Source organism: Temnothorax curvispinosus, unplaced genomic scaffold (genome assembly GCF_003070985.1).
Source record: "Temnothorax curvispinosus isolate PA1 unplaced genomic scaffold, ASM307098v1 QBEX01005310.1, whole genome shotgun sequence".
NCBI classification, from domain to species: Eukaryota; Metazoa; Arthropoda; class Insecta; order Hymenoptera; family Formicidae; genus Temnothorax; species Temnothorax curvispinosus.
In genome coordinates this window covers 100,838-172,926 of record NW_020215090.1, presented here as the reverse complement: position 1 = coordinate 172,926, position 72,089 = coordinate 100,838, and the positions used below count along the sequence as shown (strand labels likewise).

Genomic DNA, 72,089 nt, shown 5'->3' with positions numbered 1-72,089 from the left:
TGAAATTAGCCGAATTTAACAGAACGCGACGCGTTATAATAATGCGTGTCAAAAAAGCACGCATTTGATTGATGAAACGCGTGCATGTAAATCAAAGATTCAGGTCAGCTCTTTATTTCCATACATTCTGGAGGCCGTTTTAATTATCGTTGAAGGAATGCGTCGAAGAATTCGGTTTTGCCATAGGACATTTAACGAAACATGAAATACTCGCGCTATTCCATTTAATACTCGCATTTTCGCATAGATTTTCGAACGACGCGGTCGTACGGTACGTTTATACGAGGCCAGCGATGAATTCTCGCTGAATATCAATCCGGGGCAGAAAACGGAAAATCGTTAAAGTCGATAAATCATAATTTGGGAATGACAGGGTTAATAGAGAAGTAGATCACTAGCGATTACGCGCTGCCCTCGGCCCGGGGCCCGATTAAAAACGCCACAAATCCCTTCTGAAAGGCTGGCGTTCGCTTCATCGACGCGCGTCGATCAACCTCGAGCCTCGTGTCCGTGACAAATTCGCTGTGGTATGCGCGATTTAGTGATTGTCCCATCGACAGGATAAAATCGCCCGTTTACATTCAGGCTCGCGATGGCTTCATTCCATAGCGCGGCCGCGATCGAATTTCCCCCATTAGAAAGAGGAAGTGCGCGCGGAGGTGGCCCGACGTCATTTCCAATGCGCTAGCGTTTAGTTTCCGCCGCATCCGGTGGGCTATCTGTATCACTACATCATCATCGCGATGGGGCTTGCTCGAGTGAAAATCGCGCCCTGTCCATCCCTAAATTCGGATCGGACGATTAACTGCTGAAAAACGATCTCGTTTTAATTCCTTTTATTTTTATTCCATTTTTCCTTCACGTCTCGTAAGTTTTCAATTTTTAAGCAGTCACATGTCTTAAGAGAATAAATGATGGAAATGACATTGCATTAATTGCTTATTATTATTTTAATGACAGACATTTTAATGACAGATTTTATAATTAATCTCTATCGGCGTTCTTAATGTTTGAAGTACAGATAAAAGCGTAATGCAAGTCGAATAAGATTGAGAAGTTATTTATTTTTTATTTGATAACCTTTCTCAAAATTTGTGATTGCATTATTAAAGCATTTTATTAAACAATTATTTGCGAAAATGTAAAAACTCAGCAGTTTTTAATCGCGCTGACACAGTGAGTCACATTCGGTTGAACTTTAGTTACAAATTTTCTAGACCCGCTGCTCGCACGGCTTATCTCGCCGACGGGGATCATGGATCATCAAAACTAATTATATACTCTAGATCTTCTCCTCTTCGGGCAATAGACGTTAAAGTATGCTTAAAACTCTACGGCGGCGACTGAAATTTAGTCGAGCTAAGCAAAAAGGCAAGCAATTTCTTCGCTGGGTGCCAGCGAGACGGACGGAGAGAAGGGGGGCAAGATTCGAGTGTATATCTTTGCCTTTCTTATTTTTTTGGAGCGGATACGCGCGCTGCCTCTGGAAAATAAACTGGCCACTTTTATCGATCGAGGTCCCAAGCCGTTTCGCGGCCGCCATTAAATGTACCGTTCTACGCCCCCTCCTCTTCTTCCCGTGCTACTAGTCCACTCTTCATCCCCCTTATCCTCATCTCTGGCCCATTAAGCGCAAATAATCAGCCCTCTCCTTACAAGCGACCTCATCGCGATGAGTGGAGGCACGTCCTCCTCGGCCTCATATCCGCGAAACAGGATTTTGAGAGTTCATTATTCTGCAACTCGGCGCTCCCATCCGTATACGGATATCGATATACTCGTAATCGCCGTTTTCTAAGATTGCCTTATCATGAAATCGATAATGCGATTCTACGCGAGCTGTACTCTTCTCATCTTCATTCATGGATATTTGTATCATTAAAAGTTCACACCAGCGTCAGTGTGTATTTTTTCAGGAAACTGTCGATCGCGCGACTCTCCTCGGCATTTAAAGTTGTCGAACCGTTCTGTAAAGCGGGGCTGAATTATGAATACGATCTAGGTTGCCCCAATACGCGGGGAACTTAAATAATTAATTCTAAAATAAACGATAGGGTAAACTCGGGTAAGATGGCCATAGAGGAAAGATGGCCACCAATCTATGTTCTTTCAATTTAGTTCGCCATGAAACATCGAATGAACATGGGTTGGCCATTTTTCCTGTATAGCCATCTTACCTGAGTTTACCCTACAAATAAAGAAGATCTAGCTGGACATTTTCCTTGCGTATTAAATCCTTGAAAATTATTTGATCAATTGTGATACGTTTTTAAGTTTGTTTGAAAAAATAAATTCTTACAAATTGAGAAAATACCAATTATATAGATATAAATTATGTTTTGTTTTTTTTCTGTTACAGGTAAGAGCCATTTGGTGGACGAATTTATTGATTGAGGTTGGTGAGTGAACAATTATAATTTTCACATCGTTTTTTATTTATTACTTTAATTCTTTATGTTGCATGATGTATGTATAATGCATTAACGTGCCGCTATGGTTTTTAAAAAAAAATCTATTTCGATACCATGCCTATTCTTCGTGCTAATGCAATTGTATTCACTGCACGCTATTTTTCTTCCTCGCGGGACAGAAAAACCCCGCTAATGTTGTCGAAATAAAAACATGTTTTTCAATCGTGGCTTCGCTCAGACGACAGCAATGTCGACCGGGCGAAGTGCTTGCACAAGAACTTAGTGAGTTCGCGTGAACGAATTTCTTCGTTTTCCTTTTCTCGTCTCTCCTCCGAGGCTTTTTTTTTTTATTCTTTATGCCGTTGTAAACGGCGGCTCTGCTTTGAACCCCGTGTATAAAGTCCCCACAAATTAATTAGCACACTCCCCGCGATGGGTTCATCACGAGCCGGAATAAATTATGCGGCACAAAACCCGCGTCGTGAATCCTTGTATCATTAATCTCAGAAAGTTCTCTCGAGACACATACAACAGATTTATCTCGTTGATACCGTTTCACGCATGTAAATTTACTCTCATTATATTTTAGCGCCACACGTGTATATTCTCTAAGACTTACTTTCGTGATAATATCTATTTACAGATAATGTTGTTTGTCTGCTGTCTTAATTACATTTTTGAAGCTGATTCGTGAAACCGATCTATTTTCTCGTCGATCTACTTTCTTGTCTGATTTATTTTCTCGTCGAGAAAAGTATTTGATTCGAACATACATACGCATGACAAATCTCTATCTATATTAGACACTCTAGACACTCACGATCCCTTCTGCGGCTTAAAGTTTCGGCCACCGGATTATTTGAATAAGGGTCGAGGTCCGCGGTGCTGTCACAGGGCTTCGGGAGGTCCGCGCTACTTCGGGTGATGCAGAACGAAACCGGCCTCGTCCTTGGCCGCGTGGTCATCGAGGCCATCCCCCCCCCCTCTTCCCCCGGGTTCTCCTGCCAATGCATTTCGTGCGAACCGGGGTCATCTTTCGTGCGACTCAGCGGGCGACTCAGCCTCGGACGAGAGCCGAACCCAGGCACCGATGATACATCACGCGACAACCACAATTCCCATCCGGCTCTAAGCGCATCGTCCTGTGGTACAACTAGCGGGTGGACGAGGATAAGGGCCAAGGCAAACGCGTGTCGCGCCGGGATCTGCCGGTCGGATTCTCCGCCGTCAAATATGAAACCTCCAGCGAGCGCCGCCGCGCCGCGCCGTCGCGATATGGTATAGAGATCCCGAGGACATCTCTGCGGGTTACCGTTGTTAAGCTCGCCGCTGGATATTTATGACTTATTGTCAAACGACATAACTGATATCGATTGGAAGAAGGCGTATCGGAAAAGATCACGATCTTCTTATCACTGCTCATATGTTTTACTTTATTCTAAATGTTTGATTTATTTTATTTTGAAGACTTGAACTTTTCTATTAGCTATTTTTATGAGACGCAGTTTTTACATGCTACTAGTGATACAACGATAGTTGCTCGAAAAAATTGCCAAGGCACGTGGTGAGAGACAAACATATCGCTTGTGTGTGTCTGTGCAATTCACAAATGCCACGCACGTCGGCCGATGCTGGGTTTACGAAGAGAATATCGGGTCGGCATCTCTGTTCTCGAGGTCTTCTCGGTGATGCGGTCGGCACTCGTGATTCTCGTGGTCGCGGTAAAAATGCCGCGACTCGCGCTGTTAGTTCCGACTCGACGCGAGATGGACCGAATAAGAGGAGAAACGGGAAAGGAGAGAGAGAGAGAGAAAGCGAGAAAGAGCACGATCGTGTCTTCTCTTTGTAACGTCTGTCGCAACCCGAGTCCTCCCTTCGTCCTCCATCCTTCGCCGTGGCCCCGCTTGGAAGGCGACTGTAGTCCTTCGTTCTTCCCTCAGGGACTACAAATAGCTTGTCAGTTGAATCATAATAGAGACTCGGGATCGCGAGATAATCTCGCATCAGGATATCACGGCGTGAGTTCACCGAGGCCGAAACCCAAGGTCTTCGGCGTCCATGTATTGATGTAGGGTGCACGTTAATCCTGATTAAGAAGCGATTTATCGAACTTTCAATGATATGTTCTAGCCAGAGTCGTACATTATTAACGATCGCGCGAGAGCTTTTAAATTAAAGAAGAGATAAATCAGAAAATACTACTTTTTTTCATAAAAACTAGATAAACTGGAATTTTAATTGCCGAATCTGAAAAGTGATACCAGGAATTAGCGAGGATTAACGAGGAATTTATTGCGTTTAAATTGGAATATAAAAACTTCTTTTTAATAGAACGAAATTTTGTTTAAGTTTAATATGAAGGTACGTGAGATATAAATTATCCAATAAAAAATTATCAAAAGTTTTAACGAACATATTCAAACTTGAATATCATTTAAATACATTTTTATCGTAACTCTTTTATTAATTATTGTATATTAAAAGCACAATTATCAAAATATTGCGACTGTACATTGTTAGTGTGATCGATAAACTCTTTAGAACACAATAATTGTAAGGACATATGGATGGTACAAGGCAATCTCTCGTGGGATAATCTCGCCGAGAGTTCATAAAGTCAGGTCGATCGGACCTGGAGTGAACTGGAGTGAACTTGGGACTATGAAGTCCCTGACACCACAGGAAGTCCATACCTGATTGCTGTCGTGACCGATTACTGGGGTCCACGAACTTCCTGTACCGTCAACTTTCTGATCTCACGAGAGTTTCTCACCGTATTTATGTCCGTGTCGCGTTACTTCTACTCGCACCGCTTTGTATATAACGTTAATAATTTAATTAAAATAGCTGTATGTTTTCATATAATATGTATATTATATGAAAGGCATCTAACTACTCTTGTTTTTCTTACTCTAGATCGTGATTGAAACGATTGAAAAAGGTTTTACTTTAATTGATCGAAAAAACTAATTAATGTTTAAAGGCTGCTACGTTTATGTCATATTTCTGAACTTTTAAAAATCTTGTGAAATTTCTCTTATTGGACGTCACCGTATGTCTGGCGTACGTTAAATAAAATATAAGCTGTTGGAATTTAATAAAAAGTTTCATCCAACAAACAGAGGGGAGAATTGTGTTTCCGCGCCATCCGCGACATGTATGTGACAAGAAATTTCACATTTCTTTTCTGCTTGGTAAATTGTTTGCATGATCTTCGAAAAATGCTTTTCTTATTCTTTTGAAACTATTTGATCTAAGGAATGAAATGTCCTGCGGGAGAGAATCGGCTTCCCTTTACCGCTCGCCCTTTTACTCGTAACCGAACGTCGAAGTGGCTGTCCACGATTTATCGAGCCGTTGAGCGTGCCCCAAGAAGATTGCAGTAACTTTCGCATTATTGCTAGATGCTGGCAACGATCCCATTGCAGGATGGAAACGTACTGCTGCCAGAAGAACTGTCTGGAAACAAATCGAAATACGTTTGATGTGGTGTTCTTCAATAAGAAGGTACAACGGGATACAACGGAGTGGCAGCGATGTTCAATCACGGTTTCGTTCGGTATCTTCACGTCGTCTTTTACCAAATTCTGAAGGACTCATCGTTACCGATGATTGTGGAGAATATACACATATATAATCTTTGTAATACTCAAACTCACATTTTATTATATTAATTGATAACATGACATTATAGAATACCTGAAATGTTTTGATAGTACGCGTAATGATAAGATCGTCTTTGGTGTAAGTTTTGGTCAAGCTACAACTTGACTTTGTATAGAAAATTAGGAAGGATAAAGATCGTTTCTCTCGTGCGTTTCTCTCGGATTTAACAGTCTCCGGGGATTTGGCCGGAATATTTCCCTCAGGTAATGATGTCACAAAGCGGGAAACCAAAATTCGATTATCATATCTCGCGCGTGCATCTACGAAAGATGGAGTCAAATTTACCTCGTACCACGATAGGACCCTTCTCTTTGTGCCGACGTATCTGAGAAATCTAAATCGAAACGCCCTTGAAATACGGTGCCGCGACAAATGTTTTCTGACAAGAAACCAGAAACGGAAGCTGGTTAATTTATGAACCGACATTTTTCTACCGCACAGCCGCGATCGCTTCTAAATTACGCGTCGTTCATTTTGTGACAATGCCGCCGTAATTTCTATTGGACTGGCTTGAATTTGTTCAGGTTTCTATAAGAAAACTTTTACACAGAATTTCTTGTCTACTTATCCTTTTAGCGGCCACGATACACGATATTTCTTGTATCTCGAATAGATACTCGAGAAAAAAAAATAGGTATAATATGTTCAGATGTAAAAATATATTATTAGATATGAAAAGATCTAATTGTATATGATATATAATCAGAAATTTGGCGCGATATGATCTTGATGATATCTAATAATATATTTTTATATCTTACCATATTATACCTATTTTTTTCTCGGATAAAGATTTTATTAAGTATTATCTACTTATTTTCTGTATTATCTCATTATATTTCTGCCAAGGTTATCTGTTAAGTTTTATTTAAAATACTGCTCTTATTTTACTACTTCTCATGTTATCTTTGTATAGATACACGTTGTTTAAATTGTCATAAGTTTTTCTTACGCGACGCAGAAGAGATACAAATTTGAAGAGATAGCTCTTTCAGCAAATCACAAGTTAGGAGGGGAGGGGGGTCTTCGAGTGGACTCGCGTGTACTCAAGGCTGTTGGATTATTTATCCGATTCGCTTCCTGAGCTCGGAGTGAAATGTGTCGCGCCTCGGCATGCCTGGAGTTCCCGGAGTCTGTCGTCGGATAATCGTGATCTATTCGTTCTCGTTTCCTCACGCGACCTATAAACGTTATACCCCGTTATTTACACATCGTATTTCCCCGCATTTCGCATAAATCATAGGTCGGATGATAGCCATTGAAAAATATACGCGGCGCTCCATCCGTTTCCTGGGAAACACCATAATATTTTGACGGTGAACGTTGCACGGTTAAAGCTCGCTCGCTGATATTTGTATTACATAGAATTGATATTTTATTGCGACGTAGGGCATTGATTTGTGCAGTAAAGTCACACATAGGTTGTTGCGCGCGCGATACTACGTGATAATAGAAGCGTTACAAAATAAATAATGTGTAAGAATATTTGCAAACAATATAAAGAGGCAAAAGTAAGCGAAGGAAGTAGCGAGAAAACTAGACGATATTCGACGAGGTCGAAAGCTAACTCAATTAATAACGTCAAAGGTGAGCAATTCTCTCTTTGAACTCGATAGTGGTGTAGCAATGGATGAGGGGCTCGAAAAAGCACCGATGCGACAAAAAGGCTTGTGCTTCTTCCAAGATTCGGCTCAATTAAGCGAGGTCTCTGAGCGCTGACAAAGTACGACATCATTGTTCTTTTATGGCCGGCCCTAAATAAGTGACTCTGCCAGCATATTGAGTGGCAAACCGTAGAAAGGATGAAGACAACCGCGGCAAAAAGAGAGCGGCTCGACAACGAGAAGCACCGGGAGCAAACTCTCTCAACCAGGAAAGGATGAAGTGAGACGATGAATGACGGCGAACGACGACGAAGAGACCGTACTATAGAGAGGAAAAGAGAGAGAGAGAGAGAGAGTCAGGAAAAACGGGAGGTAAAAGATGATGAGAGATGGCTACAGAGGAAGAAGGCAGATAAAGAGGAATATCTTATTATACACGGCGCAGAAATTAGTTTTCGTCTGTTGGTATATGCTTGCAAATGTTTTCCACGTTTGGATACGTAGAACGTGCATGCGTTTTTATAACATCCATTTCTGATAAACAACAGGCACAATGTATGTATTTATTTACGAATAATATTTTATTTTTTTTATTTTCTGCGAATCGCGTACATGCACAAGACAATTATTATACTGTTGTTTAAAAGCGCGCACGTAAATAATTAAATCATTATATGTATAATTAATTATCTGTGCAAATTATCTATGCAAGGAATGTAGAGTGTAGACATAACGTATCCATTTGTGAATCTTATGACAATATGGCGTAATAATGCAGTTGTATAACGCGATTTTTTATATCATGACATATATATTATATGCAATGCTTGATGTCGTGATATCAAATTGCGTTATATTACGTTATACATTATTATTTACTGCATTATTCTCTTTTATGTAGCAAAAAAAGAATACGTAAAACGAAATAAAATGAATGATTATCGAGTTGAGCCGTTAAAAATTATTGATCTTTAATTATGTTACGATATGTTTTTTTTTTTTTAATAATTAAAAAGGGATTTGTGAAAAATGTGTAAAATTAAAATATTGGGTAACTGCACCATATAATCATACATTTTTCTTTCTTCATGTTTGAACGATTTTGAACGAACGCAATTTCACTGACCGCTTCTACGCCGATAGATCGCAAATGGATAGGCGGTTACGAGGTGACGGGAAGAAACCGATGTTTCTACGTTCTTTCAGTTTCAATTCGGCTACCGCCAATTTATTTGGCTCGTACATTCTTGAGCGTAATTACTTCGATCCTCGAGAAATCGAGAGTAAGTGGAAGACACGAGAGGAGTGAAAAATTGCCCGGTCTCGTCGGACGGGATCTGGCATGGAATATTTACTACGCTTTTTAATGAGATCAATGCGCTAGAGGAACGATTGGATAATTGCACCCGAGAGCCAGGCTTACGTCTTCGAGTAATTAAACGCTCGGCGTTTCTCATTTACTTATATATTTCATCACGATTAAAGATCCTAGTAACTTCTTTTTATAAGAAAATACCATTATATTATGACATATTTATACGCTGAAATAGACGTTATGTTTTCATTTTAACTATCTATCTTAATTTATAAATTATTGAATTAGTAAAATATATAAATATGTATCTTTTAGAATTTATTTTGAACATCTGTTATTTTTTACTCATCGTCGTATATTTATTTATAAAGGTTAATATTAATTAAATACATTAAACATGGAAATGAAAGGGTTATTTTCCATATATCATAATAAACAAGGAAAATGACGGGATCATAATTAGAACCGTCTTTCACATTTCTATGAAATATATCTGCAGCTATTAGAACTGTATCGACACCTAATAAAATAACGGGATACAGTATCGACGTTTCCGCAACTGATATACTCGCTATATAGCCGTGATAATCGAAACGTCGTCCTTATCGCTGTGGAAATTCCCAGCGCGCGTGCAAGAAGGCGAAAAGTCACGGTCGATGAGGTAAATGTCTGTCGCATATCGATTCCCTTAATGAAACATTTTTCTGGCGTATTAAAATTACGCTTCCAAGCGTACGGGCTTATCGTGATTTCTGGAAATTGTGTCGCTTATCGAGCAACAGCGTTTTTACCCGCATCCATTGAATTCATCACTGTAACGGAAATGAACTTGGCGAATATATTTCACAAACGCAAATTTGTTCGATTGGGGCCGAATTGAAAAGGCGGAGACAATGGAAATCCAAGTGCTCGGCTCAAGGATCATTACAGTCAATCGCACATCGGTGATCCGTATATGCAAATCGGAATCGGGCCGTAGGATCTCACACGCGGGGACGTAACAAAAGGTCATCTCTGGTCGAGGTTTCCTAGCAAACAGTAACGAGTAACGAACGTCCGGCAGAGCCTGCGTGCTAGCGACAATGCTTCGGCGATCGGTATTTAATTACTGGTGGAGTGCACCAAAGCCGTAGAGGCCGGCCTAGAGACTCACAGTCACGCTATCTCGTAGATCACCGTTCTACGTGATCGTGAAAACGACTGGTTTCACGATTTCCGTGTATATCTGCGTGATCCTTCAATGATTAATATACTTTTTATTAGATACGTTGTAAGGTAAAATGCACCAATGCCTGGACACGTACCTATGTTTGGACATTTTTATCATTTTAGTCCTTAAATAAGTTATAACGCGAATCAAAACCGAAGAATCAAAGATAAAAATATTTTTCTTGTATTATATTTTTATCTTTGATTTTAATTCGCGTTATACTTATTTAAAAACTAAAATGATAAAGGATGTGGTGTCCAGACATATAGGTTTTAAACCTCCCGGCATTGGTACCTTAAATAAGTTATAACGCGAATCAAAATCAAAGAATCAAAGATAAAAATATTTTTTTTGTATTGTATTTTTATCTTTTTAATTCGCGTTATACTTATTTAAAAACTAAAATGATAAAGGTGTCCAGACATAGGTTTATTAAACCTCCCGGCATTGGTACATTTACCTTAATATAAGACGTATATATAACCTGTTAAGTAGCTCGAAACAGGAATTTCAGGTCTATCGATTAAACTGTACAACAGGTCAATCACAAAATTGCTATGCAAACCAGTTGAAGATTCACCGAGCATACTTCGCAACAAGATCGTCGAAGTTTCGCGTTCGAGATAGCGCGTTCGAGGTACAACGCGCATACCAAGAGACAGTACACATTCTTATCCGGGAGTTAAGACAAAAACAGAAAGAATAGTCAAAGTGGAGAGACGGAGCTTTCATGTTCACTTGGTTGGAAAGTCGAATCGTCGATTGGCAAAGTCTCGACCCTGTCGTATATCGCGCGTTAAAAATAAAGCTGTAACTTTTCCGCCATTTTATCCGCACGAATTTCTGCGATGAAAAGGCAGAAAACTCGGAAAATGTTTCGGGTAGATAATAGAAGTTCTTTTTTTTATCTCTTTGCGAGTGAATATTTAAATATATATCGACGTTTTCGTTAAATTGAATTATAATTTTTTTCTTGGGAAATATTTTACGCTAATTTTTGACTGTGTTAGAGAAAAACTGCTATGTTGAATACTTCGCTACGTTAGATACTTAAATCGTTATTAATATTATTTATATTTGCGTAGCACTCGTTTAATTCTTCGAGAGATCAAAGAGACTTACAGAGAGCTGAAATCGTTAGTACATTAACTTGCATTAGAAGTATGCTTGCCGCGTAGAAAAAAAATACTAAGTGTAAAGTTGGAGCTTAACGACGTTCAAAAGAAAAATATACCGGTATATATAGACGCATTTCTCGGGGCGAGAGCTATACGCCGCTGCACCTAAATTACTGTAAATTCTCCGCTAACGACCATCGAAACGCAATACAAATACTCGCTGAGTAATTTTTTCCTACAAGCACACGGCAGAACTCGCCTGCCGACTCGCCGCGGAGAAGCGCAGGCGAAAATGAAGCTGGGAGAAACGGAGTGTGGGTAGAGAGAGAGTGAATGCTTGTCGTTGTTCCAGTATCGTCGTTAGCAAACTACATGCGGATGCTCGAACCAAATTACATATCTTGGTGTCCGAAGTATGTCGCCATGAAGGAGAACGAGAAGTTCATATATTATTCACATCTCGGTCGTTATTCCATGTTATCTTTTCTTAATTAAATATTGATTTAATATGCACTCGCGCCTTTGCAGCTGCTCGTAAAACTTACAACGCCAATTAATCTAGAATATCTTGATAGATTTGGTTTAGTAGAGATAGGCGTTATATCATTCGGTTCGTGAACACGCTTTATTCTAAATGTCATGAAGAAACATTTAACTTTAACTTCTTAACGAGGATTTGAAGACAGGCGTGTAAGGTAGACGAAGTGGAAGTTGGAAATGGGATGTCATCAGGGATGATGGCGGGATTGGAGTGGGCTAGAGAGAATAAACGGTTGACTGGTTTATGAATTTTAACTCTTAAGGACCTTTTGTCTTGCCGTTTGTTTTTGCGAACAGAGGAGAATTGTCTTGCGAAAGCACGAAAATTCAGCCATTTTGTGCCGAGACATCTTCGAAGAGTTTGATGTCAAAGTTTATGTGGCGTCGAGTTCCAAATTAGAACAAGCCTTGGTCGAGATACTTGGGGAATTTTGTGGCGACGTCGTTTGACCCATATCTACTAACACAATAAGTGTGCTCCCTAAAGAATTCATTGATCGTCTAAACTTGCACTAGAAATAACTCAATTGACTTAATTTGCTTAAATTTTCATCCCATTTTTAGAACAATACAGAATATCTCTTGTTATTTAGATTGTCAATATTGTTTCATATATTTTACAGCAAAATCATTTATTTTTGTTTCAATTTTATGCTTTATATCTAATCAGATTATGAAAAACTAATTAAATGTTTGAAATATACAGATTATATTATCGGAATTTTAAACAAGATCTAATTTAACTAGCATTTTGTCACATAAATGTGAAAAAATGTATATCTTATTATTCTTATTTATTTAAATTTGGAAAATTTAATATGTATTATTAAATATCTCTATTATTATTGAATTATTAGTTTTTCGTAATTTCACCGCGATTACAAAAATAAATATTATCAATAAACTACGTTTCAAAAGGGGAGAGGGGAGGTTTAATTTCTTATAATTTCATATAATTGGTTCATGATTAAGCATTCAGTAATAGTGTTATGTAAAGAATATGGCATGCAGTTATAGTAGTGACTTGCACAAATTAATCTTATTTCAATCCTACACATCGTGTGTTGGTTTATTTTCGCGAAACCGGTTGATCCTCGCTGTATCAATGTAAACACCCGTATCGTTAGCGTCCTTTTCCTTCTCGATCCTCTTCTGAATGACTGCTGGGTCGATATGCAAATTCGTCCATCTTTTAACATCGGCGTGTCAGAAGATCATCGGGATAATGTCGTTTGCTTTGCGGATTCGCGAGGTCCAAGGAGTCTGCGGCGAGGATGACGAGTCGCGGATAATTCAGGGTTTCATTTCTGATTGGCTATTGTGATCCGGGTATCGAATTATTTTTCTATTCGTCTCTTTTTTCTCCCTGCCCTCCGTGCTCGAACAGTCCGATACAGACCGTTTCGTTTAGTAGAAAAAATATATATAATAGATGGCATGAGAAATGTTCGACTTTTGTCACATTCTCTAGAATGGCATATATTTTCTTCAATTTGCGTTATCCTTAAATCTGAGATGCGGCGAAATATACCTCGAGGACACGCAGACCTATATATCGAAGACAACGAGGAATTGTAGCAATAACGACCGAAGGAATGAAGAACGTTGCGACTAAATCGAGACGTATAACACGATAGGAACAATGTCGCATTGTCAATTAATGGAATAATTTCCCGGACCTGCCGGACAGAATGAAATTCCTCTGCGTCGTTTCTGAGTCAAGCGAGAAACACAGACATAGCTCGCAATGGAGGCAGCATGAGCGTCCAGGGTGCAATAGTGGTTACTTCTGGCTGTCAACATATGATACCGCATGCGTAATCTTTTAATAATAATCGACTGACAGTTTTCTTCTGACATTGCTGGCTCTCTTTCGCGTGAGGATTTCGATGAAATTTATTCCAGGCGTCCCTTACTTAATGGATAGCGTTTGAATTGAATATTTTTGACATAATGTCACTGCTATTTCACGAGCCTAAAATAAGATGGAACAAGCAAAGCAAAAAATATCGGGGAAAAAAGTTGCAAAAATCTAAGAGATAGTTGGACGAAATAATCCGCATAATACAAAAGTGTCAAACAGAGGTTATTAATTTTTAAATATTTAATTTGTGAATTGATTATTAATGACATCTCTTTGAGAAATAGAAACAAAGTTCAGTGAAAGTAACAGTGATGAATTTGTCTTTATGGTTTTGTAGTATTAAACAATGGGGATATACATTTCGCGAATTTTAGCTGTAACAATTGCTCCACGTTTCCTCCGAATTGTCCATTTAGTGAAGATCCTATCCAATATTTGCGACGCGGCGTCAGCTTTAGAAGTGCCGATTGCTGTTCCCGATGAGAGATGGATTACGTTGAAGAGGAAAGGGTGAGAATGGAAAGGAGAGTTGACCAATACTATTCGTACCATTTGGCAGTATTGAATATTCAACAATGGGGTACTCGACTTCGGCCCAATGCGATTTTGTCCAAACATCAGAATACAGATTGATTGACACACGGATAGTTGTACGCATTCATGCAGTCTTCTACGCACAATATTTGAATGTTTTTAAATTCGTATGTAATTGGAACATGTTAATATATTTATAAATTATTATATAAATTATTATTAGTCCAATATATGGGATAATGAAGTAGAATAAATAGGATAAGATTGTTTGGAATAAAACAAATTAAGATTTTTGTTTGAAATTATTGGAATATGACACTCGATATTCTGATCCACAATATATGAAGCTCTTTGACTGTTTGCTTTTATCCGAATTAACTTAATTCCTTTTTTTAACAATAAGTAAAAATTTGCACAAGTTACGTTGTGCTCTCTTATCGCGATTGAATCTTGTGTGCATGTTACATTATAATTGAATGAGGCATATTAACAATTAAAGCAACAAATATTGCGTTATTTAATAAACCATAAAAATAAATCATAAAAAAGTTTACATTTTTACATCCAAAGTTACACTTGTTTCTATAATGGATTTCCTCCATTTTTGGTGAATTACGCATAAATCCGATCGTAAGGAAGTTGAAAATCGAACCGTAGCGACGTCCAATTGATAAAAGCGAGAGGGATCTCTAGTTGAATCGAATGAAGCAACCTTTCGTCACAATCTCGTTGCCCACACTTGGCAATGCGTGATCACATTCATTCTCACTTTTTTCTCTTAAAGACATTTCTGATTGTTCCTTACGGGAATACAATCCTACAATTGTGCGGCGCAAACAATCTTATCATATACGCGAGGCGAACCTTCTGAAACGACAAGATCGTGGGCGGTGCATTAGTACTTTCTCAGTACCAAGCGTCTCGAAAACAGAATGCCGAAGTATCTTGACTTAAGTGATTTTACTCATTCGTTAATGTATCTGCGTTGTCCTGCGCTCAAATGTGAGATACATAATCATCTAACAGAATTTTTAAAATTTTTGTAACTCAATATAATTAAGTTAGTTTTTATCTTATGCAGTCGACATAAGTACACATCTCCGGTCTTTTAATATATTAGATATAGGTTTTTTATGAGATATATAAATAATAATTAATAATCTATAAATTCTACGGCGGCAGCGTGCTATTATTAAATAGGAAAGAATAGCAGCAATAAAAATAATAATTTCGGATAAGCATTTCCAAACTTATCTTCTGTCTTTAACACGTTAGCCGCGTGTGACGCGCTGGCGTGTCACATCTCATTTGCTACAAGGTGAACGCCGCGTGACCCGTCGGCGTGTCACACGTTTATTGTTTAATATGTTGGCACATGGGGAATAAATAAAACAACACATTGCGCTAGTCAAAACGTATTAAAAAAGAAATTAATCGAGCATTTTAATATCATGCAGATATAATTGTTTGATAAAGAATTTGCAATAATTAGTTTTTAAGAGTTTTAAGTAAAAAGAAATTAAATTGTCTTGCAAATCCAAATAATTTAATCTATATTTAAAAATAATAAACTTTGTTTAAAATAATCTTTATTATAATTGTTCTACATTCTTTTTATTTCATTCCTAATTATCTTTTCCTAATTGGCTGTTTATGGCATAACAAAAATTATAACAAAATTGTTGCCTAATTAACTAATTAACTAAGTGCTTTATTTAATTGAACTTCTTGGGAAAGCTAATTATTAAAAATTAATATCCGCAGGAAAGTCGACGATCTTGGCTGTCATTTCGCTCATTAACGATAATATATGAATAAAAAGAGTCCTGATGAAGTGGTTTAAGACTAAAAGTCGTTTGAGGGAACTCATGATTCTGAAAAATGATTCCAACGTGCGCATCCCGGGCGGATTTCAATTAAACTTCCGAGAAACTTCTACTTTATCAGATCGCTGGAGCACATAATGAAGATCCGATAATCGCGCCTGAGCGATAATCAGTTTATCGATAATCGATCAGATCTTTTTGGGATGAAATTTTGTACGTTCTTACTAGGAAATCCACGGATGATATCAGGAAAGCAGCTTTTCTCGTTTATAATTAAACGCTGTGATATCAAAGTTAATTTTTGCATTTATATATATTAAACTTTTTTTATTAAAACGGATCGAATATAAAGTATGTTTATCGTTATTAGACTTTACTAATAAAATCTGATTTGACATAAAAGTTATTTTCTAATATATTGACACAATGAGACAAACTATTACTCTTCAAATTAATTTCAATATCCATTAGATAAAAATAAAAATAAATTATATTCTAAAAAATTGTATATTAATAGAATTTTTGTCATCATAAATAAGTATTTCTTATTTTAAGCAGTTACATAGTAGATAATTAGGTCATAGCAATTATTATAATAGTTACACTGGCGTATAAGTTATACGATAAGGTAAAATAAGAAATATATGAAGAACGTATATAAAGTTCCTACATTATAAATAATTTCGAAGATTGACAGCATTGCGAAGTGGGCCGTTATAAAAAGAATGCAAAAAGAATGTGGTAGAGAAATACGTAAAAAAAAAAAAAAAAATAATTTTAATGTGCGAATATGCGACTATAGTAAAATTCTATCCCTCTTCCCCTTCCTTTCGGAGAATTTATACGTGTTGAGAAATGTCATATGAAATAAGTAATTGTATTTATAATTTTTTACGCTACTTGAAATGAAATGCACGTCGTTAAAACGCACGCGAAATTTTTATCACGGCAATAATCTATCAGAGTCGTGTCTCCTGGGGCGTTGGAAACGATTACTTCAAGCTACGAGAATATTGCTCCACTTCATTCTACACGGGCACAGATAGAGACTGTCTGCTCTAAACGTAGCATATCGTAAGAGAAACGAAGCGGACCGGCATTTGCCACATCGATCGAGTGTGCACTTGCGCATGCATGCTGTTCATGGAACTGCAAAATATCCATAGCGGATTAAAAGCGAGCGCAGTTGTCGATTCAGAAGTAATAAGAACATTCGAAACATTTTGCATGATTTCCATTTAGAACGTAACGCATGATTTTAACTGCAGATTAATTTTACTAGTCGCATATTCGCGCATTAAAATTATTTTCTTTTTATGTATTTCTCCACTATATTTTTTTTGCATTCTTTTCAAAACGATTTACTTACACACTGAGAAAAAAAAAATCCCAAAAAATATTCAGTCCGATACGGGCAACTAAACATGTTAGTTAACTAAACATTTGTTGTTTCAACAATTATTAAGTTGCACTAAAAAAGGTATAATGCATTCATGTCAACCTTTAAAATTTTTTAATCAAGAATTAATTAATTTAACTAACGTTTAGTTAAACTATCTAAAATATTTGGTTGCTCGTATCGGACTAAATATTTTTTGAGATTAATAAATTTTTTTTCTCAGTGCACGAACTTATATTTTGCGAGCGAATAAAGACGTTTATTTTCAAACTGAATGTTTCTAGATAAAGTCTCTAAAATATCTTTGAAGTAGCATGTTGGAGAACGCAAACGCACCGAACTACCCATCGATTGTTTCTTCTTATAACAACAAATCGCATGTGGACGTAATAAACTCGAACTGCATTGTGCCGCGCCATTCGATGAACCGATCGCTTGCTTGAATCCAGGGATATGATCGCCGCGCTGCTTCGTATTGTTCTGCTTGACCCTCGGCGAAGCTATTTGCGCAATCATCGCGCGATATACGTGCGAAGTTGAGTATTGCACGGGTGTCTTATATATGATCTGTTCTCCTCAAGTATATACAAATTGATTAAAAGATTCTTGCTCGATGAATATTCTTATTAACGCAACGAGAGCATTTCTTCTTGTAACTTTTTTCAATTATTCGTTAGTGAATTAATTTATTAGAATGTGCTATAGTACGTTTTTAAAATTGCAGAAAAATGGTTAGTTGTTGGCGGAAATAGGAAAAAAAGGAATGCTTAAACTTCCTATCATACGCTTAATACTTTGTTATTACAAAAAAGAAATAATTTTTTATGTTTACGTATTGTTTCTAATCTGTCTAGAATACTCAACTTATATTCGTGATCACTTTTGTTAAGCCCAGCCGTGCTGGGCATTTGTATCTTTAAATGCGATTGCCAATTCGGAATTTCGTCGAAAGTATTCCGCGATCGTACATATCTTCGTTTTTCGTTCTCGTGAGAGACATTACCTTTTGAAGACGGACCATGCAGCAGAAAGAGAAAGGTGGCTGATACAATGGAATCCTTTGTCCGACCTAATAACGCGAGATATCGACGTATTCTTTATCCGACGATCGGGTCACGAATAGCCGCGTCGCGATACAATAATACGGTCGATCGTTTTCGATACTGCTTCGAAGAAAAGACCGAAGGACTGTCGGATGATTTAGCACGTTTTATCGTGCGAAGGAAGAGGACCGACTTGGCTTTTGTGTGAAAAATACTGCGTATTGTCGCGGACTCGAGTCTGGTGTAAGTGGAAGATTTTAATTGCGATACTTGTTATTTTATTATTAACGACATCCGCATATGTGTGATAATTAAGACGTTGACATAAAATGATTAGACGCACCTGTTTTAATATTTTGCTTCTGTTTGCCGTACGCCTAGAAACACGTAAGAAAACTTCAATAACGTCAACAGCTGTGTACTTGAAAATGCAAACCTTGCGTCGGGCACAACGCCCTTTTTAGCCATGAATATACTTATGTACTCGACTCTATGGTGAAATATAAAGCATGCGGGAGAAGCCGAGAGAGGAGAAAATAAAACAGAGAGATAGAAGACCGGTGAAAGAACGCGATATAAAACCAGTGGTGAAAGAGTTAAGTAAAACTCTAAAAGTTTCTTTCTCAGCAAGTTTAATGATGGTTTGCGTTTTTATTATATAAGCACGCTTGCTTTGCGTTTTATTTAAAGATAAACCATTAATTCTCTTTCTTCTCGCTGCCTCCTTTCTGATTTTGATTACCACTCTTGAGAAAAATTACTCGTTACAGCATAACTCGATAAGCGTTTTTCAACACAGCTTTAGTGTTAAATCAGTTAAATCGATTGTTATCGTAACGCTTGATAAAATATTTAATATAATACTGTATAAAATTGGATTAGTCAACAAGCTTTTGATATCATCATCTATCAATTAAGCAGTAATATAATTAATAACAAGATAATTGTTAGATTATTTAAATTTTTAAAAGTTTATTAGATTGGTTCTATTGAGAGAAAGGGGGGGGAGAGAGAGAATTATATAGTTACAAAAAAAAGACAGAAACTTGATTGAAACGAGAACAAAATTGCTTATTAAGTATATTAATGTTTTCCTGTTACAATGTAAAATATATCAGCTTTGTGGCATGTCTCGTCCACGCACAGACCGCATACATATATAAAAGATGCTAGAGAAACGGTCGAAACTCCTCGTCGTACCGGTGTATCGCACATTCTCGTTGATATGCAGGGGCGTGAGATATAGTAACGGGGACTCGTCTAACTGTATCGTTCGATATATTGCGGGAAGAGCCGGCTGCCGTCGACAGAAACGATGGTGGAGTGTCGATGCGTGGAGAACCGATGTGGATTTATTTCTCGCCGGTATATACGAATACGCACGAGTCGGAACGTTGAGAGAATGGCGGTATCCTGTACCCTTCGTAACCTTTCCCCGGCACCCATTCTCATCATCAACGCCAGGTGGATTTTCAGTTCCTCGTCTTTGACCAAATTACTGCTGATGAGAGCTGCCAGTTCGCCGTCATGCCAGATAATTGTTAGCCGCGCGAAATTAGCCTGTTTGAATCTGTTTATACATGAGTGCATTTCGGAGGTGAAATATATATCTTGCAATTTCTCCAGAATCTTTCATTCTAACTTTGAACATGTATAAAAGGTTTCGTACTTTATATACATTTTTAGACTTTTTCAAAATAGAATTTACTTATCTGATGAATTCACGTATATATATATAATTTCTCAAACTTAAAAAAAAATTATCCATTTTTATCGCTGGGTAGATGAAATTATTTAATAGAAATTTATAACGCATCCACGAGCGGATGAAGATATGATAAAATTAGCGACTGATAAAATTAGACAATATGTAATGAGAGAAATCTTGTTGTAACTCACATGTCACAAATTGAATGACATATGTCGATATTTACATTAGATACGTGTTAAATATACGATTCATTCTCGATAGGCATACGAATATAGGCGACCAGTTGTGCAACACAAGTGTCATAAGTAATTAAATAACAAACGACAGAACACTAGAATATGGGAGAAGTTATCACTACACGTTGAAACGCGTCGCTACATTTTAGATTATAAGCTCATCGGTATCACGTGTGCGATCTGGATGGCTTCTCGCCATTACCGCTGAGGATTCGCTGCCTCTCGACGGTGATTGAGTTACCTCTGATACGGCGTGTTAGTTAACTCGTATAAGTACGCTCGCATCTGCAGATCCTAATCGGTTATTCAAACGCGTGGACGTAACGTAACGCTAACCGCAAGAGTAATTAAGAGAGATGGATAATGATTAAAAGGATCGAAGTAAAATGGATAGGCAGCGAGTACGATAGCAAAATAAAACTAATCCTCTGAGGATGCAATCATTAGCTGCAGTTCATGACTCTGTTTGCACGAGGCGCCGCGTCAGGTTATTGGCAAGCACGATGACTTTGCTGTTTTATTCACACAACGTGTTGCGAGAAAAGGGAAGAATTTGTTTTTCTCCCTAGATATAGTCTCTCTACTAACATCTTCACTGTAACCGTTCAACACCCTTTACGTTCGTTGAGCGCGGGGAGATCGATATCGTGCGAAAGAACGTCGCAGACGTTGCGTTGTATATCCGACGCATCTTCCAGCGCATCTTCGCGCACTTTACAGCTAGCTGGCTCGAAGAAGATGTAGTAGTTCCCGAGAACTTCTTATCGGTTCGACGGAGAGACGACGAGAGCTGGGTGCTTACGGCGCCCAGAGGCACACCGAGAAACGAGTCTTATCCCCCACGCAAACGGCCATCCGTATCCATAGAATAAATAGCTTTTTCTTCTCCCGAAGCGACCATTAGAGAATGCGATATATTTCCCGACCGCGCCGACCAGACGTTTTGCGACTTTATTTTCTGTTCATATATAACCGTGTTATTCTATATGCAACATTGAGGCGGCATCAAATATTTTAATTTGAATGTCGAGGAAACGTTGCGCAATCCGCTTACATTCTGTAACACGATATTTAATAATTAAGCAGTTACACAAATTATAATATTTCTTCACAATTCTCTAATCTAAATGTGAAAATAAACGTAATAATATGTGATGTATATGATCACGGAAAAAAAGATTAGCTTTATAGAGGCTGTAATTTAGCAATAGTAGCAAAACTTTTTGTTAAAGTTTTGCTACTATTGCTAAATTATGGCTGCAAAAAATATTATTTTTCCCTATTTTACAATTAAATTCGTAGCTAATCCTTTTTTCTGTCACGAATATCTTTCTATTATAATTGCGTCCCTTTCAAGCACTATCCGCGCTTGATGATTATGGACCTGAGACCTGTTCTTATTATTGTAAATTTCCAGGCTTCTGAATAGAATCTGTTTCTATTCAGAAACTGGGAAATTTACAACGATAAGAACGACGCGTAATGCATTTCTTTCAGGCACGATCCGGCGTCGTCTATCATGTTCCACGTCACAGAGGACACGGTAGCCGAGATAACATCGGCTATTATCTCACGCATCATTCATTATTCACGGGAGGATAGGTATCTTTAGGCTTCTTTACAGTCAGTGCGACAACTTTACGCGCGTGTAGTCCCGTAAACTACGATGAACACAAGTATTTACTGGGAGAGGGGAATTGGGTAAGAAACGACAACCTAACTTTTCCCCGGAGGAACTCCTTCGTGCGAGAGACGGAGAGGAAGCGATCTGGTGAGAGGAATCAAGATGAAACCTACGAGGGTGGTAAATCCTCTGGCGGTGTCGACTGCTCGAAGCGTCGCAAATAGATGTTTGAGTATAAACGGCATAGCTAAGGTGAAATTGTACCAGTTTCACGGGAAGAGAAATCACAAGCATCAATCGCTTATTGAAAGCGAAAATTGAGATGAAAACGATGCGTAAGATTTTTAGCTTAGAGCAAATCGATTTATTAGCAAATATTGATGAAAAAAATATTGTAATGAAAAGTGTTGCGGAAAAGTCTGCTTTTACTTAAACTGCAAAAAATTTTATTTTTCTCTAATATTTTTAAAAATATACCTAAGCTCAAATTATTTTATGTGTAAAAATTTTTACGTGATAACTTGAATATCATATGTGTACAATGATTGTAAAACTATGAGGTATAATATTTTAAACTCTCCCGACAGAATTCTTAATGTCATAAATTAAATTTAAGAATAAACCAATTTATTATTTAAACGATATTCTTAATATATTCACAAGCGATAATTTTGAAATACCCGAGAAATAAATTCGAAACGATAATTAAATATTTGTGACTCAGAAATCTCTATTATCTGACCCATTAATTATGAAGAATCCAACGTCTCTAATACGATCAGTGTCCGGTCGAGAACTGATCGCGTAAAGCTGGAATTTTAAATGGAATCTGCGAGAAATCTGAGTGTAACTATGTACGTGATAGGATTGGAATAACAGAATTCTTTTTTTTTTTCTCTTTCTCTCTCTCTGATAACTGGCAGATTAATCGCGTAAATTTTGAAAATTCAATTCTGTACATATCGCGCGATGACACGCGAAAGGTACGGGACGATTGTGAAGGGAAGGAACAGGAAGGCGGATCGTTAGCCGCTAACCAGCACTCGAGGTTAAGCCTCGTCGTAACAGTGCAATACGTAGCGTAATATTATAGCTTCCTCATTAGCGGATGTAAGGGCCAACGTAAACAAAACTTGTCCCGCGGGCGCGGGCGCGCGATACTCGAGGGTCGTGGCCTCCCTCTTGAACGTAGCGCGACATAATGACAAGGAGGATGCACGAAACGGCCGGTTCGGATGTTCCTGCATGAATAGCGGGCAAATATTATGCCGCGGTAAATTATGTCGTGCTGACTTTCTCTTCATTGTGACGTTTGACGCCGTGTTCGACGCACGTTAAATCGCTGCGCGCGAACGAGAATTCTCGTTTACAATCATTCAAATGTTTCCTTCAACGTTGAGACCCGTGATTCTTTAGTCATTTAGTAAAAGCGCCAAACGCATATTCAGCGCGAAAGAAAACAAATTAATTATGTCTTCCGTAGATGATTTTTGAAGTGAAGAAAACGATCGTTTGGCTTTTTTTCCCCTCCATAAGAAATATCGGAAATTTGCCTGAAATCGAAACGCGCTCAAATAAAACGCGGAGGTAATTTAGCCGAATGAAAATCGGAAGTCCCAACGGCCGTCGAATGGAGGCAGGCGAAATTGGTATGCAAAACGAGATAAATCACGCTTATGTCCGCCGCAGCTGCAACGCGGAAAGGGCAAACTCGATCATCATTTGAGAATCGGTTCGCTTGCCGTGCGAGGCCTTCGACGACCATATATCTAATCAAATTGATCATAAAGTGATCTAAGTACCATAAATTGAAATTGATTTCTTTCAGTAATTTATCACTTACAGAATTGTGAGAAAAAATGCTGCAATTTTTGGAATATATTTTCTCAGCTATTATATATAATTGCATAGATAATACCATTTGTACGTCATTACATGGTGAAAAAAAAAACCGAAATGAGTTTCTGTGAAACAACTCTCATTGTCAGTAATTACGTTATAGGTAAGGAAAATACTTCTCGGAAACCGAGACGATGTAACGATAATATTCCGATGTTGATAACGCACTAACATGAAAAAATCACGATTATTAACGCCATACACTTGTCCAAAGCAGCATAGATTTGAGAAAGCATAAAGATTTATCGTCGCAAATTCAACGCTTACATGGATAACGAGAATGAGGTAACACGAGAAGCGATTTTAATTTGCGTATGCGCGCTTTTGGAAATAGCGGAAAATGATGAAGAACGAAATCGAACAAAGATATTACATTTCAAATATCATGGTACTGAATGTCGATACATCAGTAAATGCTTTCGTGATACACGCTACAACAATGAATTAGAATATCAACGATCCACTGTGTAATATAGAATATTATCCCGATACGTGACACAGCATGAAATGTGAAAATTAGATTAAAGTTTATCAATATATTTGAATATTGTACTAAGAGAGTTTAACTTTTATTCAATTGTAGCTAAGTGTGTTAATTGAGGTTTAAAAGTAGGACAATTTTACTAAAAGATCAAATCTCGCTTTCTTTCATGTCGTCTAAAACTTTATTTTACATATGTATGCTTAATGTAAATATGTGTAAATTGTTTATTATTTACATATTTATAACACAATCAATATTCTCAAAATTTAATATTCTGTCTAATTTATATTATTTGTGATTGGATGTATATACGGCGATCTTTTCATAGTCTCTTAGGCCTCGTTGTACCAACGCAACGTCACATAACTTTAATCCTAGCTTAACTCACTTTTCGTCTCTTTCTAATATCCGTTTCTACCAATGCAGATTAACTTTGATCTTGGTTTAACTTATTTTTTATCGTTCTCTAATTCTAAGAACTAGAAGAAGATTGAAAAGTGAGTTAAACCGATTAAAATTAAAGATATTTAAATCACTCCTTAAAAATATTTTAAAGGATTATTTCAGTTTCCGGCTACGGGATATTTTCCGTAACAGCATTAGCTGTTCGTTGTATTGTTTTCACATAACTAAATGTTTCTATTTTGTGCGTATCGTATATCATTAAATTATAATCGACAGTGCTTTACGTTTGCAACGGCACCGGTGTCTCTCATCGGTGCGGAGCCCTCGTATTGGCTTACAAACAAGCGGAAACAAACGGCGCGGCTGTGCCCAACCTACGGAGTATTAATCTTTTTCCCCGATATCGATATGTTATCCAAACCTCTCAGGGTCTGGCGCAGCGGCCGTAGGTCTAAATCCGCTGGTTATCCCGGCACCGACATGCAATCGAGCGCAGTTTCCTGGATTAGTCTGTGGCGCCCGGAATGAACTGAATCGGCGTCCTCGCACGTTTTGTTTTTGCGAACGTTGTGTTCGCGAGTTCGGTTCTGATTACTTGAAATGGAAGAAATATCGACCGCAATTCTTGAACGCAGCCATTCTACATTTTCGCTTTATTATACTGATATTACTCTTATTCGCTTATCGTGAAATAATGCTCGTGGACTCTTTGCAACTTCGATCTCCGGTATTTTTTTCAATCAGCGACCAAATAATTTGCATAACGATGCCAAAGTCAACAAATAATTACCGAAGGAAATGTATAAAATGCAAGTAGGAGTTAGAAATTTATTGACTTTTGAATCACGTTTATTTTTATGCAATTCAAATATTTGGAATGCCTAGATTACATCAGATACGTTATATCTTCTACATATTCTATCGGTTTGTACATCACGATTATAATTGTCTTGGAAATTATGGCTGGTGTCCGAGCTGGTGTCAGTGAAAACCCCTTGGACACGAACAATATGCTTGAACCGCAAGAATGTCCACTCCCGTGAGGAGACGGCGTGTCTTCTCGATAAAATATTCATTGCGCCCATAGTATCTGAAAGCGCGAGTCCTCTAGCGCAGTCCCTTTGTTGCATCATTACTTCCGGGTGAGATCAACGTTCGTCGTTCTCGGGTTCTCCGCCGTTCGCCTCCCAGCCAAAGTGGAATTTGCTTCGCGGCAAGAACTAACTCCCAACTCGACCGGTTTTCCACCGAGGATGGCTCCGACAAGAAGATTCTACGACTATCGGATTGCACTTGCACTCGTCGTCAATTATCGGGGCGGTACGTTTACACGCGGTTTTACTTATACGAGCCACTCAACATAAATGCGATGGAAAGAGAAATCAATCACGTTTTTTAATTTCCTATAAGAATTTAAATGATTCTTTATAGACGTATCAGAGTTACTGCACGCAGAAGATATTAGAATCAAGTTTCGCACAGCGGCAATATACTCGTTTAATACAAGGTTTTCAAGAAGATTAGACGAGACAAAGACGAGCTTCTCTCGTATATATGTTTCATTAAAAATTACGTCGTTCTTACATCTTACGAGCTTTAAAGAACGAACTACCCGTCAAACTGTATTTAAGATGTGTCTCGCGCCAAAAGAACGTGCTCGCGCTCCCTCGTTTCGCTGGCACAAAATATTTTAACTTTACGATTTCTGTCGGCGCGTTCATATCGTATCGTAAATACGATGTTAGTCTCTATTTAAGGAACCATTAAGTTCATATAACCGGTACGAGGTACGGCGGATATCGTCATTAAGTCGTATAACTTCAAGAAGATTTTCTCATCAGCAATTTATGCCCGCATACCGAGCGCGACGAAACGATTTTCTGTATATCCTGGGTTAACATCGTTTTAATTAAGTGCAAATATACGTACGTACGGAAGAAGGGTTATTGGTCATTTTGAATTTCCGCAAGTCTCTCTAGCTCTCTGTCTTCTTTTGGTCCCATGTTATTTCAATCTTGATCTAAAGACATAATTTTCTATTTTCTCGTCTGTTGGACTATGAAGAAACCGTTTTATAATATTAATCCAATTTTTTACGATGTCGTTTCGTGTACCTTCCGGCACACCATTCCACATCGCGCATACTTTGATAATGGAGTGAGGATCATGCGAGGATAAGATAATTTCCCGCTCGTGTCACGTCGCTCATCATGCGATTCGCCGGACGCTTTTTCGGTCATTCTGTTGTCACCTCTAACTTCAGAATCTGCCATTGATATTTGCATATTGCATACGGGGCACTGTTATAATGTGCAACGTCGTGCCTGGGCGTCGAGATCAGCTTCCTGGGAAATTCAATTATTAGAATTCAGCCGTTTTCTTTTATGTTATACTAATTTAATTCTAATCAACAAGCTTTTTCTAATACGGACAAAAACATTGATTTGTACATAGAAAGAACAGTTTTGCTGAAGTATATAAAAATTTTTAGCTAGATATAGATCGGAAAATTATTTTGTTGAATTATTAATATTTATGTATCTCAAACTGGTTACTAAAATGTTAAAATTTTTTTAGCATTGTCATCGTACTTGTCTTTATAAATTTTGAGATACTTAGCAAAATTGTTTTTTCTATTTATGTATTAATTTATGTATAATATGACAATAAAAACGTTTCACAACGTCACATAATTTTTAGAAATTTTGGTTTTATATATTTTGGTTTGTATAAAGTGACAACTAAATCCGGTTTCTTTTTTTTATATTATAGTTTTTTAATACAAATAAGTGACAATTATGCTCTTTTCAGTTAGTGAGGTACACATATTTTTATATTTAAGGTTAGAAAATATGTAAAATTGAAATAAAAATAAAACTTTTGCGCATTATTGGTTCTTAGTTAGCCCGTTTTCTATATATTCGTGGACATATTTTAATTTTTATGTTACAGAAGAGTCTCAAAATGGTTTAATGTTTTATCACTCTTAATATATGCAGATTTTTTCTGCTATTTTTATTAATAAATTTACCTACTTGTATTTTAATACATTCTTTGTTAATGGATTGAATTTTTTACTGTGTGTGAACTTTTTACTGTGTTAACTAATGTTTTTCGTAATTTAGTTTGGCAACAATTAATACACTTACAAGTTGTTTTCAAGAAACTGCAATTGTCGTGTATTATCTTTTTTGTGTGGTTGCAATACAAAAATTATTAACTAACTTCACGAAACTTTACATTAATAACGATATCGTTATCAGATTTTTATCACATTTTATTGCAGTATCTGTATTAATATTCTATTGATGTTAGATTATATAAACAACAAGCGTGTATTACTTTTGCTGAAGAATGAGTGCACTGGAAAATTACAGGCTAAGTTGCGTCTCATATGCGTTTGAATTGCATGTAAGCTATTCGCTTGGCTGTACCTTTGGTAAGATAAAGAAACAATATTATGCACGGAGGCGTCATAGGTATGTAGTGTCATTCTTGAGGTATGCGAGAGTCATATACGCGCTCCTATCTTTCCTCCGCCCTGCGCAAAGCTTCTGCATGATGTATCGATCTTTCTCTCCTCTTGGCCGCATGCGGAATCCTTTCGGTTCGGACCGTGACAGGATTTCGCCTCGTGGCTATATAATAATCGATCGCGAAACAGCTGCACGATAAGTCAGACGTAGATCCATCGCGTGGCTCGTGAAACTGCATCACGTCCATCGTTATTTCCGTTGCTTGTCAAATTTTTGGTATCTCCGCAGGCGCACTTTAATTCGGTGATTCTGATAGCAGCACACTGCCACTTATCCACAATGATTTATGATGCACAGTTTCGAAGATGGTTGAAAAATATGCCTGTAACCAGTCAAAGCTGCGTAGTTCGCATTAGAATTAAATATCAGCTAAAAACCAACGATTTGTACGAATTGTCACTATATTAATTGTTAATGATTTTTGTTATCAACTCAATAACTTTTAAATATATGCCAATCTTTTAATCTGATATTCGAGAAATGATTTCAGCAATTTGCATATTTTACTTACTCAATTCATATGAGTGCAAGTTTTACCGTTCAGTTTCTTTATTCCGACAGTCAAAATAGAAAAATTTTTAGTATCAGCTTTTCAAAGCAATCGTAAGTTTTCGAGGACCACGTTTACGTGAAGACGCCATTGATTATTCGACAAGAAGCAATATCATCGAGTTAGACTTAGGCCGGATACGATATATGGCCTACACGTGCAGGAAGAGTATAGGCACTACCGGGTGAACAGAATGGCCCGGTGGCGATAGCCATCGATATTCCCCCGTAGGCAGTAAGATGGACGTAAGTTTTTGTAAATCACGACATCCGTCTACCATATGCCGTTATTTTAAACTCAAGAATAAACCAAAGATTTATTTTTATTGTGCATTTAGTGAAAAATATTATTTTAATTATTAAATTTTACTCATTCTTTATGATATAAATTGTTAATAGATACTATTTTTCAGACGTATGACACTTTTTGAAAATTGCGATATGTGGCCGTATAATGATCATAATTCATTGTAAGAAACTAAAAAATAAAAGTCATACCGATACTGTTTGTCCGTAATTGCAACAGTTTGCGAATTAGTGTTATATACACTATCGTCCTCGACTCATCAGTTTGATTTTTCTAATAGAATCTTTTTTTTAAGTGCGTTAATTACCTACTGCGAAAACTGATTCAGAGACCGGGAAAGTATAAAGAGAACAGTTTGCGGCAATACTACGTTGATATTCGCACAGATAAAGTGAGGCAAGTTTGTGTGCAGAGTGGCGGCATCGATCCTGGGTAAAAGTAAATAACTGAGGATGTCTTGGTCGATGCGGTTCCTGGGGTTTTCTATGTGGGTATTTGGAGAAGCCGAAAGGTGCGAGGTAGTCCCACGGCACCCATACAAACCATCTTGACTCTATGGGCTATTTGTGAGATGGCACGAGGCGTCCGAGAAAAGAATTTATTTCTCCTATCCTCTTCTCTCCTCCTTCCTTTCCGCGTTCTTTTTTCTCGCTCCTCTTCTTGATATTTTCTCTTCGTTCTATCTTGCTTCTCTTCCTTCTTATTTCAGCTTTATGCTTCGCTGTCTTACCGCTAGACGAGTTTCGGTCCCTTTCCTTGTCCTCGTCTCTCGGTGTTTCCTCGCCAAGAAATTTCGACAAAAGCACGGCAACGAAATGAAAGGCTTTCTGTCTTTTACTTCGCGGCGCTAATTTGTTAGTCATTGTTATTGTAACCAGCATTTTCTAGCTCGAGAGTGTTGCATATAGTCATTTATGCTCTTGGTATTCGTTTTACGTTTATACGTGCCATTAATATAAACATCACGTTTTTCATCGAAGCTCTCAGTAACGTCTCGTTAAAAATATTTAATTCCCGTATTATACGTATTTCAACGAACAACCAATTAATCCAAATACAGCTCGGATCGTTGTGATTTTATCGGCAGCGGCTTTATATTAGCTCCCCCCATCACTCTCTCTCGCCGATTAATGTTTTAAGGATCGTCACGTCGCGGGGATTTACATGCACGATCGCGTATCGGTGATTGGTAAGCGTTGAGAACAATGTCATCGTTATTTTAGCACGATTATCGGTAATTGCATCGTAATGTCCTCGATATTAACATGAACGCCGGTAATACTATCACTGGGGACCAATACCGTAACGATAATGACAGCAATCACCGGCCGCGTCGGGGCGCGATAAAATGATTTTAATAACAATAACTACCGGTGACTGGCCGGAGTTTTTGTCTACGAAAATCAATATTTGCATTCGGCAACGAGATATTGTATGCTTTCGGGCTGCACGGCACGATCGATCGGTTAAAGCGTTATAATTCAGCCGTCAAATTTATTACACGCCTGGGCAATTAAATCAAGCGAACGAAAAGTTCAAGTGCTTTCAGCGCGACGGTGTCGATTGCACTCGCCCCGCGAATATTTTATAGCGATTAACGCGCGTTTTTTTTTTTTCAATTTTTTACTTCCACCTAATTGTGCGCCACCCGCGTGCATAGTTCAACGTGAATACGGCGCAAACGGTCATGAGAGTAATTACGGACCTTAATAAGGCGGCGCAAGACGGATGGACGCGACGAAGCGAAGATTTCTATCGTAGTACAATGAATACTGAGGGATGGAAAAGGTCATGAGATATCAGAAGCGCGAGTATCGATCATCTGCGGCTTGACTGACGACCGCTGCCCTTCCCGCGTCTCGTAATCCTCTTCGGCAAATCGATTTCTCGTAAACCCACTTCACAACCTAGGACTAGACTCGTATCTCGAGAGAGGGTATAGCCCGGGATGAGAACAAGGATACCGCATTGAACCACATTACGTAGATCCTTATATAGTCTAAAACCCGAATCCCCCGTCCGTGCAGATGCACGATTCTCCGGGGATTTCGTCGATCCCCACGAAACTTTCGGCAAGTCGTTCATTAAGCTCGTCTGCGGTTTTGTATAGCTGCTTACATGAGAGGCGCTTGATGATGAACGATGACCGATGATAATTCAGCATGCGGTTTTGTCAGCAATGTGCGCGCTGAATAGTTTCTGTAATTCCTGAATAAACGGATGAGATATACGCTCTCACGTGTATTAACACACAGCCAATTATACGCCATATTAACGTTATATTATATTAACGTAACTTTTTTGACGACGCATTTATCATCGTGAATCTCAGGATCTTGTTAGTTGGATTTCTCTGTTATGCGTGGAACCGGAAGGTAATAACGCAAACATTCGAAACGACCCGTCGAGGATCGCGAGAGAGAAATAGCGGGACGGTGACTGAAATAAGATACAGGGAAGAGGGAGAAAGAGACTGGTCTACGAGCTCGGCTGGCATTCGGAGCGTGTCTGATTGTCTGCTTTTCTAGCATCATCCAAGCGCCCGACCCTTGGCGCCCGGGAATCAGATGCGCGACGGACGATGAGGACCCAGAAGACTGCGAAGTACCCGCGCACTTCACTCTGAAGAGTGGCACATCCAGCGACGGTTCTCCGATGATTTCCGTACTTGTTGTAATATAGTTAATTTAAACCAAACAACGAATTGCCCGGTACATTTGTTCCGCGTACAAATATATATCTCGTGTAATATCCCTGTGTGCTAATTAGGTACCTACTACACGCCGCTCAGATATCGGCAGACTTTTGCAGCAGCGTCAATGTAGCTTGTTAAAAACGTTGATGTTACGAGCATTGGTTTGCTTAATTGTTAGACTTAGTTAACTTTTTATCTTCTATCTGGTTAATGACAGAAATTGGATATAAGTTGCGCCGCTATAATTAGCGTATAGTTGAAAGACAAGTTTTAATAATGCATCTTTTCTTATTCATTTACCTTGAAGGGATTATCAATGTATTTCACTTCATTATTTTGATATAAACGATAACAAGGATATTTATACTGCTTTGGTTTTATTGCGATACGAAGAGAAGGCAAATTAGATTTAGATTGAGATGGATTTCGAAATCAATATTTCTGACATTGGTATTGAAACATGCAATTCCTTTTAATAATCTAATTATTAGAAGCAGCGATTGCAAATAAAAGATTTAGCGAAACCCGATCTTAATGCCATTTCTGAGAACGTCTAATTAAAGTCCGGAAATACAAGTCGGTGATCGGCCACATTGGCTGTGGATTTAACGATGCGGAAATGGCGGAGATGGTAGGATGAGGCTCGGAAGGAATCGCCACGGTATCGCCATAGAGATCGGCGAGGACCCATTGTACAAGTTATAAATAAATCCTTAATGATCCTCGCCAGACACCTCACCCCTGCGACTAATTATACCGATCGAAGAGAGACACTGGCTGTGTATCTTATAACCGTATCGCACGGCGGGACCAATTAGTAATTAATAATGGCCAGTGTGGATGTCAGGCATGCTTGTCGCCTTGATTGAATTAAAACCTCGAATTAATTGTCCCTAAACACCTCCCGGCTGCAATAACGCACGCTTGCTGCGCGCGTAACTCTCGTTCTCGTTTACCGCTCCTTTTATTTACGTATACGGAATTTAATGAAATTTATTAATGGCGCAATGTATTGTTAAGTATCGCTTTTACTATGGAGCACAAAGTGGCTCATATACACTGAGAAAAAATATTTAAATCCAAAAAAATATTTGTTAGATATGACTCCTAACAGCTTATTTACTTAATGTAATACACATATTTATTTAGAATTAGATAATTTTACTTAATTTAAATAAAAATATCTAATTCTAAATAAATATGTGTATTATATTAAGTAAATAAGCTATTAAGAGCCAGCTAAATAAATATTTTTTTAGATCTAAATATTTTTTTCTCAGTGTGGTAAATCACATTCAATTCCATTTTATTGTACCTTTACTGCGCGCATTGTTTGCTGTCGTTATAGAGTTTCGTTATTGAATATATAATAACTATATTTATTTTTTCTCTTTTCAGGTAAGATTTATGGGTAATCTTCATAAGAGAGAGAACACTCGCATTTCGTTGTCAGATGCTTGATCATCAGTTGCACGGTAAGTAAAATTGCATGTTTGCATGGATATAAAAGAAAATGGAAATATATTACTATTTTATTACATAGAAATCCGACTCGACGAAATTACAGATCTTCAACGTTGAACGTATGGAAATATGTCAAACGTTATAAATAAATTACGAGTTATGCTATTGCATCAAATGCAGAAATTGTAGTATATTAACGATGTGCTCTCATAAATTCATGTAGCAATGCAAATTATTAACGACATGTTGTCCCAGCAGCTTTTCCAGTAAATCAAATATTAATATCTTGTTTTGATATTAAACGTGATGTCTGTCTACGTATATACAATAAGAGCGATCTATATGCTACGCTTAAGTACAATATTCAATAAAAATATAAAGATACTAAATATTTTAATAAATTGTTTCGACACTTTCCATTTTTTATAAGAGATCGGGATTACGTAATGAAGTAGGAAGTATTTGTTGATGAGTTTTACTCGTCAAGTAGCGACTCGAAGGTAATGTTGACACCTTGTTAATAAAGCATGTGACGACCTACTTTAACTTCTCTGCTGTAAAACGAGGGAAATGTAGTAAGTATAAATGGTCCCACACTCTAGGCGAAAAGTTCAGTGAACTCGATGTAAAGTGACGAGCTCGTATACGCCAGTTTGAAATATGAAGTGAAGAGTAATCACCTAAGAGAAACAATTCCGTATGTTACATGCTGTTTAGATGAGAACGTGAAAAGGACGTGACACTATAGCCTGTCGTAGCCGCTTTGAAAATTTTGCATCTTATTGCGAAAGCGAAATATATTCCATTTCTTGGGGAAAACCCGCGAAACGAACGTTTTACTCGTTTTCCTACCAATTAAAACGGAGCAATCTAAAGCGAGATTAAAATCCACAACGGTAGTGTACAAATCGTGTATTACCGCACAATAAAAGATTACAATGATGCCATTTCATGCTTTTAATCCAAGTACGTATACATTGTCGAGGTTGAAAACAATGGTATGTAATCAGGAAGCATCCACAGGGGCGCGAGCACGGCACGGTTGGCGGTGGGCGAAATAGGATAAGGCAAATAAATTAGCACCGGTTACCGTTATCTATCTCCCGGCTTTCGCTTCTACCGCTCTTTTCCCTTATCCCTCGCGGCCATTTTGCGCAGGGACTATTTACCACGGCCCTCAAAATTACCGAGCGAGTATTATATACGATCCTGAGAGATCCATCCGCAACTTTAAACTAAAGCCGGTATTCTGGGACGAATAATTGCCGGAAAGCGAATCATTATCCATAACGGACATTACCATCGCGACTCTAATTATAACGTTACACTATTTTATAGTACCTATATACATTGTTGCTTAATTTTTGTTTTATATATTTTATACATATATATTTCTGTATATTTGAAAATATCATATGTAGTGTTATCTCCTATTGTCATTTATTTATCTATTCTAATAGTTTACACTATTTAATTTATACTTGATCAAGTATATCGTTTGAATTAGTGTATGTACATGGATTTCTCTCCATGAATCATATTATACATAGGGTATAAACTCAGGTAAGATGGCCATATTCATTCGATGTCTCATGGCGAGCTAGATTGAAAGAACATAGGTTGGCCATCTTTCCTTTATGCCATCTTACCCGAGTTTACCCTATCATCATACATATATATAAATTAAAACATTTTTTTAAATTTACTTCTTGGCATAAAGCACAATTTATTCTAATGAGACATATTTTATTGCTATTCGTAATAGCGACTCTGTTTAGCAAAAGATCTTTGTATAAACACTTCCGATCGTATTTGTCGTGTCTCACAAGCTGCATCGACATTATAGACATCTTAGAGTGAGAATTTTTCAACATCGTCTAAGAGCGTTTAGAAAAAATTAATGCCAGTAGGTGGAATATCTGAGTTATAACGAATCTGGACGGCTCAATTATCCTCATTTACGATGCGGCATACATATACTTATATACGTATATAATGCACTCGATTAACCTTCATTCGAATCGCGAATACCTAATTGTCATTTTTGTTTCGAAATATATTATTTTAAAAAACGATGGTGTAGCGACTCTGTATATTTAAGGCGGGTTCGCCTGGCGCGACAAATGGTTCTACGTTCAACAACGCAGCTTGTTGGGCTGCGAGAACGCGTGTCCCCAATATTTCATCTTTTGTCGAGTACGTCAGACGACTTCGAGAAACATACCACGAGAGCTCACCGTAGGCGGTCGCATATTATGCGGTTCTGGAAACGCATTACGCAGCGACGTCGAGTGTATACGTCATGTTTATACACCAAATGCCATATACATAAAGGGAAACACTAGAAACCGCCTTTATAGCCAGTTTATCTCCGAATCTGTCTTTACTTTCACATTCGACTGACGCCTCAAATTAAAATTAAATTACTGTATATTTCTTTGCTATAGTTATATCGAATAGATCATCATCAAATTAATTCGAAATTTATTGTAATAGTGATTTAATAAAATATTAATTGTTTAATTAAGTCGATTTGTCAAAATTGTAACAGATTTTCTATAAATAATTCGCGGTATCGAAAATAAGAGCGCGTCGGCTTATAAACGATTTATAAAGTTCCGCCGAGAATCGAATCGCCTGGCCGCTTTGGCGAACTGAGGGGCGGACGGTAGGGCGGATGATAGGGCGGCGATAAATAATTGCCGGACATCGACTCGAACCCCGGGGAAACGCGATCGACACTCACAGAGAAATCCTCGGCGGGAAGGAGGAGGTACTATACCTATACCTACCTACCCCGAGCGCTCCGATCGAAGTGGAAAGCTGCCGCGCGTAAAAATGGCCAGTGAACTGGCAATCGAACGCAATACGTATGTCACTGTCAATGCGCGTGTCGTCATTCTGGATTAATATCGCATTCTGCGTGCTATTTGCGAACGGTCGCGATATTAATCTACCGTCGTCGATTACTGGAAGCGACGTGCCATTGAGTTTTATTGGAAACCGCGAAGCACATGTCCGCCAATAATCGGGCTTGCCCCGGCTGATGTAAAATCAAAGTTCAGTTTCCCCTCTGTCATTGATTAGCGCATATCTTTCCAGAATCCCCTTTAATTGAGTTCTAAAATAGCTTGAATAGCTTTCGTTCCACAAATTCCTTCTATCAGCTAAAAATAATTACAAATTGCACAGTTATGTATATGAGTACACGAGTACACGTAAGAAATAATTTCATTGTACGATTTAATATGTTGCCGAGATTACTTGTCAGGTACGTAGTACTCGCGAAAAAGATTTTCGTATTAGAGCGAACGCGCGGATACTCCGTTATCACTGTCAACGCCGAACAATCAATCGTCGTCGACGAAAACAAAGACGAAACTGCGAAATGTAAGATATGTCTACGGTCCATTGTCGTATTTCTACTCTCGCGCGATATTCTCGCGGCGCTATATACGCTCGCCATCTCCCTTTCCCGTAATTGGACTCTTCAGGATCGTAAAAATAGCCGTTTCATTTTATAGGCAATTAATTTTACCGAGGATGCGACATGTACACCGTATGAGAACGCCTCAGCGCCGCCGCGCAGCTCCGATGTAACGCGGAGCGATCCAACTTTCACGGTAAAGAACGTAGGGTCGATGGACGGGTAGCGTAATATCTGACTCGGACTTGGTTACGTTTTTAAAAAAGAGGATAGAAACTAAACCCGGGGATGATATATCTCGGGGAACGGCAATATAGTGCTGAAACCGTGATTAAGTCGTTATCCACGTTGCTGTCATCATATCTTCTCCGAGATTGTATCATCTTTATTAAGAGCACCATATCGGAACTTAACATATCATGTACGCGCGTGTCCTACCTATATTTGCAAAAATTTGACATTACTCGTTTGGGAACTAAGTTTGGTAGCAGTATTAGTTACTCACGCGTTGTATCGAACTACTATGCTTGTACTGACGAAGCTAAACTTGTGAGAACTGACTAATTACTGAAACATAATAATATAATGAATAAAACATTCAAAAACGAGAATTGAAAATCGTAGAAAAACATTCTAAGATAACAAATTTAATTTTGGATCTAATGCTGATTATTTTAAATCTAAAGAAATGTAATTTTCTTGTGTATTAATAACCATGGTGACCACAATTATTTTCTAGTATGATAATAAATTAATGAATAATAATAAAAGTATGTAGAGAGGGAACGTAAAATAGGAATGTCGACAGTACCTAGATAGAAGCATTTTCCTAAATTAATCACAATCTTTGTTGCACTCTTTAAATATGTCAAATTATGTAATGATAAAATATTTATATAGTATAATAATTAAAAAAATATATATAATATGTATATATATAACATCCATCATAAAAAATCTAACGAATCCTTTTTGACAGGGCAAATTATTTCTTCTTGTTCATTCCTCCATAATGTAAAAAGATACAAAATAAGCATCCTTGAAAATTGAAGAAGTTGTCGCTTCAAACGGCAGTCGTAATAACTGCTAGCGCACAGGCAAGAAAAGTTCTTAGATAGGTTTTACCCAGACAATTTATTTGTAGTAAAAAGCATAAGTAATGGTTGGGTTTGCGAGCCTTTTGAAACGTATACGTGGTCTTGGGAAGGTGTACCAAAGGCTATTCCTTGGTATTATTTGCAAGTACAGTCATTTTCAAGTACACGATCAAAGTTAGAATACTTACACAAAGAATATTTACTGTATTAGTTGTATTGTTTTTTTTTTTATAACTGAATACAAATTAATAAACTGTACGATATCAAAATATATTAACCTACTTGTAAAATTGTGAAAAGAAGAGATGTAATATAACGAATTGATGCTGATATTATTAACAAATTCATACATAAATTTCAGCGTATTTACGTACGCTTATTTATGTATCATAAATATTTTATGTAAGAAATAGTGGCTTTAGTTTTATATCGATTTTATTTCATGCAATGCTTATTCATTGCATTCCTGAACATTGCTGTACATTCCTGAGTCTGATAGCAAAGAAGACGAAAAAATTCTGTCACGAAACGTGAAGATTTTACGAGTGGTTAACACGTTCCTAAATTATAGAAGACAGAAATATGCCTTGTATTTTCATATATATCTTCTTGGTTTAATTTCATAGAAGCGATTAGCATGTACACGCGCATAAATAATATAGAAAATTATTTCCTGATATCTTATTGGTTATTTTATAATTAAGGTGAACTAATTAAGATATTCTCATTTGTTCATTTTATTTATCTATGATCTTGTAATTTATACAGATTTGCGTTAACTCGCAGCTTGGTTCAATAAGTTTTAAATGAAGTATATTGATCTGAAAAATTATCAATTTTTTAAATTAAATTGATGTTTTTCTGTGAGATTTTCTGCACTGATTTTTCTATTTTGTTGCGTTTTCATGAAAATATTAATAAATTGATTTTCTCTTATAAAAGAAAACTACTTTTTGCATCGACTTATTGTTAGAATTCGATACTATATCTTGATTCTGGAGAACTCTAAAAGAAAATTGTAAGTCGATTGTCATTTAAATAAGTTCTCTTTTTATTATGTCTAGTGCGATTCAACATTTTAAAGACTTTAAATTTGTATTGCAAGGAAAATCTTTTTCTATTACAATTCACTTTCAGAGAACATCAAGAAATTTGATGCTGCGAAATAAGTTTCGTACATACAATGTAGAACGTATTAAAGAGAAGAGAATTAATCAAAGCTTTGTCTTCGAAAGAAGCGAAGGGTATTGATAATGTAGAATAAGAATAACAGCGGAACGAAATTCATTAATTATTTTTCGCAGACTTATCTTAAAATTTGATGTTAGATGCATGCATGGTATAAACTGAGAAGTATCTTTTTGAATTTATAGAATATTTGACTCTAAGGCTAGTTTTGACGTACAACATGTACTTAACATTTAATATTTACTTTTTGTGCCTATTACTATTATATAATAAACTTAATTTGAATCTTTCTTTCTCTTTCTCCTCTCTCTATCATTAATAGTTGTTATTAATGATAGAGAGATTTCTAATGCAGTCATAGCTTTTATAATTTAATTTTGGCTTTGATGATGTTCAAAGGATCTACCTGCATCATGATAAACGTTTGCTCGTGAAATCGCTACGATTTATGCCCTGTTCTTGCTGGCTCGTAAATTATTTAGTAAAGCTGAGCGAGTAATTAAAAAATTGACTACTCGTTAAAAGCTGGTAACTTGTTAATCACGATTCGTTCAGCGCTCGTTTATGAAGATGTTTTCGTAATAGCGACTCGTACGAAAGCGTATGTGACTTAAGGCGATAATTAAAGTTATGCTTTATGACCTGACAGCATTTGGATTTCTTTTCTTATCGTTCAGAAGAATGCTGGTGAAAAGTTTTCACGATGTTTTAAATATATTGGTGTTATAAATCTGCAAGCTTTTTGTTAGCAAATTACTCAACAGACTTTAAACATAGATATGCATAAATATCACTTATGCATTTCTTGCATCTATTTTGAACCCATTTAATTCTTCTCTATTTTAAAACTCGAAGAGTGATTCTTAAAATCACATAACTCACTACTTTGTATATACATTTATTTTAATGTTCTTTTTTTTCAAATTGTTATTGATAGTTTCGAGGTCAATCAATAGAGGAATATTAAAAAATATATTTATTGATTATTGTTTATTTAACGTGCTCGTTTATACAGTAATATAGATAGGTATATACTATTATTTTTAAAAAACGTCATTACATAATGTATAAATATCTAAACTGTTAAATAGCATGATAAAAACTATTTTATGTTATCGTCTATGCGCCTTTCATCATGTTCTATTTTAGTGGCATTTATAGGAAAAATCTTATGGGATATTTTTTGAGAAGGCCATAAATGTCGTCGTAGTTCATACTTGCACGCTGTCAAATCATATCAGAACTTCGATAAAAACGATCTACACGAAATCGGGTGTACTGACTCGTACCACGAAGCTCGTCGAGCCGTTCGAACCATACAGCCATGCAAATTGCATTAATACGTCGCGTAAACGCCCGGCAAATTGCTTCACCATCGATTTCGGTTCGCTGCGCCACTATTAGATACGAATATGCTCTTGCATCGACGCGTTGTTTGTGCGTCTACATTTAGTTTACCTACGATTATCATACGAAAACATGTCTTCTTGACGTATATCAAGTACTCGGAATTAAAAGGAATTTATTTATGCGTGGTATTTCAGAAAAGACATGAAAAGAGATTTACTTTTTACTATCGCATTTCACGTGTATAATATCACATATCTTTTTTCTAGTAAAATATCAAATTTCATACTCTATTTTATAATGTAATTTATTTTTTAATGTATTTTATTCTAATCTATTTTTTATGAAATTAAAATCCTATAAACTGTTCCTATTCTATTATTTAAATATTGTTATAATTCTATAATTGTAAATATTATATAACTTTTTTTACAGATTAAATTACCGTTGTAATGATAATACTAAACAAAATGAGTTTAGTAGATAAATTTAAGTATAAATTCAAGAGTTTTTTTAATTGTACAAATTTCCCCATATCTAACTTATCTTTTTTAGATGATTAAGTATTATATTGGTACACCAGTATTTGGAACCATCAGTAGATCATCGTATAAAAGTACCAAGTATTTAAGATATCACGAGTTGTAATGATATAGATACCCGGGTGCGTAGGTTAATAATCTCTCATTTAATTTCTCACGCCTTTTTCTTCATCCATCTATCCTTTTCCTTTCCTTCTCTCTCTTGAGAATAACGCAAGGAGAGACAAAAGGGTAAATGCAAGCGACCGAGTCGGATCGATGTAGCAACAAGTGGTCGCTCAACGTTCAACGGTTCTCTCTCTCTCTCTCTCTCTCTCTCTCTCTCTCTCTCTCTTCCCCTCTCCCTCCTTCCCCCCTCTCCCCTCCTCTTTCTCTCTTTCTGGCATGGCGCAGGAAATAGCGCGACAGAATTGCATGGGGTGAGCAAATGCGGGGACCTTTGAACCAACTCTCCGCGAGCCAGAACTGAAAATCCATCGCAAAATCCATGTAGCAGGATGTGAGCAGCGGGAGAACGCCCGGCAAAAAGTTCTTTCGTAGAGGACCCCGCGAGCCATTTTATTTTCTGTACCGTTTACTTTGAATCGCAGGAATATTTGTGCCTGCAGAAAAATTTTTCTCGCGCATTTTGTAGTATATCAAGAAAGCAGGCATAACTAGGATGCTCGAAAGATTCAATAGAAATAACTTACGAACTTGAAAGCGATTGAAATTTGTGATTTGCTACGGAACTATATTTTTAAAATTAAATATTTAACGTGCTAACATTTTATTGAGATAAGGAACGATGTTGAAGTAAAAAGTTTTGCAAAAGGTACATGCGTGTAACGAAAATGATGAAAAGAATAAAGCACAGCGAAAGCCAGTTTTAAAGAATTTCAAAGAATAAATAAATAATATCCGGTAATTCATCCTAAAGACATTTTATTGCTTTTAACGCACAAGTATAATCACATATTGCAATTTTAAGGCTCCTATACTGGCTCGATTGCTAAGTCCGCATTGACAGTATATATAATGTCATATACCTGGCAAAATTGTAATCTAAAAGGCATAAAAGTGAATTAAAAAACAAAATTACTCTTGTGACGTATAGCGTTAGTTTTTGTTTCAGTATAGTGTTTTTATATTTAAAATAATTGTCCTAGTGTTAAAATATAACGAAAACTCCTATTTTGTTATAATTTAATATGTGAAAGCAAATATTTTTAATTTTAATTAACATACTTAGTTATTAAACAGCTTGTTTTCTTGTCCCTGATTAGACACAGTTTAATTCGACATATTTGGATTACTCAAAGTTTTTGGTATATATTTTACAAGTCTATTCTATTAATTACAAAAACGCTATTTTATTGCAAAACTATTTTATTTTAATGTAGATACGTCGCAAGAATTTTCAATATATTTTTCTCGCTTCTGACGCCAATCCAAGATGGCTGCAGTGAATGAGCAGGAGCCTTAATGACAATCTGAAATAACTTTGTTAATCTTTTGTATGAATAGAATTGAAAGCATTAAAAGAGAGGAACGGTATTTTGTATCTCCTTGAATTAAATCTTAGTAATTTAATTTATCTCTTGCGCAAGTAAAAACTTATTTATTTTACGAAGTAAAGAAGCTATTAAGAAATTAAAAATTAAAAAGCGTAATAGACAAGTTAGCACTAAAATCTCAAATAAACTCGTAATATAATTACGTAATATAATATTCTGAAATATATGTTTTTAATAAAAATATATTTGCGACTTGATTTTTAATTACACTGTTGATAAAATTTTGTTGATATTAAAGAATTGATACGTTAAAGTACTGTTTATACTTTCTTTATAAAAAAATATATGTGCATTTTTTTTGAAACATTTTTTCGTGTAAATTTTACAATTTATACATAAATGAAAATAAACAAGCTAATGTTAGGTAATCATTGAACCAATAACGGTAGTAATAAGGTCGGAAAGTGCGTGGAAATGTAGAAGTAGCAGCAACTACCTACCTTGTGACTTCAGTACTTTCCTAATGATACCCGCGGATGTACCGGATGGCATGTGTCGTAAGGTTTCCAATTAAAGTGCTCCCGCTTATGCTAGAAATCACGAGTTGGTGAGCGTAAAACTAGTTGCTAGTTGTCTATAGACGGCACCAGGCACATCAAGATCGTTAATTACTTAATTACACGGCTAAAATGTTTCCTGAGACGCAATTTGCAGCGAGTATGCTGTAGACACGATATAGAGACATGATCGAACCAGATGTGCGTATGTACAAGACTAATCAAATAAATGTATAGTTATAAAAATAAGCACGAATTTCTTCTTTTAGATTTTATAAACTTCTCAATATCAAATGTATCACTGTATAATTATCTAATATCGATCATTGGTGCTTATTTTAAAAATAAATCAACAGTATTAGGACTAGAAAGTGATTACAACGTCTGCGATGCTCATACTCTTAACTCTACGTTGTTATTATACTGATTGTGATTCTCATTTTATTCCTTTATTGCTCATGGAACGTAAAAAGAACAGTAAGATGTTACTAAAAATGATTCCTAAAATATAATATGACCGTTGGGAAACTCTATTTCTCACTCTAATTGATACAAAAATGCGCGGTAATTAATCAAATTGTACCCGAGTCTGGTGAAGCTATATTTTGAACACTTAATAAATTGAACACTTAATAATTGAACGCTATTTTTCATACAATTATTTGTCTATATATACAATCACACTTTATGTTACAATCACAAATTAAATCCGCATACTTTATGATAGAGCTAATGTAGACGTGAGGGAAAGCCAATTATATATTTTTCATTGAGTTTCGGCTTTATTTCACGAACGATCGTCGCAATTACTGTGAAACGAGAAACGGATCACGTGGACTATTGAGTAAGAGAAAAAAAAGATTTTGGTAAATGAGAAGGAGAAAGGCGGACGACGTGCGGGAAAGAAGAATGGAATGTTTAATAGGGCCGTTCCGAGGCGAAAGCTTTGCCGGATACGTTACGTTTACGAGAAACGTGGAGCTACTCGCATATCACATGCATGAAGCTGCACCGAGTTGGTGCTATATATCGAGACGCGTAGCAGCAGGTGCCTTTGTATATTCAATTTATCGTAATAACCAGAGCCACGAGCAATATGCCGAAATGTATCGGCTTTACGAAACCAACGGCGCACGCATGAAAACCTAAAAATGCATTTGCCGTTAATTACTGACCGCTCCGAACTGGTCTTTGTTATGTACCAGGGAATCTTGTTTTGTCGTTTGACAATTATGTAAGTGTATAATTCATTAAAGTATGCAAGCTCTGTGCTGACAACGATAAGTGAAAAAAGTTCTCATATTGACATGTTACATAAATTAAACATTTATTATATTTTTTTATTAATGTAGAATGTTACAGCGTTTTAATTGGAAAAGTATTGAGAAATTACCTTATTATTCTCTTCCTAACTGTTTAGGTTTCGAGAATAGAGAAATTGTGTGATTTTATAAGTTTAGTGTAAAGAATAAGATTAAGCGAAATATATACATATATAATAGAGGTATTCAAATAAGTTAAAGTTTAACGGTTTGACAGGTTATGTCGGGTTAAAGTCGGGTAAAAAGTTAATTTTTACACTTTTAACCCAAAGATTAATGTGATAGGTTAATGTGTCACTCATGTATTTTGCATAACCTTAAAGAGTAGCGCGCCCAAAGTTAATTAATTAACTTTTTACTCGACTTTAACCCGACATAACCTGTCAAACCGTTAAACTTTAACTTATTTGAATACCCCTACTAATTTAAAGCAAGAATCAGAACGATAGAGGATGAGAATGATAAATTGTAATTGCACGATATTTATGGATGATAAGTACCTCCGTTGCAATGTTTGGAACTGGTTATATACGCCGCGTGCTTTGAACTTTTGATTTAAATTTAATTTGTCTATTATTTTGAGATTAATAACGCGGAATAATATGAATCATTGGATCGAAATATTCGCGCAACTAACGGGAAGATGTGTTATATTGATATTTAAATGGAGGAAATGAAGGAAATACCTAGAGTATTTACGTTTATTTAAATATTTCGTTGAAAGCTAGATTGACTGCATGGCGTGCATTAATTGTTATCTATGTATAGTAGACCGTTATCCGCCGTGTTGTCATTTGTATCGTAGCGAGCCTTGAACTATCACTCGAAATGCGACAAGTCTTTTACTAAATATCGGTTTATTAATTAGCCTACGCGATTAACGATTCACAAACTTATTTATACCACGGTGATTTATCGAAACGGATTATTTATTTGAATCGAATTTCGATAGAAAATAAAAATTACGAATTACTGTTACATTACGATATTTATTAGCAATAATTATTGGAATTGTTTCGAGTGTATTCTGCAATGTGCGTTTCGAATTTTTTACCGAGTTAAGTGTTTGCTTTGCATTTTCGCAGAGTGCGAAGCAACAAACAAATTGTAACGTAATTTATGATACGGAAAGCCGTAATATATTGAATGTTTGATAATAATTTGGAACGCGTGAAAAATAAAATATATTCGGCGTGAATCTATTTTGTACATTGAATATTTCGAGACGGATGACATCAAAACCGACTGGCTCGGTTTTGGTATTGTTTTGATAGCAGCATGTTATGATGTAGGTACACAAGGCCATCGCGCATCGCGTTGTCATTCACACAGTAAAACTCAAGAGAGCAGTCAATGGCACAAATCGCTCTGTTTATCATCGTATTACCCATTAAAACGTGATTGCGAAAGGTACTCAAAGACTTCAAACATGGTAATTCTCTTAATGAATAATTAATGCGCGATTAATTAACTTTCGCAAATTGCGATTGCAAATATATAAAAAGATACCAAACCAGATTATTTCTTACAATTAGTTATTATTTATCCGCGTGTTTAATTAACTACCGCAATGAACGATTGTAAATGTAATGGTTATTTATCGAAGCAAGTATAATTTTATGCGTGGTTTCAGTCTACATTTTATTTTATATGCTAATTTACGAGATTTACATTTGTCGAGCGGATCATAAATGTTTGGTCTTTTCTTTCGTGTTATACTTCTGTCTCAATGTGCAACAATAAAGAGCGCATTGCATGTGATTAAAATCCTTTGAGTGCGGAGTAGGGCAACGCTGAACACTCTGTATGGCCGGAACTCAGCCGCGGTAGTAAGTGCTGTAACTGGAACTCTTTCTCGCGTCGGTATTGAGTGATCACGCAACGCATAACAGGAAGTATGATTTTGATCTTTCGATTACGCCAACTTACTAATATATATGTTATAAGTGCGTAGGTATATGCGCCCGTAGGCACCCGTAGCAAATGTCTTTGTTGAGCGTCTGTACGCGCCCGTTTTGCGATATTATATAATATAATAATAAATAATGAATTATTAATTAATAAAGATCTGCGAATCAGCGTGCGTTCGCGCGAGTCAGCGAGAAGAGGTAGTCCAGCGCATGTATGGCGAGGCATTGGGAGAAGCACTGCGTAAATAACAACGGCTAAACATGGGCAACATTCGTGCATAACCGTTGTTGCTTGCGTTGTTGGTTTATAAAGCGCTCCTCCTAATGCTTTGCCACGCGCGTAGCAACGTAAACGCTGAGCTGTCTCTTCTCGCCGAATCGCGCAAACGCATCACGCTGATTCGCAGATTTTTGTTAATAATAACTCATTATTTATTATTATTATTTCAATAATTAATGAAAAATTAATTAGTAAAGGTCTGCAAGTAAGCGTGCACCCGCGCGATTCAGTGACAAGAGACAGTTCAGCGTTATCTATTATTCTTCCTAGATGCACATTCCACATTTCTCCCAATGCCTCGCTGCGCGCGTAGCAAACGTAATCGTCGCGTGACACTGGGCTATCTCTTCTCACCGATTCGCGCTGACGCGTACTAATTTGCGGATTTTTATTAATTACATTTTCATTAATTATTAAACTTGCGCAAAATAGTAAAGGACTTTTCTCTGTTCAGTTTAATACACTCTATTTGCTCATGAGAAGTGGCACGGTGATTACCAAACCAAACATCTTGTATGCACAATATACGTACATATACAAATGTATGTATTAAATTAAAGAGTGTAGAAAGATAGGTAAACATATGTTACTTTATAAAGATTCATTAATAGATATTTTATAAAGCTTAATTCAGTTTAGAATGAGATATAGACTAGGACAGATTATAACACAAATATATAATCTCGGATTTGATATAATCTCTAAGTTATTGAACATTTTATACCTATAGGAATTATAAACGCAAGATTTTCAGGAAATTAAATTGAGAACATGATGATATAACATTAATAATTTTATTAAATGTTTTATCGTCTACTTTTTATGTCAAGTAGATTATAATAGGTTTAATTTTGGAGTTTATTATTTAACTAATTAGTAAAAAACAAGATAAAAAGAAATGGAATAAAATTACGACTACAAAATGCCAACATTTTTGGAATATAAAATTTTAACTTATATTTTTTTATGGTGTTTATATATCAGATGCGGTAAAAAGAGGAACAAGTTACGTACTTTCTCTCTTTGAAATAAACATACATTATCTCAGTTGGAAAAAATTGTTAATTTAGTTATATTTACTGTATTTTTGCTTTCCTAAATATTTTTTAACAGTGTTCGAGGATCTGAAATTGGTCTCTCTTTCTGTGTTTCCGAGATTAAAAATTATATAAACTCGAACAAAAAGCGTTATTTAGACGTTTCTTTTGACATGTGTGTCACAAACGTACATAAAAGATGATCAGAATATTATCTTTCTGTTAAAAATTAACATATTTCAACCAATTTATTTAATAAAAAATACTAATGATTATTATCTTTATTTTCATAATGAACAAGCCAGATCTATTCCAATATATTTTATAGCCTATCTATCCGTGTTTATTGGTAACTTAATTGCGTTTTCTTCAAAAATATAGGTTTGAATATTCAATAAAAATCAATTTATTTTACGTACAAAAAGCACTAACCGTCATCCTCCTATTTGATAATGCGATTATATATTGATCGTAATCTTTTCGTGATAATTATGACAAGGTTTTAATTTTAATTTCGATCTTTTGCGTACGTTATTACATTCACATGACTGAAAATATTCTGCCAGTTGCTGATAATAGTTAAGATCAAGATTCTTATCGGCCTCGAGGAAAGTATTTTCGTTTGAGTCGAAGGAACTCGGAGTCCAATAACCGCGATCGTACCCGATAACAGGATCTACATGTATCCGAATCGAAAAAAATAATCCCCACAATGGCAGAACTGTACAATATGTTCGTGCATGCAACGTAAAACAAGCGCGTATATCTCGCCAGATCGCGTGCAAGTGCCATTATTTTATTATTGAGCTACCTTATCCCCTCGATCTTCTTGCGTACCGTAGAAACCGGATACGGCCGTTGTACGTTGCGCCGTCCATTAAACCGGCGCTCGTCGCGTCTCCCCGCATGCATGAAAATTACATACCGGCTCCCTGACACTCTCCATTTTCCACTCTCGTGCGATAACAATCGGAATTTAATAAATTTAGCTAATTAGCCGCGAAGAATTTTAGATTGCGACCATAATTTTCTCGAGCTACAAAGGATCTGCTTGAGCGTATTTTGGGAACTTTCGAGCGTAAACTTCTTAATCGCCTTAATGGTGTTATATACGCAATGCCGAATTATTTTAGATTAATATCGCATCTTACGCTGTCAACAATAATAATTCATTTTTTATGATGAGCAAGTTACTGACCATTTCTTTTATCTTTTGTGTCTTACTTTTATCTTTTATGTCTTACTCAGGATATTTTGCATGTATAATTTTATTACATTGTATAAGTTAATGATACTTTTTTTTATTTGACAAATATTTGTGTCAATATTTCAAGAGCTACATATTTTGATTTTTTATAAATAGGATTGCATATTGATTGACATAAACTCTGATTACATTTTATTAATTCATATTCTAAATGCAACGCGCGAATACGGTTATCCAAATTATTTTAATTAGAAACGCGAATTAGCATAATATAAAAAAAGAGTAAAACAAAAGTACTTTAATTTCTGGATTATTAATTTTATTTTTAGATTTACAAGCTCTGATTTCTGTAATAACTTTTTTAATTGTATATTAAGCTCTTGTTTGCCGCTACTATTCGCGTTATTGATAATACAACTAGAGAAGCTTTTTTTCGATTTACTACCGTCATTCGGAAAATGTCTATATCTTTCTTTGACTTACGAGTAGATAGCGTCCCGAGTTGAAGAAGAAAACGGACAAGAATGTTTGCACAACGCGGCCCTTTGTCTTGCGCCGTTTCCGGAACGTTTGTTCGCGGGACGTTACGAGTGTTTACTCCCGCGCGACGAGTGTCTTCCTCGTGAGAGGGTCGGGAGAATCGTTTGAAAACAATCTCGACTAATATTTTGCGAGCGTCGAGAGGGCCGGTATTACGAAAATTCACTCCGGCGATGCATCGGATTCCGCTCTTTGTACCCTTAAATAGTCGTCACTCGTGTTGTTCCAGCAAACAGCGGGCTCGTGCGCGCGGCGGAAACCGCAAACTTCTATATACGCGGAGAATAAGCTGCTTCCGTTTGTACAGGTGTCGCAGGGGCGAAAATGGTGCGGTTGTCGCACCGAAATTGCCACGTGTCCTCCGCGCAACGCCGCTTTCCTTCCTGCGGTTACCAGTACCCGCCGGAAAATCATTTATTGGTGCCCGGGCGCGCAAACTAACGGACGCAAACTTCCTCTCGGCCGACAAACAATTTGCGACCCTTTCCCAAATGTCGTTTCTAAGGCACCAGCTTTTAACATGTCACATTTTAAACAGGATCTATAGGTATATTTTTTTGCGCTACAATAACGTTACAGCATTGCAGTAACTAAATAATAATGAAAAAAAGTTACGTTATCCGTGGGATTACTTTAGAGTTTCCTAACTCGCCTGTAAATGAAATTAAGCGAACTTTAAACCGGAGGAACTTTAGAGCCGAAAGAAAAGGAAAGGTGACTTTTCTTTTGTATCGCTTTCCGGCTATATCTCCCTTGTGAGGGGAAGACTTGACGATCCGCAGAATAAAGGAGAAAAATCAGGAATCCGAAAATGAAACGGACCCGGAGATGAAACGATCTCGTTTTACCCTTGACGCTTTCTTCACGCCACTAGATAATTAAATCGAGATTGCGCTTGTCTCGTATAGCGATCGCGATTAGGATGAGCTTTCACGGTGCGCAAGCTCTGATCTAGGCTAGGATGAAGCCAGATGAAGAGATAAACACTTCTGATGGTAACGAAAGTAACACGTCGCTCTACGGTTTCATCAACCTCCACGGTTGCCTAGGCGAAGTCGGACGCGGTATAATGGACCGCGGTAATATCGAGCATACAACGAGAGGCACGGCCATTGTGTTCGTATACCTTGGTGACGTTGCATGTAACGTGCATTAACTACCTACGAAATTTACACATTGTTAAAGGTAAACTCGGCATTGCGTGAATCGTGCACCAATGCTTTAAACGTAAACTACTGGCATCATCGAGGCACCGCACTGTGCTACAAACTCTACGCTTTGTATATTTTAATTAGGTTAACTAAACTAACTAAATCTAATCTTTAAACAAACATTAATTGCTTTACTTTAGTTTAACATAATTACTATATTAGTGTTTGAAATCATGACTTCTTCACATTTACAAGTACTATATATAAGTATGTATAACGCGTTACTAATTTGAAATTAAAAAATTGTAATAAGATAATTATATTATACAAGAAAATAAATAAAGTATTTTATTTATAATCTAGAATATCGCGGGAGAAATATCACTGTTCATTAAATTCCCGTATGAGTATGGACTATTAATGATTCAATCGAATACAATAAAATTGCAGGATTGCACAAAGAAAGAGAAGGGCAATTTTACAGATTTATCTGGTTTTTTTAAAGATTTTTGTCGAGCAAATAGAGTTGAATGAGTCAATTTTAACGTCGAAGAAAGATTTTCGAAGAATTTTTAACGTAAAGTCAACATCCAACTTGATTGCTTTAGATGAGTATCCTTGAATCGCGATTCGTTTATGTGCTCGGTTTTTCGTCGTTTCTGTTGAATGAGTTGCAACGATAAATAGTAATCAAATATTTAAATTACTACGTAATATATGTATATATATGCGTGATGGAAGAACGCTCTACAATATAATCGAAGAGAAATTAATAATTTTCGCACACAGTTCATACATGTTAATTTATGTATAATTACCGTAAATTGAATTTTAGAGTTATACAGGCCAAATATTATATAAATGAAATTTTGACTGTACATGACAATTTAACAAAAAGAAACTGGAGCACATATTTCAAATGCGCAATAATAAATCGTCGGTACAATTAACGACAATTACATTCTGCTAGGTTTAGCGTGCAAATATTAGCTCATAATTATTTCGCATTATTAGCTTTTTAGTTTAATGATGGATTTCCGATTAAAATCTTTATTTGTTGCGATTGCACAAGTTAAACGAAACTCAAACTCAATCATTTATAATCAAAACGTGTCGATTTTTATTAAATATCGCCTAGTAATATATAGATACAAATTTGCAGTCGATGAATAATGATTTCTGTTATCATATCACATCGTCTCAAGTCTCATTATTTACCAATTAGTGTAGTTCTCAGAACAAAATCATCCGAGATCGATAGAGATATTACCTTCCCCTTGAATTGCATTCTTTGATTAAATACTTTGTCGACCGCGGCGTCTCGACCGAGCGAAGCAAACTTCTAATTGAAATTGGATACCGTATATTTCGATCGAAAATGGAAACTATTTTGTTGTGTGTGTTGTGCGTGTGGGCGGTGTATTGGTCTCGCGTAGACTGTAACACGTATATGTGTATAACCGAGTGCTTATTAGTGTTTACCAAGACGCCATTTCCTATCGGCCCAAGGCGTTTCATTACGGATAAACGTGCGTGTTCGATCCATCTTGAGGGAAAACCGTAAGTGCATATGAAATATATGTATAGAATCTGATACGTACATGTAACAAAAAAAATAACGAAATGTTACGACAGCTTAGATACAAATATGTATTAATTACAAGTCATGCCTAAATACCTAAATTACATACCAACATGTACAGCAATAAATCCTTGCTTATTATCACTTATTAGATTGAATCTTGTTTCTCGAGTATATATTAGTATAGAATATCTATTTATATATTTCTCTCGGAGTACCTACAAAGTTCTTCGCAAGCTGCAATAAGGAGTACCGAGATGAATAAAAAAAAAATCAACCTAACAGGAGTTTTAAATATGATAAATCACAGTGTTTCGGCAGTACGGCTTTTATTTAAACAAAATTTGTAGCATAATCGAAGTGTCGAAGACACCGGTGTGTTCTCAAAGAAATCTCAGCCTTTATAAACACATAATTAAAGTTAATTGTAATTGTTACTCTTGTGAGACCTTGCGATCTTGCAGCACCCACTGCTCCTTGAAGCTGAAGTAGAGGTTGCGTATAGTGCTTGTGCGCAACGCGACATGCGACTAACTTCACCGACTTCACGCGGATACGAAATCGAGCGAACGAACAATACTAGCGGGCTACTAATCGTAACTGGTTGAACTGTGCTCAAGGGCAGATTTCTGAGATCATTTTGAGACGAAAAGTCCAACACCAAAATGTCGAGACTATAATAATTAGTTATAGGCATTTATAAAGTTAAGATCACCTAAAACTTGCTTGGGATCGTCAAGCGCCGGATGTCAAGTGTACTTTATCTTAAAATTCTATCAAGCCAGAGAATCTGATATAACATCTCAAGATCATATTTAAGACGATTTTAATAGCGTTTTTGATTGGCTGGGTTGAATCGAAAACGTTATAAATATATCTAATAATAATAAATTTCATATAACATTATATGTACGTGTTGCGCCCTAAATCTCTCTAATTTCAATAATTTGAAATTAAAAGCTCGATCGACCGTATCTATAATTTTTTTTTTTACGAAAATTTGTTTTTACAAAAAGGTCGAAGATTTATATTATTAATTTACTATTTTTACAAAAAGCGTCTGAATAATTTATCTTATCCGAGATTCGGCTTTTCCCTCCTTTTTGCTCGTTCCGAAACCAATCAAACGTGTATCATATGCGGCAAAAAAAGGAGATCGAAGAGAGAAGCAGAGAAGGCGCTTTGAGTCGAATAAATTCGCGGGCGGGAGTGGCCAACCTGCTCCGCGTAAAGTATGATGGTAGTATGTAGTATGGTAGCCGAGAGCGCGATACGCACTACGCACTACGCTGACTACGCACTACCGGCACTACGCAAAAGGTAAGTACGTCGTATGTTCGCGACGTTTGCCAAATTAAATGTTCCATGAACGACAAATTGCGCGTCTGAGAGGCCGGATGAGAAGGCGTCGCCCGGGCCAGGCCCCGCTTCGACACGTACGGCGTACGGCGAATTCGGCGCAGAGCTGCCTTCGAGTAAGCATCGACCGGAACACGTCCGTGCGTCGCACGCCGCGCGCGCGATGAAGTTAACCTCACTCACGTCACGTGGTTGCGCATACATTTGCATAATCGAGATTTCTTTATTCATAATGAATTCGCACGTCCGCGCTATTCCGCACTGACCTGATCTACAGACGTTTTTACGTGTGAAAAAAGGCATCGGGGCGCGAAAGTGCGACACAGAGTGTCCTGGCTGAGATATCCAATGTATATTCCGCCAAAAATTGCTTTTGACATCGGGTATCTTTTCCGGTGAAGATATATATATGTATCTGCGTCTCCGTTGTGTTTTTATAATTAAACAATTTTATGTATAAGTTTTGTTTTTTGTAACTAAATTTCATGTATTTTCTTATCCTTTCTCTTTTTCTGTTTGACACTAAATTACTTACATGTCTTTTATTTCAATCATAAATAATCTTGAAGTTTGTTTTCTGTAGCTGAGAGATAATTTTCTGTATTTTCTATCTTTTTTATTTTTCTGTGTCTGCTACTAAATTATATCTATACATATTCATTTTGATCATAATCATATAAGTAGTCTTTAGGTTTGTTTTTCATAGCTGAATTTTCTGTATTTTTTTCTTTTTTTTGTCTGATGTTAAATTATATGTGTCTTTTATTTCAATCACAAGTAATCTTTAGCTTTTTTATTGATGCATGGGCTATACTAGAACTTTCCTTCTCACTTTTGCTAAACTTCAAACATACCCATTTCATTTTAACCCTAGACAGACTCACTGGGGTAATACGTTACCCCACGCGAAATTCAAATTCGCATCATTTCAGCCAAATTTTTGGTTCTTTGTTTTGTTTTTCGAAATTTTTTTACTGTTTTTTTTTTTTACTACCGCAAATTGACTACTATCGTCTTCCCTATTAAACAACAAACAAAATTATCTATTATAAAGTTTTCTAAGAACATTCTGAAAATATTATGCACGCGGTACAAGTTTGGGGTAACGTATTACCCCAGTGCAGTGAGTCATTCACGTATGAGAAAAATAAGTGAGTCTGTCTAGGGTTAAGTATACAGAGAGTGTACTGAGAGATTTTAAGTACAGAGAGTGTACATTCAAATAAAACAAACAGACCTTTTATTGTACATTAGCGCAGAATAGTACAGGCGACTAAATTACTTTAATTGATGATAATTTTGTGAGGTACAAATGATAACGATGGTCTTTTCTTTTAGGTTGAATTCTTATCATTATCAGTTCTCACAGACTCGGTGGCTTTGTTAGAGATCGAACGAGATATAGATCGGCATTTGGTTATACATCCTTTTGTCTAATTTCCTGATGTAAAAGCCCGATGTAAGTAATCCTGTTTTGTAAAAGAATGTAAAAAAGCATTGAAGATTGTTCTTATATTTATTACTAAATGCAGTTTTATAATTTTCGACTTCAGATAAATTTAAGGTTATATGATATCTCACTCTGTATCTAAGTCTTATACAAGATAAATAAAATTTGGAATTGGATGAGCATATCATTAGTATTATACATGGGATATATAGCCCCCTTGGCATCTATAGTTTGCTATAAAGTTTCATTGCATGGTTTTTGTCTTTGTAATATTTATATGTATAAGTATAAGATATATAAAAATTATATTAAGGGCAACATTTATACATTATAGAATTTCTTATTTTTTGTTTTTTTTAGATTGAGCTACACTAATAACATATATTGAATGGACAATAATATAATCAGGATCTATATATATATATTAAAAATGACCATGAACTTTAATTTTCTGAAGAGAATCTTAGGATGGGCGGATGAAGGTTATAAGAAACGGAAAGCTTCCGAGGACCGCAACTTTGAAGGAGAATATATAACACCCAAGAAATTTAAATCCAATTGTAACATGGCACATACAAGGGAGCCGCGTTATTTAACCGTTGATGATAGCGACGATGACGATATCACGTTTCTCGGCGAGCAGAAATGCTCGCCGATAAAATCGTGCGCACAGTTGAACGGTACTCATAAAAAACAGCCGCAACATTACGATATACGCGAAGTTATGTATTCCAGTTGTAAGTCTACCTGTTCTCCTCTGCATCACAGTAAATCGCCTCAGGAGTTTATTTGCCATTCCAAACACAGGATGCCGGACACCTGTCACAAGTCTGGGACATTATCCAAAACTAATCAACTGAAGGAGAAATATCAGTATGAAGAAATGTTGCAAAAACTGCTTCCAGAAAATAAAGTACGGGTATTCGATAAACGTACGGAATACACACCAAGGCGTAAATCCATAGAAGTAATTGACTCAGAAAAGCAGTCGGAAATACTAATACGCAACAACAAGAGTCATTCATCTGTCGCTGATATACCTAAGACGATGACACCGTCATACCATAGAAGCAGCATGTCAAACTGTACTAGAATAGACAAAGAAATAGTTCCTACTTCAAACTATAGGATTGACAAGGACGTCATGGTATATCTGCAGTCCAATAAAATAATTCCAATTGATAAACCCAGTACCAGTGGTGCAGTGAGACGTGCTCCTGCGTCAAAGTTGCCTATTAAGGTTGCCGCGGCTAATTTGTTGCGCGACGAGCTGGCCGCGAAAGCTGTCATAATGCAAGATTTCATCCCGCAAGTTAATAAGAAGGACGACGAGCGTATTAAACAACGGAACCGAGAGGCCGAAGAACTGAAGAAGATGACATGCGTCCTGTCGAAGCTCAACAGATACGTGCGAAATGCAGCCCTGGAAGAACAGCTGGCGCGTTCTATGAAATTCTGCATGACCGTTCTAGAAGACCGGAAAGAGCCAGAGGAACAGTGAGATTGACAAGGAGGTCATGGCATATCTGCAGTCCAATAAAATAATTCCAATTGATAAACCCAGTATCAGTAGTGCAGTAAGACGTGCTCTTGCGTCAAAATTGCTTATTAAGGTTGCCGCGACTACATTCAAACATTTAGATATAAGTAAACGTTGAAAATTTGTTTAAAAAAAAAAAACATTCTTTTATCTAGCATATAATCCTTTAAGGTACAATTGAATATTTCATTTTTATTTCCGAGACAATGCGCAGAGATCCGATGAATAATACCAGTTTTGCGAATATACCTACAGTTTCAGCACGGGCCTGTAACAATGTGTTCTTCCGTTCGAAAGAACCAGCAATTTGTTGATATAATCGAAACAATTATTTCCCTGCTACCGCTGCTGTCGAAGAACAAAAGCGCCGACGGCTTGGTACGGTCCGCGATCTAAAGTTAATTTCGTAGGGAACCCCTTAACTATGCAGTTCCACGGCAGTGGGACAATTTAGGGACGGAAATCGTCGATTACCACGGAAGGATTAGTGGGTACGTCCCCAGGCCAAATTTCCCCTACGCGCGTTTCGCTATATCTTACCGCAGAATCCGCGCAATATGGCCGTAGGTGGATTTCGGAAATTTATTGTCGCCGGCAAAGCGGATTTATCTATAACTCTGATTACATTCGCGGTTTATGGCGATCCGTACGGCTTCATGTGTGTCACAATTGCATTACCAATATTGTTTATACAAATAAATTTACTCACACACAGAGACGTTTAATTATTTAAAAAATATTCCATAACTTGGTTCTAAAATATTATCACTAATAAAATCACTGGACTTTTTCATGTTACGATGTAAGTATAGGTATCATAACTCTCTTACGATTTTTATTATATAATAAAATTGTGAAAAATTTATTTTTTCATTATTTGAAAATTTTATTACGATACGATATAACATCTGTACATGTTCATTTGTGGTTTTTTGGGTTACTCGCTCTACGTCGCTTCGTGTCGGTTGCCAATAAAAGCGCAGCTTTCGCGAGTAATACCTCAAATTGCATTGTGCTTTCGTAATCGATAACATTACCCTGGCTATAGCTTATACAAACGCGACCGAAGCTATTTTCAGACGAAATACGAAAGGTGCGCCGCTTGATCGCCTTTATCCGCAGAAAATCTATTTGGGACGAGCCAGCTTTCGAATATTTCAAGTGAGGAGCCATTATCGCGGAGAGTTGCGTGTCACTGGCCGGAATGATGAATGCGCGTTAAATCTGTCAATATAGAATCTCACGTCATTCAGCAAAAAAAGTCGATTATATCGAAAGAGCTTTTCTCCAACAATAAGTATAATGGTACAGATGGCGGAACGATTACGCAGGTTTTTTTTCCCAACGTGGAGTATATGTATAGCTCTCGTGTCAGTTGGCATTTCAATATGATCCCATCCGGTGACTTTCGTTCTCGCCACTTGTTGCCCAATTCCATTAAAAAAAAAAAAAATCGTATCTTCGTTCACGCGGGATCATGCCGCAAAAGAAATACAGTAAAAATACAGTTCCGATTGTTCCAGCAAGTGCGCATCCTGGAATAACATCCATTTTAAAACGCCGCAAAAATATTTTTACGCACCTGATCCGCTTTTCGGCTCTACATGTATCTATATTGACAGTACTACAATGGCGTAACGATGGGCTGGAACGTGCCATTTACTTTCGTTGACATCCGAGCTGTCATCCAACAGTTTTCGCTACCCGGATTAATTGCTCGCCATTCGATTCACCGTGAATTTTCAACAAATATATATATTTCGTTTTGCGTCCTGCGTCCTAAAGTCCAAAATAATTAGTGCGGTACAACGAACTTCACGTGAAAAGAAGCGGATATATTGCAGCAATCTCCACGGTTATTACAATATTTAGGATTATGATATTACTTGAGCGAATGTGACCGTATTTACGTGGCACTGATTAGTGATCATTGAAATTATAATGCATATTTTTCGCATATATTACCGTAGATTGCTATGCACATTTAGATTTTAGTCACAGAAGTGTGAATGTAAATGGAGGACTGACAGTTTAAAACGTATAATTAATTTTACTTTACAAGCATGCTAATAAAAGATAACAATAATATTATATCGCGTGTATAAAAAAAAACATACGTGATAAATATTTGTAAGCAATAGTGTTACATTATGTGTAGGTAAGAAAATACTTCGATACGTAGCTTATTCCATAAAGTAATCGTTCAAGAAACAAAAAGAGAGATCTTTCGATACCGAGTCTAATTAACCTACCCGATATTTATCTCATTCATTGTTATCGTGCGTTATTCATATCAATCGAAATATTTCGTATTACTGCGGACACGTTGACTTACACGGTATTCTGAATTAATTCATGCTTTTGACATTAATCTCTGATAAATAGCTCGTTATTTTAGACGGGCATCATTATCACGAATGATTGATGCGTTTATATCGAATTCTATTTCAAAAATGAAAAATGACAGGCCGATGATTTAATATGTATATATGAGCGCTTAAATAAAAAATATTTATCAAACCGAAATGTGCGTTGCACGCGCAAACTATAAATACATTTGAGAGTGTATAAATGATTTATTATCAATAAAAAAAATCGGATTTGTTAAAAACACACATATAAAAAAAAAGCGATACTTCTTCTGTGATGGCATTGCACAACGTCCGTTATGGATAAAATCAAAAACATTTTCTGTCGCTTGACGAACGCGTACGGTGAACATGTAAATCGTGTGTAACAAAGCGCGCTCGTATTTTCGTTGCGATATCGATGGAAAACATGTATGCGAATAGATATCTTTCGGTTCGATCGCTCGGTGCATGCTTCTTTTTTTTATATCACCCTTAGCGTACGGGTCCTCTTCCGGAGTCGTTTTCCCTTTACTCTATACCTTTCGACAGCGCGCGTTGGGAAAACGTTGGGAGACTTCGTACCATGATTTATTAATGGCCGTGGAATGACAAGGCGCTCCTTTGACCTCCGTAGAGGATTCATCTTTTCTCGGCGCGCTGCTTGGAAAACCGATAACGAAGCATCATTTACTGTCTCACTGGGGAAAGAATAATTACTAAATATTACAGCCACTTAGAATGTGAGAACAGCAAACACTCTGTAAATTTACGGCCATTATTATTATTATATTTCCCGTTTTATACGCAAGCGGCAATGTGTCAAGCTTATTTTTGTTAAAGCTACCTGGTAAATGGATTCGATGTTTTTACAAATTTATTTGAACACGAATTGCGAAAAGAGGAAAAAAAGGTGAGAGAAAGAGAGAGAGAGAGACAAAGTTAAATTCATGCAATAGTATAGAATGTAAAATTTCCTCTTAGTAATACCCCGTAATGCATGCCATGCAATTTACATTACTTTTCCCTCTTTATTTCTGTAATTACTACGATAGTCGATATATTTTACGATATTTTCAATACGATAAAGCGGTAAAGTTTCTAGAAAAATTGAACGATCGTTCTTCCAATAATACCGTTTCACGCAATATGCAGTTGAGAATGTTATGATCGTGGTTTCTCTCGTGTTTCAATCAGTCTTCGGTAGACTGAGATTCATCTTAGATACAGCTCCCGTAAAAGTCGATAGTTTAGAATCAGGCGCTTCGACTCACGACGGTTTGCTGAGCTGGTGCTCCGATCTGGGACTCCGGTAGTTCGCAGTGGCCATGACTCAGCACAGGGTGTCGTCCCTTTAGCTGTCGTATTTCTGTTCCGAGTTTACACAGCGCGCGACCGCCGCCATCATAGGTTACTCGAGCGTTTTAGAATCCACCGCGATCGAATTTCCTTCACGAAAAATCCACTTTCACGGATTATGGCGGTATTCACCTCCAAAAAATGATACTGTCGCGCGATCTCCGTTTTGAGTTCGTTGTTGATAAAGGGCTGGAAATTGATCTCCGGTTTAGAACACGCTGCACGTTTATATCTACCATAAAATATATTTTTTCAAAAATTGTTAAAAAATATTGGTGGAAACACATCGAGATTTATTTTCTGCTCCAAGAACTGTATTCATGAATCTCCAAATAATCGTTCCCTTGAAAAATACTACGCGCAGATTTGCGTATTTTTACAATATTTTTATTATTTAGAGAAAAGTTTTGAAGGGCAGGAAATTCTATATTAAAACATTGGATTCAACGATGAAAATGGAAGGAAAACGCAGTAATAAATTTTAGAAACATTTTAATAATCTATTGAAACTCGCTGGCTTTGTGAAAAACAGTTGTGAAAGTTGTGGAATAATTGAAGAGATAAAATACTGACAGAGAAAATTAATATTATTATATAAAATTGTATTAAGGAAACTTATATAAAATTTTCTTGGAGGAAACTAACATATACAATGCTGTTAACATAATAAGGGTAAGCTCGATCTTTTCTGTATCGAACTTTATCAACATTTACGACACACGCTTGTGTGACAAACATCCCGTCGAAGGTGGTCCTCCCGTACTTGGAGCCGCCCTTCTAACGTATCTCACAGAACTTAGAGGGTCCATTGTGTTCTCTGTTGCCTTTGTTGAGCGAACGATCTTACAAAGAGCCCTCTTCCTCACATTGTTGCTCGATGCCTGTGGAAAATGAAAGTTTAATGCAGGCCAACACGTCGTCTCGCATATAGCGATACTCTTTGATATAGACAAATCTTTATAAATTCGTGTGTATTATAAAACTCGCAAAAAGTTACATGAATATCTATTGTATTTTACTGCAGTCTCATTGCAACATGAGTATGGCGAAAGGGATCTTAATTACGATACATAGATGTAAACTGAGAGTACTGTGAAAAACACATATTCCAGCCAACTGTTACCAATTTCGCGACACGCGGCGGAAACGCGTTACGATCGGTGATAGCAGTCTCCCTCGAGAACTTCGCAGTTTTCTTCAATTATCTCAAACTTCCATGAGATCGTGTACCGTCTTTGCACCATTATCGCGCCCGCTCATTTGATTATCTATGGCCTCAGATCTTTTAACAGCTTCGCGACGGCTGAGCTAATTGCTGTCAAGACCATGATACACTTTCTGACAAAATGTCAATTTACTTCTCGATTCTTCACTCAATTGCGACGCGACTCGAGCTAATCCCTAGGCAGTTTGTGCGAACTTGAATCGTCACATTTTGTGAATTACGGAGGAAAACATACGCTCACCCTCACCCTCCTCCTCCTCCTCCTCCCGCCCTACTCCACTTTTTAGCCAACGGAAAATTTTTATGACGCGCTTGACCTGTACCTTTAGATAAACCACTTTACTCGTCAGGTTCGCGAACGTGATACGAATATCTAACTTTTACACACGACGCAACTCATGTTAGCAATCAAAGGTACTAAAAACGTACACTAAAAATATACGATCGTCTAAATTCTATGATATTTGTCAGTCATATCATTAGTTCATTAAACATGTATATTTTAAGTTTTTTCTTATTAATACAAATTTGCTAATTTATTTACTGAAATGTTCTTGTTTGCTCTGCTTGTAATGAAATAAAAAAAGAATATAATGATATTTAAATATTATAAGCATTCTAAAATGTACTTGTATATCTGTATATGAATAAAGGCAAAGTTTGTACTACTTTTGAAAAGCTTTAGAAGCCTATTGTGTTATATAGCATGTAGTGTGTGCGGTCCAGTAAATCAATATGTACACACCCAGTGCAGAGGTAGAAGCTGTAGCAAAATATTTGATAAAATATTTGTGCATATACGCGATTAACTAATAAATAAATGTGACATTTAGGACAATTCTTTGCGATTGTTATATTCTAACCATCATTTATTTATTCGATTGTTCCTCGCGATATTCAGAAACGGCATTTTCCATACGAGAACCACGATTAGCTGTTGATTTATCGAATCCACGTATTGCCGAGGAGATCCTATAAACGCTCGAAGTACGATCGCGTTCGCGTTACGAATCATCCATGCAAAGAGATGAATTTTCAAATTGTATTTGATGGACGTTTCACATGTGAATTTGAATTTTCGATTCAATTCACGTCAAATTTGAAATGTTATGAGCACGTACATTTGATGTGTAATTTTTTCAATCAATTTCAATACTTATTATTCGCATAAAAATTGCTTAAATCCAATAGAATGAATGCAGGATTATATTTACAATAAGATGAAATTCAAATTATTTTACGAGTAATATATTTATATAATTATTATAACATATTATTTTATATAATTTGTATTAAAATGCAATAAAACTAAATTATTAATTACAACTTTTGTTTAAAATTAAGACACTAGAAGATCTGTTTTTAAATATGACAGGTAAATATGTCGTAAATGAACATTTTTGTATAATTAAAACAATTATGCCATTTATATTTTTAAAAGTGTCTGTAATATATGTACCTGTATGATCAACGTCTACAAAAGCTGACTATTCTCTAGCATCGCTTAACACTAGAGGATCCTATCTCTGGGAAAAATTTTTACCGATTTTGACCCACAGTTATAAGCACTTTAACATTTTGGTTAGTGCCCCTTAAGTGAAAATTATCTTTGCGTAATTGAATATCGACAGAACTAATTGAGAGAATTGACTGGTATAATTTAAAAATCTTTGAAATAAATAGAATAGCTAATTACGATTTTTAGTTACGCGGTGTTATTTCTAGTCCAAATACGTAAAATTAGGGTTACGATATTCAAATAATTTGGTATTATTTACTATAATCGTGGGCCCCAAATTTTTCCCAAGAATATATAGTGGTGCAGTAGGTAAGAAAAACAAGAATTTCAATTTTCTGTAATACCCACGAACATTTCTGTCCTCATATAGCGATTCATCACGGGGGGTACCAGAAAGTAGAGAATAGCGATTTCATAGTTCCATATTTCTATAGATTTTCGTTTACAGGACGCCTCTATTTTGCATATCCTTTTCCCTCACATCGTAATCGCATATCTATATATGAAGGGCTTTTTCTGTTCCATCCTAAATAGATTTTCCGCAGATCCTCTATGAAAGTTTGATATAGGAATATCAAATTTCTTAGCGTCTACCTCTGCGTCTATGATTCCATAAATCGCGGCGTCTCGTAGAAAAGAATAGATATTTCGAAAATTGCGTTCCAATTGTCTTAAATCCCTGTCAATTTTTCTTCATATCGTGCTGTTTGCCCGAATTATTTTTATCCGTTTCGGTATCTTCGCGCTATTCAACTTTCTTTTAATGATAGCGCTCTTTCGAAATTTATAGAACATTTGCCAGAATATTATGGGCTTTCGCGCCCCGTAATATTCATGCGACGAACGAAAGAGTTTATAAAAACCGAACATAGAAATTTTATTGCACGAAAGTGCGATGAGTTTTTTTGTTTGCCTCCCGCGTCTTTGCCCGCAGAAAATACGATCATCGTGAATGGTACGTTTTTTTTTTATCGCTCGCATCCGGAGATGCGTTTCCGTGACACTGCGGAACTCGTAAAAGGGACACGCGCACGTCCAAACGCGTCAGGAGAGTCTTTTTTATCGTTTCCGTGCAGCGTATACGCTGCAAATTGCGATTGCGTTGCCAGGAAACATAAGTGCCGATCGTGAAGATGTATTTTTATTATGCCTGCGAATTTTACGCCGACGAGGTGAACGCGGATACGTTCTTTGTGACATTCTTCAAGCGCCACGCGCATACCGTTTATTATATCGTAAATAGATTATCTTCCATTTTAATTCAATGTTTCTGGCAACCCTTATATAACTGTCCCATTTCTCTGCGCGAACGCGCAATCGGCAGGGAAATACGATGAGATAACGGTTAGGGGGAGGACGGGGAGGGGGACGAGAGTGGAGAGAAGTCAAGGAGCAGGTTTGTAATTCATATTAGAGTCTCAGAGGACAAAGCAATCAAGTCGCCCAGAGCGAGCGCGGTTGTGGCGCAGACTCGCCTGGACTTCCGCGTCGAATTAAACTTACAGATCCGCCAGGCACACAAAGAGAGAAGAGCAGACACGGAGAGACCGGCGCGGCGCGGCGGATAGGAGAGGAAAGGGGAAGTTGTCGGATCAAATGAAAGGAAAATATTGTATTTTTTATGAGAAGGAGGGGGAGAGGGGAGGGGGGAGGAGGTCGTTCGGGAGACAGGTTCGGGGAAAACTCCGTGCGAGGGAACGAGGTCGATGGACCTCGTCAGGAGAGCGAAGGAGAGAAGACGGAGAATAAAGTAGTTGCTGAAAAGAAGATCAAAGTTGGAATGTGTCGGCGGTTTGCAAAAAGAAAGAGGGGCGGAGGAGGCTTTCCAAGTGCTTTATTACACGGTGACAGGCTTTCAACAACGCCCAAGAAGTCCGCGTTGGCAATCGGGGCTTTAATGAAAATGTAAAACGAGCGTACATCCGGTCATCTGGATTTTGTGATCTCGTCCAGAGAACTCGTGGATATATAGGATATATATATAGTGCTTTTGAGATAATATTTTTCTGCCTGAAACGATATCGCGTGTCTTGTGCAGTCCGAGTTGCGGGCAATTAAACTCTTATCCCGTCGTGGAAAATAAGCACCGACGAAAAACAAAATCCATGCAAGTTTCGAAATTGCCGAACGCCAACGCGAAGCGGGATTTATGTGTGTAATAAAATTTCGCCTCAGACTTTTTCGTATATGTGCAAGAATTTCTGGAGAAATTTCGGTGGAAGGTTAAAAGCGAATGAACGTGGGTCATAAAGAATATACGAGATATATCATATATATTTCGTAAAATAAAAGAAGGGGTTTCTTAAAATGCAGTCCATCAATGGACTAATATGAAAGTCTTAATGAATATGTAATACCTGCTGAATGTCGCGATACATAAAAATAAACTGAATAATTAAATTAATGTAAAAAAAAGCGCATTTTACAAGGAAAAAATTATTAGGGGTATTCAAATAAGTTAGAGTTTAACGGTTTGACAGGTTATGTCGGGTTAAAGTCGGGTAAAAAGTTAATTTTTACATTTTTAACCCAAAGATTAATGTGATAGGTTAATGAAACACTTATGTATTTTGCATAACCTTAAAGAGTAGCGCGCCCAAAGTTAATTAATTAACTTTTTACTCGACTTTAACCCGACATAACCTGTCAAACCGTTAAACTTTAACTTATTTGAATACCCCTATTATATTTTCTAACCGCGCGTGCGTATGCTATGTATAATCGTACGCTATAAAATGGAATCTTGCTTTCCATAAAGGAAAAAAAAGGGAACTAATGACGGTCGATTAATCATAGTCTTTCCGTATATACCGTTACTGAACGTAATGTTTACGTGTGTAAACATTTATGATGGATATTTGCGTAGGCGACTTAACAACAATGAGGTAGATATATACGCGATACACATCTCGATGCACGGGCGGGCCCCTTAATGAAGATGTAATCGCGATGGTTATTAGATAGGCTCGCGTGCGCTTTGTTATTAGATCGAAGTTCGGCAGACCGCGAGGAGTTAACTAGGTTCTGATGAACCCGTATAGCGCGAATTCGATAGGTACCTAACGTATACGTTCCCCTTACCAGGCACGCTGCCCGGGACTGTACGACATGTACTGAATCCCGGTGCACGAAGCACGAAAATCTCCTGGCCTGGCGTGAAAATGATTTCCATCACGCACCCAGGGCATACGCCGCGCGCCCGTTTTAATTCAACGCGAAGCGCATGCAACGACGGTAATTGACGACCATCGTGCATGAAGACGTTGCGCAACGCGAGAAACGGATTCGGAACGGCGTAATTTGAGTATATATCGCATATCGCGCGCGTTATTACCGCGTTTCAACTTCTGGATTTAAAGACTTGTGTAAGCATTTCCGGCGACATTGTTGCTTTAACACCAGAACTGCCAAGGGGGTCAAAATTACCCGTTTGACATTTTTTAATAATTTATTATTCATTTTTTAAATAACTTAATTTTTGAAATTTTTCCTGATTTTTATTGAAATTACACAGATAGTTAATTCTATTAATTTGTTTTCCCTTTTTCTCCTTTCTTTTCCAAGATTTCTAAGTAGAAATAAATGGTAGATTGATCTCCGGTAGTTCTAGTGAATCTAGTGTTAACGATGAATAACATTTATCGATAGCGCGCCTCGTAATTTGCATTACGGGATGTAACGCGCAGCGTGGGATTGTTATTCGAGATTTATGACAGACATTAGACCGCCGAGATAATCCGAATTACGTAAAGTGCAGTCCGGCTGATGGTCGTCCCTAACTGCTCCACGTCAGTCCACGTGCTTTAATTCTTTAAACCTCTCGCAAAACAGTCCACTGACGCAACGACGTTGTCAATGTTACGAAGATAAATTTTCAAATGTTTACGCTTCAGTTCGCGCAGTATCTCTCTTGATTGAAGCGTGTTGAACGAGTTGGGAAAATTTACGACGTATCGAATAACTTCGTTGGAACGCTTATTCGGAAACGTCAGATGGACCGGCCGATCGGACGGGATCGCGCTCTGGACATTAGGCCCGGTCTACAATGGATGTCGTAAGTCGGAGTCGTAAGAAATTGACCAATCACAATCTATTATTCTCCTTGCGGTCGAAGAATAATGAACTGTGATTGGTCAATTTCTTACGACTCCGATTTCCGACATCCATTGTAGACCGGGCCTTACCGAAATACCGTCACGTGGATTAATGTCACGGTTAAGGTAAACCATTTCTATAATCGAGCGACGCTCTTCGTTCAAGGTCCCGATTTCCGCGATCTCTCGCCCGGCGCTCCGCCTCGACCCGAGGTCGAGACCGGAGTGTCGTCGGGCCGGTCGGGCGGTCGGGCGTCGGGCCGCATGTCGCGGCGGATGGACGGGGCGCTTCGTGACGCCTCGGGTCCACTCGGCGGCGGGCGAGCGGCGGCGCCGCCGAAGTACTCCGACCGAACTGAAGTCGGCCGCAGTTGCTCGCGGAGTCAGCGGAGAGTTCGGTACGGAACCGCGCGTCAGTGCTCCAGCGGACACGATCGCGCGCGTTACGGCATTTAAATTCTCGGTTTTCGTATTTTTTAATTCGTCGACCCGGCGGCGGCTCCCATTCGCGTCGCGCCGCAGCGACCGTGCGAAAAAGGAGAGCGACCTTGTGTGGTGCGACCGAATATATCCGCGCGCGTCCGTACTCGCGAGTGCCGTTTGAGTGCAAAAGTGCGCGGGAGTGAGTGCGAGAGGCGATATTGGAAGATCCGGCGCGGGCGGTGCGAGAGCGATCGAGGGGCGGCCGTATATACCGTTTGCGGAAAAAGACGGGATCGCGGACGCGCATCCCGAGAGTTGCCCCGCGACATTCCGCGCGTTCCCGACATTCTACGCGAGCGCCCAACGTGTCCCGTGGCGTGAAAGAGGTCTTCTCTTCTCCGCGTCGATTTCGTTCGTCGTCGTCGAACGGAATTCGAGGAGGGAAAAGTTCGAGACGGAAGAGGCTCGACGGACGCGGCCTATATATTTTCGTGTTAAGCGCGCGCGCTCGTGACTCTCGTCAATTAGCATTCGTCACGCCGAGGGAAGCCGGAGGACCGCGCGGCGGCCGGCGTGTGACGCGCGCGCCATTCACAGTTAGCTTCACGCGCGTATAAACGCGCGGCCGAGTTCACGCCGCGGCGATTACGCGCGAATGCAGTGACGTGGCAGCGCGTGCCAGTTGTCGCTCCGGGTTTTTCCCTCCTGTTTTTTTTTTTCTATTTTTTTATTAAACCGCCACGCTGCTTCCCCCGCACGGGGTGCGCTCGTTCGACGCCGTGCTCGTTCACCGGGGGTGCGTTTCGATTGCACGTTACACCCCGATAGTCGATAATCGTCGATTATCGCTGCTGCTATCGCGGCGCCCGGCCGGACACGTCCGCGGTTACAATCGGACGCTAATCGTCGCGCTCCAGTTTCGACGCTGAAACGGCGCGACACCGCCGCGCGGTTAATAATAATAATCGGCCTTTGCACGCCGGCTGCCCCGGCCCCGTCGGGACATGCAACAGCTCCGCGTGACCCTTTGAGACGCGATCCGCACTCGGCCGGCGATCGAGGCTCGAATCCGCGCGCACGAGACTCCCGGGGATCCGTTCGCCGTCGCGTGCCGTCGCGAAAGGAGGAGGAGAGCGCGAGAAAATCGCAGCCGGCGTCGTCGCTCCGACAGAGACGATTACCTCGCGACAATACCGCGACGAGTGGACCGGACATCGCACATGCCGGAACGACGCCGATCGTTGACCTCGTCGTGCGTACTTTAACGCGAGGATCAGCGAGAACCTCCCCGGTAACCGCCGCCGCTTCAGCGAGAAGAACCCTCCTCCACCCCCGAACCGGACAGGATTATCGTTTGCACGAGCTCGCAAATTCCAGCGAGGAAGGGATACACCTGCGATACATATACGAATAGCACGATCGATTTCTTCTCTCTGCTCTCGAATGGGATATACCTGGATGTCTCACCGAATCTTATACTGCCCATCGTTCTGTGATAAAACCTGTGATATTACGAGATTTCGCCGGGATTGACGAGAGGATCTCCCCCTTCGTCGTCCGGAAATCGGTAAAGTATTGAAAATCCGAAAAGTCACGGATTCCTCTCCCTTTTATGTATCTCGACGATAAGATAGAACGCAGTGCGGCTCACACAGGCTGGAATATCGCTTTTCCGTTATCGCATCGCGACACGAATCGACAGTCAGTTTGCGCGCGCCGCTCGGTGAATTCCGATAAATTGGCGTAATTACGTAATGACGTTTATCTGAAGCCGATACGAGAAATCCTGGTATTCGCTACTGCATTTTATCTTAACGTGAGTCGCGTTGTCTGCAGTCCGGTCGTCGAAGTGTCGTTAACGAAGTTGTTCGAAGATCGCGAATTGTCTTTGCCATTGTACTCGCGTAGAGGCAACTTTGCGAGGCTGATCCACCGTCGACTCGCGAGCGGTTTAGAAATCCGAAAGGCGAACGAGATCCGGGGATTTTTTGGCGATTTTTCGATTCGACGATGATTTACGGAGAAGAACAAGCACGGAAATGACTGTACCATTCTGACTGTATCTAGGCTGGATTCGAGGAGCGCGCTATTAACGCTATTTACTTATTCTATCCTTGTTTTACATCTGATGAGCGATAAAGATAGAACGATGCAATAGCGCTAATAGCGCGCTCCCCGAACGATGCCCTAGTGATCACTGCCGAAATTCGATCTTTGACACTCGGTTGTCCACTTAGCGATCTTCTGTGAGATTGTTAAATCTTAATTCAACCAACTGCTCTGAGGAAAGAAACCGGGAAGCAACGAAATATAGTCGACTCCTTTGTATGGAGTTTGAGTTAATTTCTTTCGCTTTTTCGTCAGGGTTGCGAAGAAGTTTTTTCAGCTTAAAAAGCCTTCTTCTGTGCTTTTAAAAGAGAAAAAAGTATTTGTTTAATTAAAATTGTTATAAAAAAGCGTCAATTAAAATTAAGATATTTTGTCGAATTAACGCATTACTTATATAAACAGAAATTTATTCCTCGGTTAACTTTCGATGAACTTTCACTTTAGTAACACTTTAATCGATTTCAGAAATGAAAAAAGTCTTAGAGATATAATGTCGATTCTAATTTTCGTTACTATGCCAATTTCTAGTTTTTACCACTTTAAAGTTGTGAAAGTGCACGAATTCCAACGTAACCCATGGTCAATGTTGCATAAGCAAGGTTATAATTCTGAAAAAGCGTGTGTGATTTGCCTGTCCACTTCGCACGAAATCCTCAAAAGTCCCATTGGTGACTTCTGTATAACTGAGAAATTCAATACAATCGAGAAAACATCTGCACGATACACGAGGGTGCCGGTCGAAGCCGACGACCTCGAAGAATGTTGACCAAGGCCGTTCGGGTCTATTAATAGCAACGGCGATAACGAGGTAGTCATTTGCGGGGAACCGTATTTTCAGCTGTCAAATCTGCGCTGAAAGCGTTGTTCGGTGAATTATCCTTCCAAAGCCTCCAGAACGTACGCGCCCGGGCTTTTGTAGTTGTACTCGCGGTATTACACCGCGCGCCAAACGCTCGTTAGTGTAATGAATCTCGGAAATTAATATTTAATACGAATATCGCTGTTTTTAACCATTTCACGAAATTTATATGTTTTTATATGAATATTGTTATCGGTATATAAGTTATTGTTTGCATTATTATCGCGATTTAGGTGTGTGTGACAAAAATTAAATTGATTAACTTTAGATATTTGAATAAGAATAAATAGTTTGTTTCTAGAAAGAATACACTTTTTTTTACTATTTGTGATGGAAGTTAATTTTGATACCTTTAAAGTATCTATATATCTGCTCTATTAGATTTTGGTATCTTTTATTTATTTATTGGTAAGTGTTATCGCGATGCTCCAACCGTATTCAAACCGTAATATCGTAGAATTTTAATGGCTTCGATGAATGTTAATTAAGTGGAATGTCAATTTATTTATTTAATTTTGTTTATATTATCTCCATCTGACTCACACCCACAATTGCGAATTGTAATTAATATTAAAACGAGTTATAATTGATAATTTTACGATAATGAATTATCCAATTCTACGTACTTCTTCATATTCTCGCGCACGTTCGTGATTACCAATCATAACACAGTAGGATTGCGACAATCAATTGAAGCGCTACACTCATTTGTTTGTCTTTTCGCGATTTTACGTGCTTTCACCTGTTTTCGAGTACCGTTGAAAAATGTTTTCGTCCACGACGCGACGCGACGATATTTTTTGGTCAATTCGAAGATTCTTTTTTTTTTTTTGCAGAAGTATATCAAACGGTATAATTTGGGAGGCAAATTCGGTTGGCTTCCGCGATATATTTCACTCCGCGAGCTTTCGCTGTGTCTATACGCTTTTCGCGATACACGCGCGGAAAACGTAACGCACGCGCTCGGAAATTCCGCGCCCCGCGGTCGTAATTCGGCATTTATCGGTCGTTTTTCCAAGCCGCCGGGGCATTTCTATTCACGACGGAAAAACGGACGGGGAACCGCCGGGGACACTTGCGCGTGGCGAATATGAAAGTCTAATGCGCGAATCTAATGCGGTCCTGTATATATCCTTTCACCGAGAATCGGTCTGCGAAAAAAGGAGGAGCGACGAAATTGCAACGGCACAGTCGGAGGGTCGGAGTCGTAAATCTAAACGCTCGGTTTTAAAGCGTCTCGCGACGGGAGGCGACGGGAAAAAGGAAAGCGTCGCGCTAAATGGCGACCCCGGGCCGTGCATATCCCACGTTCGTACAAATTCGCGAACCGGCAGATAGTCGCCGGGGTCGCCGCGCGCCACGGCAAAACGGTGCGGATGATACGAAGGCTACTTTGCATTATGCAGGACGGAGGCACAACAGGACGCGGGTGCTTTTAAAAACTATATACATTGAAAAAGTTCCCGCTCTGCGGTGAGTCAGTCCGAAAATTTAAATTGCACTCTTGTATAGCGCGGCGCACCTTTTATATAGCTGCGCGCCACTCCGACTCTCTCTTTTCCTCTGTTTCTCTCTCTCTGTCGCTCTACCCCTCTTTCCTCTCCCGCATCTCCTCGGCGTTAGGCCGATATGCATTATGCAAGAAGTTACCTCGATAGCTGCAATCAAGGGAGAGAGAGGC

At 37.8% G+C, this 72,089-nt stretch overlaps 1 protein-coding gene across 4 annotated transcripts; it reads left to right on the top strand.

Moving 5' to 3' along the window:
- Positions 1 to 53,379: 53,379 nt before the first annotated feature.
- Positions 53,380 to 57,171, top strand: LOC112454740. Of its 4 annotated transcripts, none has more exons than XM_025016294.1 (3): positions 53,380 to 53,443; positions 54,821 to 54,941; positions 55,390 to 57,171. In XM_025016294.1, exon 3 carries the CDS (start codon positions 55,498 to 55,500, stop codon positions 56,431 to 56,433), a length of 936 nt encoding a protein of 311 aa, XP_024872062.1. In that variant the 5' UTR covers positions 53,380 to 53,443; positions 54,821 to 54,941; positions 55,390 to 55,497; the 3' UTR covers positions 56,434 to 57,171. The 4 variants fall into 4 exon arrangements, with proteins under 4 accessions (XP_024872062.1, XP_024872059.1, XP_024872060.1 ...); XM_025016291.1 differs by having other exon boundaries at positions 55,293 to 57,171; XM_025016292.1 differs by lacking the exon at positions 53,380 to 53,443 and adding an exon at positions 53,465 to 53,598 and having other exon boundaries at positions 55,293 to 57,171.
- The last annotated feature ends 14,918 nt before the right edge of the window (positions 57,172 to 72,089 follow it).

Excerpts from the sequence above, each read along its gene's own strand:
- LOC112454740 (XM_025016291.1), top strand. The coding sequence starts at position 55,321 with ATGGACAATAATATAATCAGGATCTATATATATATATTAAAAATGACC.